The 72,089-nt window shown below is 35.6% G+C and overlaps 4 protein-coding genes and 1 long non-coding RNA gene across 5 annotated transcripts; 1 reads left to right on the top strand and 4 right to left on the bottom strand.

The window, feature by feature from the left end:
• Positions 1–3,220: 3,220 nt before the first annotated feature.
• Positions 3,221–6,284, bottom strand: LOC122303047 (receptor-like protein kinase FERONIA). The gene has a single exon (XM_043114576.1). The coding sequence runs from the start codon at positions 6,129–6,131 to the stop codon at positions 3,411–3,413; it is 2,721 nt and encodes a 906-aa protein (XP_042970510.1). The 5' UTR covers positions 6,132–6,284; the 3' UTR covers positions 3,221–3,410.
• Positions 6,285–19,172: 12,888 nt separating this feature from the next.
• On the bottom strand, positions 19,173–22,308 carry LOC122303048 (receptor-like protein kinase FERONIA). Its single transcript, XM_043114577.1, has one exon. It carries the CDS (start codon positions 22,124–22,126, stop codon positions 19,412–19,414), a length of 2,715 nt encoding a protein of 904 aa, XP_042970511.1. The 5' UTR covers positions 22,127–22,308; the 3' UTR covers positions 19,173–19,411.
• A 3,877-nt stretch (positions 22,309–26,185) lies between these two features.
• LOC122305609 lies at positions 26,186–28,512 on the top strand. Its single transcript, XR_006241173.1, has 2 exons — positions 26,186–27,566; positions 28,321–28,512. It is a non-coding gene; the product is annotated as an uncharacterized LOC122305609 (long non-coding RNA).
• Positions 28,513–30,319: 1,807 nt separating this feature from the next.
• On the bottom strand, positions 30,320–32,966 carry LOC122303049 (receptor-like protein kinase FERONIA). Its single transcript, XM_043114578.1, has one exon. It carries the CDS (start codon positions 32,915–32,917, stop codon positions 30,503–30,505), a length of 2,415 nt encoding a protein of 804 aa, XP_042970512.1. The 5' UTR covers positions 32,918–32,966; the 3' UTR covers positions 30,320–30,502.
• A 16,978-nt stretch (positions 32,967–49,944) lies between these two features.
• On the bottom strand, positions 49,945–53,171 carry LOC122303050 (receptor-like protein kinase FERONIA). Its single transcript, XM_043114579.1, has one exon. The coding sequence runs from the start codon at positions 53,043–53,045 to the stop codon at positions 50,376–50,378; it is 2,670 nt and encodes an 889-aa protein (XP_042970513.1). The 5' UTR covers positions 53,046–53,171; the 3' UTR covers positions 49,945–50,375.
• Positions 53,172–72,089: the final 18,918 nt, after the last annotated feature.

A 72,089-nucleotide genomic window follows, 5' to 3' on the forward strand; every position in this document is an offset into this window, starting at 1 on the left:
ATGATTTGGATTTATTTCAGTACTCTATTTTGATATAATATGGCATCTGAAAAATATTTGGCATGATTTTCTAAATTCTGTTCTAACTAAATTCTATTCTAACTCTGATTTTGGCTCTGATATGGTAATTCTGATTCTATTTTGCTTTGATATCTGGTCCTGTCATGGGATATAATAGTGACCTCTGGCCCTGTCACGGGATATAATGGTGACCTCTGACCCTATCACCGGATATAATAGTGACATTTGACCCTACAACGGGATATAATAGTAGTCTCTGTTTTGAGTGCAATCGCTTTGGTAACATGGTTATTTATGTTCTATTTGACTTTCTGCAGAATGCACAACCATACCACGAGGGTTAAACATGGTTTCCGTTCTAATATAATGCTCTGATATGATATGATAAAATGAAGATGTTCAGTTGTATTGTGCCAAAGGAGTCTTTGAATATGAAAAGTTTTTTTTTAAATAAACAGTTTGAAGTGTCGTTCTGATTTTCTGATAATAAGTATCATTGAGATTTCCATATTGAAAATGAAATGTTTTGTTTCTGCATTCTGAACTAAATGAAAATACTTATGTTTACATACTACTATATGTTTTCTGCTTACTGAGTTGTTGATAACTCACCCCTTATCTCCATAACATTTTTCAGATGATGTTGAATAGTTCAGCTAAGGATCAATGGGTGAACCGTACCCAATATAATATGTTCTTTGACAAAATAAAAATCAATGGCAACGTGTTTGGTAGAGAGTGAAAAACTGGCTTTTATGCAACCCAGCCAGTCCACGGCCCATTTTAGGACGACCTCACTCGGACCTAACAATTTGTCGAAATTGACCCAAACCAACCCAGTACATTTAGGTCGGGTCAAAACAAGCCGTTTTGAATGGCCAAACATCTCTCAAACATTGCAGAGGAAGCCATCATTGCAAGTACCATCCAGCCAATTCTCAATCTGCAGGAGAAAGATGGATATGGTGATGGGTTTGGCTTCAGATGACATTGTTGAGCACCTAAGCCAAGCTAGCGAGGTACATAGTCCTCCTCATCGCCAAATCCAATTGTAGATTTGTGATTGACCCATTGCTCTCTTGTCTATACAAGGCTACTGTCTCACACCTCACCCTTCTATCACTCTCTGTCTCTCTTGTTTTATTATATACATCATCTGCAACAACAGCGAGAGCAAGGGCTGAAGAGTATATTATACATGGCAAATATGTTAAAATCTTCAGACCTCCCATATTGTTGTTATCCAAACCAACATGTGTTCTCCATATATCTCTACCTTTTTAAGAAATATGTGGGCTTGGATAACTTGAAATATTCTCTTTCTATAGTTCTTATAGATTACTACCTATTGGTTGGGAGGCTGAGGGCCAGTGCTGAGGATGGTCAGAAGCTTAAGGTATATTGTAATGGAGAAGGTGTTGTTCTTGCTGAGACTTTAATGGACATCAATGCTGAAGAATTTCTTGAACTTTCCAAGAGACCAAATAGCACTGGAGAAGACGGGCGACAGGGAAGTAGTTTTAAGATCAGGTTCAAAATGATGGCCCGACATTGATTGAGTCAAATGTTGTCAAAACCGATTGTAATATCAAAACCGACTTTATCGGGTAACATTAAATATTTCTTGCACAACCCTAACTGGCTTAACTGAAGGATATGTAGCTCCAACCTCAGTGCAAAACAAGTCAATCTATTCTTAACAAATAATAATTTAATTGCTACTATTAGGTGTCGAGTTTATCTAGATGTGTATGATGACAGTACATCAACACCAGCAGTTATTTTCGAATCCTTGGTAGAAAAAATTTTGGGTTGTACAGCGATAGATCTTATAGAACATACAAGCGAGGTAAAATCTATATATTTAAATATGTTCAAAAATGTTAATACATTATATTTTTATATGTTTTCATGATTACATAACATCTATCATATCTTGAGGACGTTGCAAACAAAATCCAAGATAATGAATGGATGATAGTCTTAGGCGCACAAATGAGTGAATCTTAAAAATTGCACCAAAATAAGCTTATTGTATTGTCTGTTAATAACATCCAATGGAAAATAGGATAACTTTTCAAACATTCCTTTTTAAACTTTTAGTTGTTGTAATATATAAGTACAAAGTATTCATATGTAGTTATAAATATGTTTGTAAAAATTTTATGTTGTACCTATAAATATTTTGTAGATAATATATATAATATTTATCATGAGCAAGAAAAATTGAAAATAATTACTATATAAATTTTGCCTAAACTAGGCAAACGTCCAAAGGACGTTTCTTCTACTAGTATTATATAATATGAAGATGTAACTTTCTTCTCTTGCTTAATGCTACACCGCATTTGCTTGTTCACGAAGTCTCTGATTTTCTATTACATCTAAACTTTAACTACCACTGTCTTTATTTGTTTTTCCCATGAAGCGTTCAAAATTATTTCAGATGTGATTAAAGTTCTCTAAAATCAGCCGTTGAGGAACTTTGAAGATGGTTGTAATCTTGGATCAGGATTATTGTGATGTAAAACTGTAAAATTAATTTTTTGCATTGTGATGTAAACAATGTAATATGTATTACGCAGTGTATTGTATGTGTGTTGGTCTATTATTATTATTATTATTTTTATAAAAGTTTGAATGGACAATAAAAAGTTTAAAAAATGCCTATAAAAACACTTAATCTATAAAAAAAAAATAAATAAATAAGCATAAAAGTCTATAAATTCTGAAAAGTGTTACATACGTCTCTTGAGTTTTTAAATACGGTCAGATTTATGTGATTTCTCTTCAACATTACACATTATTTATGGCATAATTTTTTCTAATTTTCTAATTTATCTTACAAATTTAATTATGTGGCATTGCGATGTAAAAGTATCTGTTTTCTAATTTGAACCGAAAGTTGATGACATACTAGTAAAAGACCTAGCATGTTACCTACTCCAATAATTGAAAAATTATAATATACAACTTCACCAAGAAAGGACCAAAAAAGATGTATCTTATTTTCCATCCACTTTAATGGTAAGACTTGAACCAATATTTTATTATCAGTTTTCATTGACTTGATGGTTGCCAAATGTAAAGTGCTCAATCTTAGGGAACATGACATAGTTCACGAAATTTGTGTACGTGGTGGTATACATAAGTTTTAAAAGTTAAATAAATAAAAATCAAATATTAACCACAAGAACTTAAAAAACCCCTGGAATACATTAGATACACTTGAGGATCTATACCTTTATTCACGCAAACTAGAATCCCGACAATAACTAATTTTATCACATACTCGCATTACCACTGTCATCCTGTCTCTAAATAATACATGATTCTAAATATATAAAACAAAGCAATAGTTTATTGATCAATATAGCAAGTACCTTCTTTTACCGTCCTCGAGGATTCATTATCTCAGAAAACACAGCTCCAGAAGACACCAGTCTATCTGAATCCTTATTTGTACTGCTAAAATTACTTTGTTCGGCACTACTTGTCATCGTCACCACGCTATTGCTGTATATACTTGACACTTGCCCACCGCTACTACTGAACATGTTATTACTATCCTCACTCTTGGATTGAGGAAGGAGAGCCTTCTCAGCATCATTCATCTCCAATTCAACCACATGATCACCATGCTTGGCAACCTTTTCAATACTCTCTTGCAATTGCAATGCGAACTCAAGGCCCCACACCACATCATTCATTGATGGACGTTCGGCTCCACTGTCATGCAAACAACTCACAGCAACCTCACCAAATTTATTCAAACACTCGGTTGCAATTTGACCCTTCAAAGTTGGATCAACAATCTGATCAAACTTTCCAATGCGAGAGCTTTGTCGGGCCCACTCTGCAAGGCTCACTTGCTTCTTCTCAGTAGTTTTCAATATTGGTGGCCTTGCAGACAACACTTCACACAGGACAACTCCGAATGAATACACGTCGGATTTATCCGTCAATTGTTGCCGCCTGTAATACTCGGGATCTAGATACCCAAAGCTACCCTTGACGACAGTGCTAACATGGGCCTTAGACACGCCCGTGGGTCCCGTTTTGGACAACCCGAAATCAGACACCTTGGCAACCCATTCCTCATTCAGTAAGATATTTGTGGTTTTCACGTCACGATGAATGATGGTTTGTTTCGCACCCGTATGTAGGTAGCTCAAACCTCGTGCTGCACCGATGCAAATCTGAAGACGCTGCTTCCATGAGAGAGGAGGATTGTTGGACTTGTAGAGATGATCGCGTAGGGTTCCGCGGGCCATATAATCGTAGACGAGAATCATCTCCATACCATCGTTACAATATCCAATCAAAGAAACAAGATGCAGATGGCGGAGTTGTGAGAGCAGTTCAATCTCGGTCTCGAACTCGTGTACTCCCTGGTGAGAACCTGGTACCAAACGCTTGATCGCCACTGGGTGGTCCCCACCGTCTATATAGCCTTTGTAAACGTTACCAAACCCCCCGACACCAATGATCAGAGTGTCGTCGAAGTTGTTGGTGGCTGCTCTAATCTCCGCCAATGAAAAGTATCGACTCAGAGCGGATGGTAGAGATGACTTGCGGGTCTTTGTTGACTTGGTCGTAGTGAACGAAAATGGACCCCACCAAGAGGTCCCATCACTGGAGCCCGAGTCCTTGACTCTCTTTCCCCTCCGGAGAATCAAGAAGCCGAGAATTGATAGAAGAATAAATCCGGCAACTCCACCAGCGGCGGCAGCAAAAATTGTTGTTCGATTCCCTTTCGAGCTTTTTTCCTGTGCTGGTGGCGCAATTGTTGGAGGGTTCGGTGGAAGTGGATCGGGGTTGGGTCCTGCAAGATTTCCGTTGCCGCTTACTTTAAATATTTCGACGCCATTCAAGATTGCATCCTGGTATGTTGTCTGCCCCTTTTGCGCTGCTCCTATTCCGACATAGAGATTCACTGTCTTCTCGGTTCCTTGACGCATCGAAACGGCGTAGTCTCTATACACGGGCACACCATTTCCACCACTCCACCTAATCACGTCGGCTTCTTCTTCGGCGGTTTGATTTGCTATGAAAATTTGGAATATTCTATCTGACGCTTGAGTAATTTCGGGTTGAAACTCGCAGAAGTGCAGCCTAATGAGGTAATCAAACCCAGAATCTACGGGGAATTGCCAGGTCAGATTGTAGCTCGGGTTGATGGTTGAGTCATTCCCCAGGGTTCGGGCAGTGCGATAGACAGCTTGTGGTGCGGTGTACTGGGGTACTATGGGGCTAAACTTCAGGACGATAGTATCGTTCAAAGGTAAGAATAACAATAATCCATGTTCTTTTAAGTAACTGGTGTCTTCTTGCCATTCCCGGAACATTCCGGTGTCATCGGCGGATGAGATGGCTTTCCCTCCAACGTTTAATCTGTATACCATCTCGAGAGAAGTACTGTTCTCGATGCGGTACCCGCTCTGCTGGCCGATAAGATAAAGCCCGTCAAGATTGTTAGCAGGAGTGTAATAGAGATTAGTAGGCATCGACAAGATTTCGATTCCGTTGATAAAAGCATAGGAATTGGAAACGTTCGGAGATGGAGTGAAGGTTATGTTCAACCTCTGATCTTCTTCGATATTGACACAGTATTCTCTGGATATGGTATCTATAGAATCGGCATCTGCGTTAAGTGAAGCGTTGAAGTTGCTAAGAAGGGTAAAACTACCAACTTTGACAGAGAATAGGGCATTAGAGCGGTCGAAGTTGGAGTAGGAAGCGGGGTAAAAGTATAGTCGAACGAATTTTTGGCCCGCAGTGACGGGGAATACGTAGGTGAACGGGGCTAGAGATAGCCGTGCATCGGTAAAAGGCACTAGGGGGACATTCGACGCTTCTTTAACTGTGCTGGTAAGAGATGGCTGGCTTTGTGATTGTCCGTGAGTGAGAAATTTTGAATTCACGTCTCCAATCCAGATCCGAGTATCTGATGCAGTTGAATTTCCAGAGGAGCCACAGTTGAGGAGAATTTGGTCGACCGGTGTGTAAGGATACGGAGAGTTACCGGCGACGGTCCTGGTCATGTGGTGCAGCAAGATGACGACAAGGCAGAGAGGAGCAAAACATGGTAGGAGTGGGCGCGTCATCATTGTAGCAGTGAGAAGACACAGAGGAGGTGTTTTGGTAAAGTTTAGAGTCTGCTGTATAAACACATATCATATCGAGCGAGGAAGACGGTGAGATGTTGCCCGGTGGCTGTGGGTCACTGAGCAGTGGATAAGTCTTCGCTAGTTGTCAAACGATCAGTCATGATCAGATAGCTAGGCAAAAGAGGGCAGTTTTTTCTTGGGAATAAACATAGAGTTATACTTTATTATTATTTTTTTAATTTTTTTAATATTTATAAAAGTGATTATTAATAAAATTATATATATTTTTAATTTTTTTAATAATAAAAATGTTAAAAAAATACTTAAAAATTATAAAAAAAATAAAAGTTTCAAATATAATAAAATAGTAAGAAAGTAATAGGTATACCATCACCCTTACTCAAATAAAAAATATAGAAATGAAGAGACTCAATGGTGTCGTTAATATGATTATTTCATTTAATCAATGGTATGATATTGTTAACTTGACCGTTATTAATTTTTTGCTTGACTTCTGAAGTATACAATAATCAATATTTTACAACGCGATCTTATACAATAACTATATTTAATTATGAAGATTACTCCGTGGACCGTAGTTGCAACAGTAAGGGCCATATTCTTTTTGACCTAGTGCTAAATGTAAGCAAATTGCAGTACTCGAGTGCAACAGTAAAAAACTTCAGTCTTGAGCATCCCTGTAGAAGTCCGTGAATTTCTGGCACAAAACATTTCTTTTCCTTTTGATATTTTATTCGTTGACTGACCGATAGCAACCAACTTGGAACCTATCTCTTTATCTTCACACGACTCTGAATTTGATCCAGTCAAAGTATGGGGTGATGAGAGTACATATGGTACAAGGAGCAGCATGCTTATAATTAATAATAAGAATAGAAATTACAATGTGATGCTCAAGGTAATGCCCAAAGCAGACGGCCATGAGCCATTATCTGCCTGCTTGCCTGCCATCTACAAAGTTGAGTCAAGTTGTAAACGTACCGTTCATCATTTCTATATATTTTATATATTTTTTTTCTCTTATTAAATATGTAATATATAGATGATAAATAGATGAATTTAATTAATTTAAAAAGGATAAAAAAATAATGGTGTTTAATATATGAAAATGATGAATAAAATATTTTAAAAAATAATTATTATATTTTAGTGTGATTATTTTTTTATAAATAACTTACGCGACACTTATACGATTAGGACTTGTGTCAGCATTACTCTCTAATTTTAATTTTCTAGACTCAGCATTTGCTGCACAGTCCCTTCCTTCCTCTTACGCGTATAATTTTCTATATTAAACTACGTTTAGTAGGAAATAAAATTAGTATAGTCAACCTAAAATAATGGGTCTGGTGTCAAAATCACAAATCGAACCGAGTGCCGTATGCTTAGTGGTATGAATTTTCTGTAACATCAATGCTACCCCACCAGAAATATTTGTGTAATTGCCTGAAAAAAACTGTGGCAGACTGTTCTTTTTAGCAATTAAATCGGAGTAGAGTTTGGTCCTACTCAGCTATTTTGGTTGATGGGGTTTACCCAAACAGATACGCTTTGGTAGACTTTTAAGTCTGTCTTAAGAAAATCTCTCGACTTGAGGTATGTTAATCAAATTTTAAAATATATACAAAAATAAGGGTATTCGTGTAACTATCTCACAACTTATTTTACTACCAACTCATGTGATAGTTTCATTTCATAGGAAGTATTAAAAAAATTTTATTATATTTTACATAACTACCCTCTATTTTAGAAAATAATAATAATAATAAATAATAATAAATTGTATATTTGTATGTATCATATATGGTTATGTGCAATTGCATTTAGTGGAATTGTGATCAAAACCTTTAATGCAACTCGCAAGAACGTCCCTTGAGAATCCAAGTTTAATGTACCAAAAAATAACTAGTACTCATTAAAAGGATCAGAACAGTTAGCACATAGAGTTGTACTTATGTGCACGGGTTGGCATGGCAGTATGTCATGACATTGCCACCTCAACACAACTAATAATATATGATCTTTGACCTTGCTGAGCTGGCATGCCACATTAGTATGATTGATTTTGTGTTTTGTGCCACATTAGTATTTCATTTTGTACTTAGGTTAACATAACATACTTTGTAGTGTTTTGTGCCACGATGGATAAGAAAGTTCTTGGCCACTTCATGGAGTATGCATACTTTGTAGTGTTTTGTGCAACGGTATGAAAGTTCTTGGTGACCTTTAGAGTGTACATGCGTCGATTTTTCTACCCAATTTAACGCCAAAACCTGATTATTATGAAATCCAAGAAAATCAAAACCCATATATATATACTTTAAAAAATGTTGTCTTTTTTCAAGTGTTTTGTGAATTGTTGTGATGTATATTTTCTCGAAGGTAATCAAGTTGGCTACTTAACCTCTTCTTTTTTTTTTTTTTTTTTTTTTTTAAGTGAGTGTGATGGTCTATTATTATTTATTTATTTTATAAAAAATTGAATGGGCAATATATATTTTTAAAAAATGCCTATAATAAAAATACTTATTCTATAAAAAATAATAAGCATAGAAGTTTATAAAAAAAATCCCTCTAAAAAGTGTTAAAAAGATAAAAGGAAAACCAAATTTAGGAAAAAAAAAAAAGACCATAAAAGAAGAAAATAAATATGTAAATGAAAAATTCTTCTAGGGATTGTCGACCCTTGCAAACGGTGGGTAGTCTGCTGACGTGGGCCGTCATATTAAATTTAAAAAAATGAAAGAAAAGAAGAAATGTGGGTTTGACTTGGCTTGTTCTTCAGGTTTCTACGAAATACTATTCTTAGCTGCACTTGCATTCGTGTGGTCTGAACTTTGGCTTGTCTATATTGTGCGTGGTCTTTGTTCGTGTGGTTCACAGTGGGCAGGTGGGCCATGTAGAAATTTTTAAAAATATATATATGTTGATTTTTTTTATTTAATAAAATAATATTAATTTATTATGTATTGGCTCCTACTCTAAAAATTATTTTAGCCCCTCCATAAAATTTAATTTGATATAAAAATAAAATAAATAAAACACATATCATATAAAATAAAATACATATTTTTATTATAAATAAAATTAAAAAAAAATTCTAACCATAATTGGTAATATTACTAACCTCTTTTCATTTTTCAAATGCAAGAGCTTGATAATAGGTTTAGTGAAGGAACGATAAAATTTTTAACCTTTAACTCTGCTTTGGATCCAAATGATGGGTATAAATCCTTTAATATTGATGATATATATTGTCTTGCGGAAGAGTATTATCCTTTTATTTTTTTGAGAATGAGAAAATCAATTTAAGGTTTCAATTAAAGCATTTTGAAGTTGATGTGCTTACCAATGAAATTTCAAGATTTGAGATCCATTGTAGATTTATGTAGAAGATTGATAGTGATAAAAATCAAAGACATATTATCTGATTGATAGATTAATTCATCTAATTTTGACTCTTCTAGTGTCTATAACAACCAGTGAACAAGTATTTTTAGTTATGAAGATTGTTAAAACAAGACTTCGCAACAAGATTGAAGATAAATTCTTAGAAAATAATTTAGTTATTTATATTGAAAGAGAAATAGTTAAGAATTTTAATTTAGATTCAATACTTTATTATTGTTTTTGTTTAAAAGAATACAAGTTGTAATTTTAGACACTTTATCTTTCTTTTATTTAATATATTTGTATAAATATTTGTATATTATTTTAATAATGTATTATTTTTGACATATCAAATACTTTTTTAATATATAAGTTATATTAAACATATTTTATTTTATTATAAATCTTTCTATCAAATTATTATGTAAAAAAATTATATAAAAATAGAATAAAAAAGATTTTATATATATTATTTTAGTTTTATTTGACAGTAAATTATTGGCTCAGCCACTGTCCTTGTGCGTGCAATTTTCTATATTAAACTCCGTTTAGTAAGAAATAAAATTAGAATATTCAACCTAACATAATGGATCTGGTGTCACAATCACAAATCGAACCGAGTGCCGTATGCTTAGTGGTATGAATATTACGTGACATCAATGCTACCCCACCAGAGATATTTGTGTAATTGCGTGAAAAATAACTGTGGTATACTCTTCTTTTTAGCAATTAAATCGGAGTAAAGGTTGGTTGGTCCCACAATCATCTCACTCTTTGTTGTACCCTCTTCAACTAATTTTTTTTTTTTTTTTTTTTTTTTGACCTGAAACAAATACGCTTTGGTAGCCTTTAAAGACTGTCTCAAGAATATCTACAACTAGAGGTATGTTAATCAAATTTTAAAACATATACAAAATAAGGGTATTCGTGTAACTATTTTACAACTTATTTTTCTACCAACTCATGTGATAGTTTCATTTCATATAAAGTATTAAAAATATTTTTATTGCATTTTACATAACTACCGTCTATTTTAGAACACAGTTATATTAAAAAAAATGTATGTATCATATATGGTTATATGGTTATGTACAATTGCATAAATTTCTTTGTTTTCTAATTTGAACCGAAAGTTGATGATATGATAGTGAAAAACATTTGCATGTTACAGACTCAAATAATTGAAAATTTATAATATACTACGTTCTTTCACCAAGAAAGGACAAAAAAATTGTATCTTATTTTCCATCCCTTTTACTGGTAAGAATTGTATCTTATTTTCCTAATAAGCCTACGATTTTTTCACATCTATTTTTGCAAGATACTCTGCCAAAAAATTTCCTTCTCGATAAAAATGTTGAAACTGCACATTCATCTCACTCAACAAATTTTGAATTTTATCACAAAAATCTTCCAAATACCATACCGAGCATCTCTTATCAAACAGTCATTTAATAACCAACATGGAATCAATCTTAATATCAATATTAAGAAAACAAAAGGATCTTGCAAACCATAAACCATGCAATAATCCTAATAATTCTACTTTATTATTCGTACATTCACCAAAATGATTAGAAAATGTGGCCAAAATTTTTTTCATGATGATCACCAAAAACTTCACCAGCGCCCATGACACCTGGGTTGCCAATACAGCTTCCATCTATATTTTCTTTTATTCAGTTAGTAGTTGGAGGATACCATTGTAATCACAAAGGCAACTTAGAAGGCACTTGCTTGAACGGCACAGCTAGCGAAGTCAGGAACTCTTGATCACGGCACGTTAACACCTCCTATTCTTTCATTTTTAGCTGAGAGCAACCACTGTAGTGTTTTACTCTCGTGCAAACTGACTGCACTGGTTAACACAACTCTTCCATTCTAACTTTACATTTTCTATTCCACAAACATCATATAACAATACATGGTAAGATGCCAAATATTGAGCCAACTTTTGAACATTTTTTTTGCTTTATGAAACCAACATTCAATTCTATCACGCCATTCTCTTCCTTTCATGGACTGCAAACCCACACAATTAAGAGCATTCACAATGGCCTCGCCATTGCCTAATGCAAGTCCAAAATTTAGAATTTTGTGATTATTTTTCTCTGTATCGGACTAGCTGTACATCAAAAGCTCAAAACTTCAACTACATTAAATCTTAGCCACTTACCATACATGGCGAGCTAATGTTTACAGATCAAATTTATATTTTATTATTTCATCTAACTCCCACGCTTTCTTTCCCTCATTCTCTCTTTCTTCTAAACGAAACCTCCTCATTTCCTTTCCTTTTTCTTCTTCTCCGAAACTCTCCTCTTCTTCAATCCAGGCAAATCCCACTTCTCTGCATCGTAAGAATCTCTTCTTCAACCGCAAGCCCCCTTCTCTCCATCGATTGTCCACATTGCCGCCGTCTTCCAGCTCAAAAGGTGATCTCTCTTCCTCGCTCCTCTCTCCCTCTTCTCTATTCGTTGGGTAGTTTTTTTTTAATTAAACTTTGAATGCTAGTATTTTTCTGGTCGGTAGGGCGTTAAATTTCTAGTTTAAGAAATACAAGGAAAGGAATTATTCGGAATAGCAAGGAAACAATTATAAACTTGGGTACAAGGAAGTTGTCTAGTTTTTCTTTTTCTTTTTCTTTTTCTTTTTTTCGTTTTTCCTGCAATATTGGGCAGCCCCCAAAAACTATAACTTGGGTATAAGAAAGTTGTAAAAAAATTATAAAAAATACAATTCTAAACTTGTAGATCAAGTCCTCACATAGGGTTTTTTTTTTTCTTTTTTCCTACAATATTCTCATTTTCTCTGTGGAAGTTGTAATGTTTATGATACACATAATAGGAAGAATTATCAATTAACTACTCTATTTCAATATTCCTAGAAGTCAGACTTGGGTTTCCATTTTCACATTTTGAGGCCTAAAGTACTTTGGGGGTATGGATAAACTCTTAACCCAGAGATAAATTGAAACTCCTAAATATTGCATCCCACATTTCACTAAAACTAAAACAGAGTGGGTGAAATCAGAATATGGTACTAAACCCAAGGGGAAGTCTCCACAATTCAAATCATAGGCCCAACTGCACAAGTAAATGAACGGCATGATTTTATCATTAATTGGTCACGGGAGATTTGTAATGGAAAAAATCTAGTTACAAGCATAATTGTGCACAAATATGTGCACCAATCTAATATAATTGGTCAAAAAGTAGATTTTATTGAAAACAGTGTTAATTTAAATTTTAAATATGAAATAATCAATATTGGTACGCAGATTAGTACACAACTTTACTTATATATATCAAAACTTTTTATAATGACCCTAGAATAATTGTGATTTTCCTAGTTAGCCAGTATAAATCTTTTTTTTTTTTTTTCGGTCCCAGTTGTTATTTCAACCCATTTTACTTTGTTTTTGCAATTAATTGACCATTGGAAACCCAAAAATCGTAACATGTTTATTTTAAAATAATTTCTTGCACAGATTCCTCAAGTGGTTAGTACGTAGATATACCTCAGATACTGCATGACTGTTCTTGCACAGATTCATGGTTAAATATTTGACATTTTCTATGTATTGTACCTTAGCTAGATGTTCAATATCTTTATCCTCATGTAGCAATTGATTCTAGCATTGGACTTAACCCAACTCCTCTTTTGGAGCTTTCAGCTCCAATTGGCAGCAAATATCTCAATTAGCTTGGGTCAACTGAACTGGTCTTTATCTATTGTTTGCTTTATTTTTAGATATATAGTGGTGTGGTCTGATATATAGTGGTGTGGGGAAAGCATATTGTTGAAATGGGGTTGTGGTATGCAGAATGTATACTCAAGAATAAGTTGTGGGGGCAGGGGGAGAGATGCATGAGGTCTAAAGTGGAGTGAATTCAGTGTTGGTCTGTTTTAACAACTTTGATAAAACCTACTCAACCAAAATAAATAAAAGATGAGATAATGGATCACTTTGCCGAAGACTCATTCCACATTTGAAAAAACCTTTAGAGACACCATTCATAACCACAGAAAACCAAGGCGCAGAAATAAATTTCCGAATCAAATCACAGACTTTCGGAGAAAACCAAACGCTTCCACCACATGCAATAAAAAATCTCAATCTACGTTATCATATGCTTTGACCATATCCACCTTCATCAGGATATTACCATTTCGTCTCTTAAAATTAATTGAATGAACAATTTCCTGAATCAATTTGATATTGTCAAAAATACTTCTTTCAGGAAGAAAAGCTCATTGCTCAGGCGAAATCAATCTAGAGAAAATAGGTGTTGAATCCAAAGTTTCAAGTTTTGTATATATATCTACACATGAATTTTGATGATAACAAATGAATTCAAAGAATAAAAGAGTTTCAAGCTCAATTTGTCTACACAATAGAGTCAAGCACATCAAAGAAACAAGCATGAGCAAGAAGAGAACAAGTTCACATTAAAGTCATAGAGTAATGTTGTAAATCTCTTAAAAATTTAAAATTAGGATTAAGACTGAAAATTAATATTTTATCATAAAGTATTAAAATACATTTTCTATATGTGCATGAATTTTTTGAAAATTAAATTTGAAAATTTTGAAAGGTGATTGATTGTCATCTTTTACATGTGCATTACATGATTAAATGTTTGAATTTTGAAAATATTAAAGATGATTGGTTGTCATCTTTTACATGTGCATGTTTTATTTGAATATTTTCAAGTTTTGTATAATTATATATCTACACATGAATTTTGATGATAATAAATAAATTCAAAGAATAAAAGAGTTTCAAGTTGAAGTTGTCTACACAATGGAATCAAGCACATCAAAAAAACAAGCATGAGCAAGAAGAGAACAAGTTCACATTAAAGTAATAGAGTAATGTTGTAAATCTCTTAAAAATTCAAAATTAGGATTAAGACTGAAAATTAATATTTTATCATAAAGTATTAAAATACATTTTCTACATGTGCATGAATTTTTTGAAAATTAAATTTGAAAATTTTGAAAGATGATTGATTGTCATCTTTCACATGTGCATTACATGATTAAATGTTTGAACTTTAAAAATATTAAAGATGATTGATTGTCATCTTTCACATGTGCATGTTTTATTTGAATATTTTCAAAAGTGATTGATACTTTTTTTGACTCATGTAAAAAGTAGATGTTTTTGTTTGAAAATTTTGAAAAGTAAAGTGTGCTCCTTTTGTCGTATGCAAAAAGTAAAAAAATTAGGTTTGAATTTTTTGAAAAGTAAAGTGTGCTCCTTTTGTCATATGCAAAAAGTAAAAAGATTAGGTTTAAATTTTTTGAAAAATAAAATATGCTCCTTTTGTCATATGTCAAAAGTAAAAGATTAGGTTTGAAGTTTTTAAAAAATAAATGATATTGTCTTTGACAATTGAAAAAGAAAAACCTTTTATTTGAATTTTTTGAAAAAGTGAATGATGTTGTCTTTGACATCTGAATCTTTTTGAATTTGAATATGAAATCTCATATGTCTATAAATAGATCATTTGAGAGTTTTACATTTATAATATCAAGAGCATACAACATTCATTCAAAGCTTTCGTTCTCTCTTCTCTAAGCATTGAGCCTTAATCCTTGTTCATTTTGAGAGAGATATAGTTTGCACTGTATTGTTCTTATTTCACTTATTGAAAAATATTTTCTGATAACCTACCCACTATCAGTTTTTGTATCAGTAAAAAGGTGTGTATAACCCCTGTGCGTGTAGAAAGTGTTCTACCCAGGGAATAGTTAAATCACCACGTGTAAGGTGATTGCAAGTGTAGATGGTGTTCTACACAGATCCTTTGTAGCGGTGTTGTTCAAAGGTATAATAGGCTTCTATCTCCACTTGAAGGAGGTTGAATAGTGAATTTGGGGATCTTCAAGGGATAGCTTGAGGCGAGGACGTAGGCAATGGGGCCCAACCTCGTTAACATACTGAGTTTTCTTCTCTCTTACCCTTACTCTTTATAATTATTGTTGTTTCGTATTTTGTTTATATGTTATATTGTATATTTCATTTATAATTATTAATTTTTTAAATACAATTTAATTCACCCCTCTCTTGTGTTAGTCATCTGGGCAACAATACGAGTAAGTCTTTGAACAAGTATCTTTGAACAAACTTTATAAATGACCAAGCACAAGCTAATCAGACGAAACTTATCAAAACTCGTTGGATTATCAACGTTTGGAATAAGCACCGAAGAGGACGCCAAATAAAACCAAGGAAATGACTTTCCTCTAAAAAAATCACTAACAGCATCCACCACATCTGCCTTAACAATATCCCAACAAGATTGGAAAAAACCCACTCCAAATTCGTCCGGACTCAAACTGCTATCAATGCGAATGACAAAAACTGCATCGTTCACTTCCTTCATCGAAGGCACCATATAAATCATCAAGTTTTCTTCATCAACAATAGAATATAAAGTAAAAAGAGATGACCTCGACCTTTGTTTCAAAAAATTTTCTAAGTATTCCACTACACCAAGGTGGACAGGTTCAGGCGAAGCTAGTAGCCTACCATCCGAAAACTTCATAGTAGTAATTTTCTTTGACTTGACTGATTTCATGGCATGGAAAAAATTTGTAGAAGCTTTCCCTTGATTTACCCAACTGACTTTTGCCATTTTTCTTAGCCGAATTTTTTCCTTACACATCCACATATCAAGCTTGACTTTAAATGCTAGCAAATCAAGTTCCGTGTCATCTGAACATGCCAACTGAAGATCATGTTCTAGACCTTCGATTCGCTGTTTCAAGGATCGAATATTAATATCCATTTTTTCAAAGACATTTTTGTTCCATTCTCTCGAAGAACTTTTTATACACTTTAATTTCCTTGCAAGCCGAAAAATATTTCAAATGAACATCAGGCTAATATAGCAACGCATGTGACGTCAACAAAGTATGATCTAATCTTGCCCAGGTTCTCGCCTATCTCTCGTGCCCATTACACCACGAAAACCGACTGCCAAAAAAATTAACATCCACAAAGCCACATTCATCAATGCAATCATTAAATTCTTGCATAGCAATCATAGATCTAGGCCGACCACCATTTCGTTCAGAGTCATTCCGAATAATATTAAAATCGCTCATAATAATCCACTTCTCTTGATGTAAATTCAAGCTAATCAATTCCCCCATAATATTGTAGTACAATCCACCTGAGTACATCATGCATATACAAAGGTAAGAAAAATTTATATCCCATTCAGCATCACACAAATCGAAATCTGTAGATCACCAATAGAAACCACTCTCACTGTCCATCCCTATTCCCATAAGAGCCACCATTTTCCACCCTGCACTTCATTCGAAAGACTATGAACAAATCCCGACCTATTACTAAACATCATCAAATGTTGTGAGTGAAAAAGGTCTGGTATAGCAAGTATACAAGGCTTAATTTTTTTTAACAATTCTCAATCTTTTTTTTGGAGGTGCCCAGGCCTCTCAAATTCCAATACAACACAGATTGTATCATATATTCATTCGGCTGGCCTTGTTAGGAGCCCTGGCAAAACTTCTCAATTTAACACCAACATCCTTCTCTTTCTATTTTTTCTTCTTTTTATCATTCTTTGAATCATTTGTTTTTTCATTGTTAATGTTATCAACAAGCTCTACCATCTCCCCATCCGAAAATTGCCCAACATCAAGAAACAGAAACGACCCCGTGTCATTATTTTGGTTCAACGCACTACTGGGCGTCCCAATATCTTTTCCCGACTCTGAACCTACAACATTGGAGATAGAATGATTTTCCCTTATAGGATCTATAGAAGACCCATGGATGGAAACATCCATCATGATCTGACTAGACTAAATATGCGTCTCAGGGATTGCGTGAGCTACATTAGACCCAACTGTATCCTTAACATTCACCACATCATCAATAACAAATTTCACATTTTCTTTAACCACATTATCAACGGAATCAACAACATTATCAGTATTCAACGGCACCTCCTGCACTTTTTCTCCCAATTGGCTCTCGACATTTTCTTCCTCATGAGAATTTTCAATCACCATAGGCATATACCACCTTGCTGCACCTTCTTACCATCTTCCTTAGTAATGTTCACCCATACTTTTCCGCATCTCCCACCATCCTTCAAATTTTCCTACAATTTTTTCTTGACCCCTTTACAACTTTTACTATTATAGACTTGCACCAAACAGCTTTGACAATAGGTTGGGAGAGTTTCAAACTCAACCTCTTGAAACCAACTATTTGGATTTTGAGGAAGTCCAATCCAGAAACCTGACTCGGTGGGCACATCCATTTCAACACACACCCGTGCACTGTCAATTATTATTGCACACATAGTGCTATTACTATATTTCAAAGAAAAGCCACATGATAATAATTTGGTGACAAACTGGGCAAAAAGATCCGAACATGAACAAGACAAGGTTTTTTTCTCTTCACAAAACTCAGTTGTTCAACTAAAAACTCTATAATGTACCTCATCAATATCATAAGACTCACGAGCAAAAGCCTTAAAAAATGATTTTCATTAGCAAACCGAAGAAAAATATTACATGGCCTTCACATCAAAGAAACCACATGTTGTTGAACAAGGCCCCAGCGGTTGAGAATGAAGGATCGGATAACATCTAACGACGGACGGTGGCGCAAAAACTTCAATACAAGGGAAAATTTGAAAGGTGAGTGGAAAGTGTTGTTTCCTCTATAGAGAATTCAACGCAAACATCACCATCAACAAGCGCATGCAGAGGCACCACCACCTACAGAAACGGTTGTGGTTTTTGTGCCACCAGATCGACAAACGAACCGTCCACCATGGGGAAACAGCACCAAAGACCCACCCTGGGCACTGGCAATAGCCATGGAAACCCAAGGGCCTCATGCACAAAAATACAAAAAACTCAAAATCGCCAAAATCTCAAAAACAAGAGCTTCGAAAATCATGCTTGCCCGATCCCCAACATGTTCCCATGTCTTAATTTAATTTAAAAGATAAATTTTAAAATTTAGATATTATAAATTAAATATTACTATTTAAGTTATGTGAATTATGTACTTTATTAACCAAATTTTTCACAGTACGTCTTTTAAAAAAGCAACACACTATACACCCACTGTGTCACTCAAGCCACTGCTCCAGCTGTATTAACTACTCTACCGGCCACCATTCTCTATTGAAGAATTCTACTTATCATTCTCTACACCATACATCAATATGTGATTTGTCATTTTTATCATTCTGGTTGCTTTTTAAAAACACATACTGATGTATAAATATGTATGTTTAAATAGAATGATAAAAATAACAAATCACATATAGATGTGTAAATATGTATGTTTAAATAGAATGATAAAAATGACAAATTGCATATTAGTTTGTGATATTGGATGATAAGTAATATTTCTCTTTATTTTTTCGTAAAAATGAAAAAGAAAAGAGCAAATTTTTTTTTTTTTTTCAAAGAAGAGGACAATTCCAATTTTATTGAAAATTGGTTCCTTCCGATTGGGTTTAAAATTAAAGTAATAAAATCATTATGCTTACGGAAGATACCAAATACAGATCGTGAACCCCATAACACAGATTTAATATATGCAGGACTGTAGAATCGATATTACTCTGAACTGTAGATTATCTTTCGCATATGCATTTTTTGTTCTTTGAAAGCAACCAAAACCCCTGGAATACATTAGATACACTTGAGCATCAATACCTTTATTCACGCAAACTAAAATCCCGACAATTTAATCCCTTCCAACTAATTTAATTTATCACATACTCGCATTACCACTGTCATCCTGTCTCTAAATAACAAAGCAATAGTTTACTGATCAATATAGCAAGTACCTTCTTTTACCGTCCTTGAGGATTCATTAACTCAGAAAACACAGCTCCAGAGGACACCAGTCTATCTGAATCCTTATTGGTACTGCTAAAACTTTGCTCTGCACTACTTGTCATCGTCACTTCGCTATTGCTGTATATACTTGACACTTGCGCACCGCTACTACTGAACATGTTATTACTGTCATCACTCTTGGATTGAGGCAAGAGAGCCTTCTCAGCATCATTCATCTCCAATTCAACCACATGATCATCACGCTTGCCAGCTTTTTCAATACTCTCTTGCAATTGCAATGCGAACTCAAGGCCCCACACCACATCATTCATCGATGGACGTTCGACACCACTGTCATGCAAACAACTCACAGCAACCTCACCAAATTTACTCAAACACTCGGTCGCAATTTTACCGTTCAAAGTCGGATCAACAATCTGACCAAACTTTCCATCGCGAAAGCTTTGTCGGGCCCACTCTGCAAGGCTCACTTGCTTCTTCTCAGCAGTTTTCAATATTGGTGGCCTTGCAGACAACACTTCACACAGGACAACTCCGAATGAATACACGTCGGATTTATCCGTCAATTGTTGTCGCCTGTAATACTCGGGATCTAGATACCCAAAGCTACCCTTGACGACAGTGCTAACATGGGCCTTAGACACGCCCGTGGGTCCCATTTTGGACAACCCGAAATCAGACACCTTGGCTACCCATTCCTCATCCAGTAAGATATTGGTGGTTTTCACGTCACGATGAATGATGGATTGTTTCGCACCTGTATGTAGGTAGCTCAAACCTCGTGCTGCACCGATGCAAATCTGAAGACGCTGCTTCCATGAGAGAGGAGGATTGTTGGACTTGTAGAGATGATCACGTAGGGTTCCGCGGGCCATATAATCGTAGACGAGAATCATCTCCATACCATCGTTACAATATCCAATCAAAGAAACAAGATGCAGATGGCGGAGTTGCGAGAGCAGCTCAATCTCGGTCTCGAACTCGTGTACTCCCTGTTGAGAACCTGGTACCAAACGCTTGATCGCCACTGGGTGGTCCCCACCGTCTATATAGCCCTTGTAAACGTTACCAAACCCCCCAACACCAATGATGAAAGTATCGTCGAAGTTGTGGGTGGCCGCTTTAATCTCCGCCAATGTAAAGTATCGACTCAGAGCGGATGGTAGAGACGACTTGCGGATCTTTGTTGACTTGGTCGTAGTGAACGAAAATGGACCCCACCAAGAGGTCCCATCACTGGAGCCCGAGTCCTTGACTCTCTTTCCCCTCCGGAGAATCAAGAAGCCGATAATTGAGAGAAGAATAAATCCGGCGACTCCACCAGCGGCGGCAGCAAATATTGTTGTTCTATTCCCTTCCGAGCCTTTTGCCTGTGCTGGTGGCGCAATTGTTGGAGGGTTCTGTGGACGTGGATCGGGGTTGGGTCCTGATAGATTGCCGTTATTGTCGCTTACTTTAAAGATTTCGATGCCGTTCAAGATTGCATCCCGGTATGCAGTGTGCAGCGTTTGCGCTCCTATGGCGACATAGAGATTCACTTTCTTCTCGGTTCCTTGACGCATCGAAACGGCGTAGTCTCTATACACGGGCATACCATTTCCACCACTCCACAAAATCACGTCGGCTGCTTCTTCGGCGGTTTGATTTGCTATGAAAATATGGAATCTTCTGTCTGACACTTCAATAATTTCGGGTTGAAACTCGCAGAAATGCAGCCTAATGAGGTAATAAAACCCAGAATCTACGGGGAATTGCCAGGTGAGCTTGTAGCTCAGGTTGATGGATGAGTTATTCCCCAGGATTCGGGCAGTGCGATAGACAGCTTCTGGGGCGGTGTACTTGGGTACCTTGGCGCTAAACTTCAGGTCGATAGTATTGTTGAAAGGTAAGAATAACTCTCTATATTCTTTTAAGTAACTGAAGTCGTCTTGCCATTCCCGGAACATTCCAGTGTCATCGGCGGATGAGATGGCTGCCCCTCCAACGTTTAATCTGTATACCATCTCGAGAGAAGTGCTGTTCTCGATGCGGTACTGGCTCTGCTGGCCGATAAGATAAGGCTCTTCAAGATTGTTAGCAGGAGTGTAATAGAGATTAGTAGGCATCGACAAGATTTCGATTCCGTTGATAAAAGCATAGGAATTGGAAACGTTCGGAGATGGAGTGAAGGTTATGTTCAACCTCTGATCTTCTTCGATATTGACACAGTATTCTCTGGATATGGTCTCTTTAGAATCGGCATCTGCGTTAAGTGAAGCGTTGAAGTTGCTAAGAAGGGTAAAACCACTAACTTTGACAGAGAAGAGGGCATTAGAGCGATCGAAGTTGGAGTAGAAAGCGGGGTAAAAGTATAGTCGAACGAATTTTTGGCCCGCAGTGACGGGGAATACGTAGGTGAACGGGGCTAGAGATAGCCGTGCATCGGTAAAAGGCACTAGGGGGACATTCGGCGCTTCTTTAACTGTGCTGGTAAGAGATGACTGGCTTTGTGATTGTTCGGGAGTGAGAAATTTTGAATTCACGTCTCCAATCCAGATCCGAGTATCTGATGCAGTTGAATTTCCAGAGGAGCCACAGTTGAGGAGAATTTGGTCGACCGGTGTGTAAGGATACGGCGAGTTACCGGCGACGGTGCTGGTCATGTGGTGCAGCAAGATGACGACAAGGCAGAGAGAGGCAAAACATGGTAGGAGTGGGCGGGTCATCATTGTAGCAGTGAGAAGACACAGAGGAGGTATTTTGGTAAAGTTTAGAGTATGCCCTATAAAACACAAATCGAGCGAGGAAGACGGTGAGATGTTGCCCGGTGGCTGTGGGTCATTGAGCAGTGGAAAAGTCTTCGCTAGTTGTCAAACGATCAGTCATGATCAGACAGCTAGTCAAAAGAGGGCAGTTTTTGACTTTTTTCTTGGGAATAACATTACTCAAATAGAAAATATAAAAATGAAGAGAATCAATAATGTTGTTAATAACTTAATATGATTATCTCATTTAATCAGTGGTATGATATTGTTTACTTGAACCGTTCATACTTTTTTGATTTATTATGAAGTATACAATAATCAATCTTTTGTAATAAAAGATTATATAATAACAACATTTAGTTATGAAGATTAACTACGTAACTCACCCAGTTACTCCGTGGACCGTAGTTGCAACGATAAGGGCATATCTTCTCGAGCTAGTGCTAAATGCAAGCTAATTGCAGTGGACGACTGCAACAGTAAAAAACTTCAGCCTTCACTTTCAGCATCCCTGTAAAAGCCCGTGAGTCTCTGCCCCAAAACATTTCATTTTCTTTTGATATTTTATTCATTAACTTATCTCTTTATCTCTTTATATATGTCAAATTATGTGGTGATGAGAGTAGAAAGTAGCATTATCTGGCTGGCTGCCTCCCTGCCATCTACAAAGTTGAACATCATCTTTTTTTTTTTTACCCTCCTAACAAATATATAATATATAGATAATAAATCAAATAATTTAATTAATTTAAAAATAATAAAATAAATAATATATATTTATATATAATTTGTGAAAGTTTGAAGATGATAAATAAAATTTTTTTAAAAGTAATTATTATCTGTTAGTGTGATTATTTTTTTATGAAAAACTTACTAAGAGGAAGGAGGGGACTTTGCAGCCAATGCTGAATCTACAAAAATAAAAATAAAAATAAAAATTGTAGAGTAATGCTCTGTCATTTTCTATATTAAACTACGTTAGAAATAAAATTAGAATAGTCAACCTAGTTTTGGAAGGAAAAAAGAAAAAACAAACATAACGGGTCTGGTGTCACGATCACAAATCGAACCTTGTGCCGTGTGCTAAGTGGTATGAATATTATGTGACATCAATGCTACCCCACTAGAGATATTAGTGTAATTGCTTGAGAAACCTTTGGTCTTTCTTGTTTTCTTGGCAAGCAAATTATTTAATAGATAAATTATGTGATTATAATGATACAAGATTGAGTAGGGTAGAAGTCTCCAACGGTCATTTCAAAACAAATAAAAATAGCAATAAAATAAAAGACAACAAAACAAATTATTTTGTCAAAAGATTGACTCTAACTCAATTCCACACGGGGATGCCGTATAAAAATGGTTATAATATAGTTTGATAAATAGACTATAAACCTACGATTAAAAACAACAGTCAAGAGAGGTGCGCTGCATTTGGTTGATCTGGTCAACTGTAGGAGACTATCATGAACACGTTGTCTTGATCACTGGTTAGGAAAAGTAAAAATATAAGAGAATAGTAGTCCGAAGATAACCCGATACACCGACGAAGGTCCACCGCTGATGAGGGTGGTACGTGAGAGACATACACTACACTAAAAAATAAAAAAACACTCAGATATAAAAGATCCGAAGTCGCTGACCTCAAAGGCGCCATGCGTGGCACCTGGAAACCTTTGGTTATCATATATGGTTACCTGCAATTGCATTTAGTGATATTGTTATCAAAACCTTTGAGCTGGCCTGCCACATTAGCATGATTGATTTTGTGTTTTGTGCCACATTAGTATTTCATTTTGCACTCACGTTAACGTAAAATACTTTATACTTCATAGTGTTTTGTGGCACGATCAATAAGAAAGTTCTTCGCGACTTCATGGAGTATATATACTTTGTAGTGTTTTGTGCAACGGTACGAAAGTTCTTGATGACTTTTAGAGTGTACATGCATCGATTTTTCTACCCAATTTTGGGAGTATATATATGGGTTTTGATTTTCTTGGATTTCATAATAATTGCGTTTTGGCGTTGGCAGTCTTTTTCAATTGTTTTGTGAATTGTCGTGATTTATATTTTCTCGGAGGTAAGCAAGTTGCAAGGACACCTCTATGGGTCACACACCTCCAAATGGCTGCAACTTGTTTTTTAACGTTTTGTTTGCGAGGGGTTTGCTCCAACATTTCTTTTCTTAATTTTTTTTTTTTTTAAATTTCAATTTGTAGTGACATGTAAAATTGGACCACACCTTTCGTTCATTGGCTATGATGGGCAGACCACCTGATCACTTTCATGGAACTAAGACTGTTCATCTAGATCGAATTTTTATCCGGCCTAATCCAGAACCTGGATTTCGGTTCCGGGTTTCAGCTTAGATTAAATCTAGATTGAAACCAACATCATTAAAACCAGATTTATCCGGTCTAGACCCGGGTAGAAAATCCGAGTTCCATATTCATAATCTGGTTAACCGAGTTTGTATGTAAAGGACGGTTAATCTTAACTACGAAACCATAGCCTGTTGCCCAGATGACTAACACAAGAGAGGGGGTGAATTGAGTTGTATTAAAAAAATAACAATTATAAATCAAATATATAATATAAAATATAAACAAAATATAAAATAGCAATAAATATAAAGAGTAAGGGTAAGAGAGAAGCAAACTCAGTATGTTAACGAGGTTTGGCCCCACTTCCTACGTCCTCGCCTAAAACTACCCCTTGAGGATTCCCAAATTCACTATTCAACCTCCTTAAGGTGGAGATAGAAACCTATTACACCTTTGAACAACACCGCTACAAAGGATCCGTGTAGAACACCATCTACACTTGCAATCACCTTACACGTGGTGATTCAACTATTCTCTGTGTAGAACACTTTCTACACGTATAAGGGTTATACACACCCTTTTACTGATACAAGAGCTGATAGTGGGTAGGTTATCAGAAAACACTCCTCAATGAATGGAATAAGAACAATACAGCGCAAACTATATCTCTCAAAATGAACAAGAATTAAGGCTCAATGTTTAGAGAAGAGAGAATGAAAGTTTTGAATGAATGTTGTATGCTCTAGATGTTGTGAATGTGAAATTCTCAAATGATCTATTTATAGGCATATGAGATTTCATATTCAAATTTAAAAAGATTCACATGTCAAAGACAACATCATTCACTTTTTCAAAAAATTCAAATAAAAGGTTCTTCCTTTTCAATTGTCAAAGACAACATCATTCATTTTTCAAAAACTTCAAACCTAATCTTTTACTTTTGGCATATGACAAAAGGAGCACACTTTCCTTTTTCAAAAATTCAAACCTAATCTTTTACTTTTTGCATATGACAAAAGGAGCACACTTTACTTTTCAAATTTTTCAAACAAAATCATCTACCATTTGTATAAGTCTAAAAAAGCATCAATCACTTTTGAAAATATTCAAATAAAACATGCACATGTGAAAGATGACAATCAATCATCTTTAATATTTTCAAAGTTCAACCCTTTAATCAAGGTATGCACATGTGAAAGATGACAATCAATCATCTTTCAAAATTTTCAAATTTAATTTTCAAAATATTCATGCACATGTGGAAAATGTATTTTAATGCTTTATGATAAAATATTAATTTTTGAGCCTTAATCCTAATTTCGAATTTTTAAGAGATTTACATATTACTCTATGACTTTAATGTGAACTTGTTCTCTTCTTGCTCATGCTTGGTTCCTTGATGTGCTTGACTCCATTGTGTAGACAACTTGAGCTTGAGACTCCTTCATTCTTTGAATTCATTTGTTATCATCAAAATCCATGTGTAGATATATAATTACACAAAACTTGAAACCTTATGTTCAACATAGCCGATTCACTCTCTCATCTGCGCTCCCCCCTCCCCCCCGATTCACTCTCTCATTTGCGCTCTCTCTCGCTCCCTCGATTCACTCTCTCATATGTGCTCTCTCTCTCTCTCTCTCAACCCTAGCTACGAAACCAAAGCCGCCGACATGATGATCTCAAACACCCCCCCCCCCCCCCCCCCCCCACCAATCTTTGCCCACCAACACACTCACAACCATCAAGCTCTCAAACCCATCTCTCTCCAACATCCATCCAAGCCTTCCAGACATAGTAAGCCTCTCAATTTCTCTCTTCATTGGCATTTTTTTGGCTCTCTCTAGTCATTCAAGTAAGGCCCCCACCTCTTTTTGTATTTTTTTTCTCATTCTTCAACCTTAGATGTAAAGTTTTTAATATCAGTAGGAGTAATGGTTTCTTGGATGGGTTCGTTTTTTTGTTGATTTTACCATATTTTTCCTCATGGAGTGAAATGGAGACAAGTTTTTTTTTTCTTTTCCCTTTGATCTCAAGGAGTATGTTAGTTCTTTTTGTATTTCTAAATGACAAACATTTTTCTTTGCACATATGGCCAAGATTTGAGCAGGAGATCAGTGAGACTCTGCACAAAAGGCATTGGATTATGCTTGTGGAGTTGTAGTTGTGACTGTCCTCTAATCCTTCAAAACGGTGCCTGTCACCAACCTAACACTATAACGAATCACTTTGAAACCCTACTACTCTTAGATCTGATCCCATGATTTGCATTATATTTTTTAGTTACTAGTAGATTTTAGAATCTTCGATGTGCTCTAATGTCTAGGTTATTTTTTATTTTTGGGTTGCTTTTTGACTCCTGGAGATCTGGTATATAACTTTGATGTTGTTGGAAAATCTCTTTTTGCATTATTTCGTGGAGATCACATAGTTTAAGAACATAATAATATAGTTTTTTTTTTTAGGGTGGGAATGGGTAGTTGAAATAGCACAGGGGGAGGTTATTTCAACGCTATTTGACTAGAGTTATTTTTAGGTTGCAGCAAAGACTAGATTTAAATTTGTACATATTCTTTTTCTAAAATACAAATCTTGCAAACCTTAAACCACCTATCTATCAAGTATCTCCCTAAGTAACTCAAAAAAGTGTAATTAGTAGTGCTGGACTACAATTCACAGCCAAGAAACTTCAAAGCCCTGCTGTGTGACAAATGTAATGTTTTTTTGGAATTTTCATTTGGCTTTCATTTTTTGGGTTTAAATTTTCACTCATAAGGTTTTATTTTTAATTTGTTAAATTAGAAAAATATACGGAGAGTCGGCAATTAAGATGAATTTGGGATTGTTGCAAGATTCACGCACTAATGTGGTTTTCTTTGATTCTCTAAGTGAATATATGTGAATAATTCAGTATTTTGGTTGAGTTTTTTTACAGGTACTTATGATTTTTCAATTTCTTCTTGACTGGGTTGGAAGAAAAATAGAGAAATTTATCTCTTTGAATAGGACATTACTTTATCTATGAGCTTTAAAAGCTATGAAGACTAGCACGGCGATGTCGCCAAGTGTCATGAAAAGTAAGAAGAGGGAAAGTACAAATAATAGGGACTCCATTCTTCATCGTCGTTGTTGCTATTGCTTTGGGTGTTAAAGATATTTACAGAAGTCGTATGGACACATAATCACAGAGCTGCTATTTTTGTGGTTTTGAATTTTTTTATCTGATGTGATGAGTCTTGTGATATGGAGTGTTGAATTGCTGACGTAGTCGATTTTTATTAGGGGTTGTTAAAACCCAAGGATCGATTGACTGTTCTGAAGAGACACTCTATTTCTAACCTTCGATTTTAGAAAACCTTTGAAGGAATTGGTCTAAATGTCCGGTTGCTGTATAGGTTAGTATCTACTAAGATGCACCATGGAAACAAATTGGTAACTAGGCTTAGGGGAACTCATTCTTGTGCTTTCTGAAGTATTTAATAGCTTATAGGCTTTAGCTGCCATACTATTTATTCATAAGTGAGTTTTTTCTTATTTTATAATCTGCTGAATTTTTTTACTAGTGTTTCATGCTTGCGTTTCTGTTAATGTTTTGAGTAATCATCTTCAAATACAAATTGTCATAATCCAAAAAGCTTTAATGATGCAATATATGACTAGAAGATTGGAGGAGGTAAATTTGGGTTTCCCTTTAGGAATGTGTAAGAGTAGTAATAAGGTAAATTTGGAGTTGGTCTATCTTTGGACTTTTTGTTGGTCATTCTAATGAAAAAGGTGATGACATTACTTCTAATGCTTTATCTTCTTTCCTTTTATGTTTTTCAATGACAGAATTGCAGGGCTTTGGTAAAAGCTTATGAGATGAACCCATTGATTCATCTTCCGTTTGGGTGGCTACAGCAAATAGACTTTAAGTTTTATTTAGTGTGATTAAATCACATAGAAGACTATGTTATTGATATATAACTCATCTTGTAATTTTATATTTTGTAATGTAATGTAATTTGTAGTGGATTGCATGCATTTTAATTTTTAATTTTTATATATTTTATTATTTAGGACAATGTTAGTATTATGCTTTTTTAATATTACTTCTTAAAAAAATATTTCACAAAATATAGGCTTTTATAAAATTAAAAAATAATAATTTTCAACAATTTTTTTAAAATTTCTATAGTAAATATAGGCTTTTACATAAAAGAGAATTATGCTTATGTTACTTATAAAAAAAAAAAAAAGAATTATGCTTATACTTTTCAACATGAATTTTTCTTAAAAAATCTTTAATATAATATAGGTTTTTATTAAAAAATAAATCCGGGTTGAACCCGGAATCCGAAATCTGAGTTTTACAAAATCTGAGTTCATTCGAGTTCCGGTCCAAATCTAACCCGAACCCAGCCTGGGTTTAAAATCTGGATTGCAGTTCGGATATACCTGGGTTCCCGGATCGGAACCTAAATGGATGAATGATGGACTAACTAATGGACAAGCTAGAGATCAGTATGTGTATGTACTGTAGTGGCAAGACCCACCAAGTATGGTGCGGTACATAACATACCACCCTAGATGGTAATTGGAATTTGGATAGCGACCTTCACTTGACAGGCTGGTGGCTACCCGGTAACGGTTCTCCATCGAATCTCCATTTCACATTTGCGATATCGACCATATATATGACTCTGCAAGATCTAGCAAATCAAGAGCTAGGGAGGGAGGCCCAATTGCAATTTATGAAGCTTTACTTTGACATAGGCCGGTTTGGTTGATGACTTTGACTAGCATCAACTTGAAGGCTTAATTTTTTTAAGATAAGCAAATGATATAGTTTTGTTACCTCTTACAATATAAAATTGATACTGTACCATGTATGTGATTATGGATCTTTCGTACCCACCCACTTTCGGTTTAGTGGGCTTAATTAATTTACACTGTCTATTAAACTTTTTTTTATATTTAAAAAAAAAATATATGTACAAATTTAATGTAATTAATAAAAAAATAAATTTTATTAAAAATAATATTAATTTAAATTTTAAATAATCAGTATTTAATTAAGTGGGCGATTCTCATTCTAACCATCCGATACACGTAATTAACCCGATCTTGTTAAAAGCAAGTTGCTGGTCTTCACCAAGTAAAAGGAAGATAAAAAAAAAAAAAAACTGTTACGTTACCAGATATGTCATGTCAATGGCCGAGATATTTATAAGGCACTGACTTGCTTGCGCATTAAAACAAACTGTCTCGACTTCAAAGCGCATGTGATGTTCCAACATCCTTTTTATGCCCCAATCCCCTGCACCTTTTCTGAGGTGTAATCGATTAGATTCCTTTTGGTTTTTGTCATGTTTTAAAATTAAATCGTCTGATATACTTTAGAATTCAATCGATATATATCGATTTTATAATTTAAATAACCAATATGGTATCGATTATATTCTCAAATCGATATTTTTAATTTTATTAATTTTGATTCGGTTTAATTGTATTTTTTCAGTATATTATATCATATATAATATATAAAATATTTTATATAATTTAAAAAATTAAATAAATATATATAAATCGGTTTTGGTTCAATCTATTATTAGAAATAAAAAATCAAAATTATAATATGATCCATTTTTTTTTTTTTTTTGAAAGGTAATATGATCCATTTCGGTTATTAAAATCGGAATTAAACCGAACTAAACCTTACAATCCACTAGTTCAATTCGGTTGAGTCTAATTTTCTGGTTTGCTGATTTTTTTTTTTTTTTTGTTTTTTAATATTTTTTCATCCCCACCTTTTCTGCTAGGACGCCTTCCAACCAAATAACACCATACCTTTAATAACAACCCCACCCACCGTTTCTATAAAGTTAGGACATCAACATTTCCATTTCCGTGATGAGTCTTCGTCAACCATTTAACATAATTGCTCACAATATTATAATTATACTACGTTCTTAAACTAAACCCAATTGCTCTCTGTCTCTCTCTTTGTTTTTTCTGGTTTGGGAATGAACAATTATTGTCCGGCAATGTTGGTGATCTCAATAAAAATCTTCCCCGGTGTCGTATGTGGCCCGCAGCAAGTCAAATCAGGTAATTGCACTTGGACACTTGGCAAGGCAGCATACTGTGGACTCACCAGACAAGATGCCTTGACACAACGTGGGTTTGTTCGTTTCACCCACTTAAGCCCCGCCTTGTCACTGAAATACCTAAGCAGCTCCTTTCGAGATGCACTTTTCTTCCGTAACGTTGGACACGAATGCACCAGATCACCATGGTTCCCTGTTTCAGATGCCACCAGATTTCCTCTCCCGCACAGTGGAACTTCCTCGTCTATCATAATCCTCTCAGCCCCGCCCCCACCATCGGAAATCTCCTGCAATTCTCTTGCAACCTCAAGGGCCCTCAACACTTCGGCCATCGTTGGCCGTTGGTTTTTTTCCTCACACAAACATCTATACGCTATGTTTGTATACACCTGCAAGCACTCTGGGGCAATCACACCCACCAGACGGCTATCAATGATCTGATCAACGGTACCCTCTTCGAAACAACGCCTGGCCCATTGGGCCAGACTGTGTCGCTCGTCGTCTAGCCCATTATCCACCGCTGGCCTGGCACACAACACCTCGAATAACACCACCCCAAACCCGTAAACATCGGACTTCACCGTCAGATGACAGGTCAAGAAATAGTCCGGGTCCAAATACCCGAACGTGCCCCTCACCTGCGTGGTGACATGGCTTTGGGACAAGCTTGTTGGGCCCAACCTGGAAAGCCCAAAGTCCGAAACCTTGGCCACCCAGTCCTCGTCCAAAAGAATATTGCTGGTCTTGACGTCGCGGTGGATGATCGGGGGTTCCGCACCTTCGTGGAGGTACGTTAGCCCTCGAGCAGTACCGATGCAAATCTCCAGCCTCTGCTTCCAAGACAATGGAGGATCATCCGTGTTGTAAAGATGATGGCGGAGCGTTTTATGAGCCATGAAGTCATACACAATGATCATGAACCGTTCGTCGTCGCAGTAACCGATCAAAGAGACCAGGTGGGGGTGACGGAGCTTTGATAGCATTTCAATCTCGGTTCGAAACTCATGGTCCCCTTGCCTCGAAGCTGGCCCGAAGATCTTGATGGCAACCGGGGTGCGTCCGCCATCGATGTAGCCTTTGAACACGTGGCCACAACCTCCTCTTCCAATGATACGATTCCTTTCAAAGTTGTTTGTAGCAGCACGAATCTCCTCCACTGTGAAGCGACGGCACAATCCTTCAAGAGATGTTGATGTTTGGATATTGTTGGTCTTTAGTTTCTTCCTCTGCAAGAATATTGTTAAGCCCAAGAGAAAGAAAACGGTTGCGACACCCAGGCCAACTCCAAAAAAGAGAAGGAGCAATAATGTCTTTGTGCGCTTGGAGTAGGTTGTGGGGTTTGGGACAGGAGGGGGTAATGAAACTTTAGGCTGGGGTCCAGCAAGACTGGCGACAGAGTTGATTAACCTGGCGTCAGGAGGGGGTAATGAAACTTTGAGCATTCTTGCAGACCGGGCAGTCTCCCGGGGTGCTGTGAAAGAGGGTGCGCTCGTGTATTTGATATGAATTGCTCTGTTATATATAGGATTCACACCTGAATGCACGAGGAATTTGGTATCCTCAGACCATTTCCGGAACATCATGGCGGAGCCCTTCATTGCTCGAATGGAACTCCGGCCCATGTTTAGTCGGTGAACCATCTCAAGACCTGTGTTCTTTTTTACAAGAAAATCAGATCTAGGGGGGCCGGCACCTTTATTTCCAAAACGAGTGTAATAAAAGCCTTTGGGCATCGAGACGATCTCAATCCCATTTATAAACCCATACGCATCATGTGAGGCATCTTTAGACGGAGTAAAGGTTATTTTCAGGCTCCTATGCTTTTCCAAGTTTACGCAGAACTCTTTGACCAAAAACTTTGAGCCTAGCAAATCTGCAGTTAGGGAAGCGCTGAAATTCCTAAGGAGGGTAAAAGGACCAGCAGTAACACTGAAGTAGTCCTTAGACCTTCCCAAACTTTGGTATTTAGCTGGACGGAAGTGGAGGCGTATGAATTTTGGGCCCGGACTGATACGAAACTTGTAAGTGAATTGAGAAACAAAGATCCGAGCAGTAGTGTAAGGGATACGATCGAAAGATGGCTCTTGGGAGATGAAATTTGAGACTACTGAGCTAACCTTAGATTGTTGCGAGGAAAAGAAATGTGAGCCAATATCTCCAGTCCACTCCCTGCCATCTGGATCAGTTGATATGGCAGAAGAACCGCAATTAAGCGCCAAATTAGGGATGGCGAAGTAATGTGGAGAGAAGGGATTGCTGGTTATGATTGTTAGATAATTGAGGAAGACGAAAACCGAGAAGCTGAGGTGGACGAAGGAAGATTTGCACGAGTGTTGCATGGTGTGGGATGACAAGCTGACACAATCTAGCTAGTTGGTGAAGGGAGCAAGTGAAGGTGCGCTGGCTATAAAAACATGGGCAACCGAGTAGTGAACGTGTGCGCGTGAACATGGTGGGGTCATGCATGGGAGATCAGTAGACTGAAGAAGACAAAAGTGGCAAAGTTAAAAGAGTTGCCTGGAAGGACATGGGGAAGCATGCGGCCGCCGGGTTGAGAGAGAGAGAGAGAGAGAGAGAGAACAAAAAATCACTGGGGTCTGGTCAGATACCCAGTGAGAGGAGACGTGGCCTCAGCAAAGAGTCAAAAAGGCTACTCTAGTGTTTTACTAAAGGAGAAGTTGGCCCCAAGATGGAATACTTGCCACGTGAAAGAAAATAATGAAGTGAGATTGCCATAAATTCAAGATAGTGTACTTTAATTAATTTTAGTCTTCGGTAAATGTCAATTTAATATTTAAAAGATGACTAGACAAATTATCAACTTTTAAATTAAAAGAAAATTATATATATATAAGTACATGTTAATTGGTTGGTACTGGCTTGCTTTTGATAAAGCAACAGTTTTCTGTCCCCAAATCTCCAAAGAATAATGCAATGTCCATTAATGATACCACAATTGACAACCTATAGCTAATGCGAAAGCGCGCGCATTTTTTTTTTTTTTTTTATAAAGCCTGAACGACAAATGATCATAGGATATTCCTGAAAAAAAAAAAAAAATTACGTGTTATAATCCCTTACTCCTTTTCAGGTCTCTGTGCCGCGTGGTGACATGCATTGTCAAATCTAAAGTATCATGTCAATAAAAAAAATAACTCGTTTTGACCGGGAAATGTCCATGGTTCCGCAAAGAAAGATGAACAGGGAATTACGATCCATACGGTTGCTTCATAACTTTCAGGAGTTTAGAGTATATAATTTTTTTGAAAAGGAAAATAGAAATCTCACCTCCAAAATTTCTTTAAAATTCTAAGTCTTTAATGGGTAACTACAAGGAAAAAAATAATATTTATAATTGTGAAATATATAAATATCATTTAATTTATTTAAAAAAGTGAATAAATATGAGATTTTTATAAAAAAATTAATTTTTTTAATAATAAATTTTACTTTTTATCAAAAGAATGAACTTTGTTATTCATCATCTCATATAACATATACCATATTTATTTTTATTTTTTTTGTTTTATCCCTTATATACTAATTGAATTCGTCTACTTATCATCTGTCACCACACTTATTATAAGAGAAAGAAAATTAAAAATTAAAAAAAATTATGTGTGGTGTGTGGATGATGAGTAAAATTTTTCTTTTTATTTTGATTTTATATAATTCATCTAATTTATATAAAGTTTCTTTTAATGCGAATTAATTGTGGTTAAGAAATTAGGAATAAATTTTCATATCATACGTCAATGACTCATTGTTGAGATCTATACATATGATAAGAAGCATATATATACTCGAGTAAATTAGATTACTAAATTAAGAAAAAAATGATCATAGATAATTGGGATCCCAATAAATATTTACAAAAATAGGACATTATTCAATAGAAAATAAAAATAAATCGAGAATTGGAACCTATCCATAATAGTACAATTTATTGGATTAAATTCTAATCAGACGGCTTTTATTTAATTAAATTCAATTACGATTCGCACGTTTTAATTTGCTTTCCACAAGGCCAAAAGCGCGGAAATAGAGGGAAAGAAGTACCCGTGCTTTAATAGATGTCCCGATCATTACACGGAAAGAATCTGCTTTTACGAGATGGGCCCGAGTTTTGTCTTTTCATGAAAACAAATTTAATTTAATTTAATTTAATTAGTTTATCAATTTACGAGGGGCCCAAATAGTTTGTCAAATGAAATTATTGACCTACTTTCCTAAGGCTGACGCACTCATCATACAAACAAATTGTAAAAGTGATACAAAAAAGTTATAAATGTATTAATTATAATTTATTACTCATATTCAATTAATTTTACCAATTATAAAAGGTAATTACTAAAACAGCGTGCTATTATGTCCCTTGAGGGTATCGTTCTTTGTTACACTTAAAAGCAAAAATTATCTTAATTTTTTTTTAAATTTTTTTATTCATAGTTTTTTATTATTTTAAAATATTTTTTAAAAATATAAAAAAAAATTAATATATTAATAATTACTTCTTTCATCATTAAGTAAAAAATAAAATTAAAAATAATTAAAATATATAAATTATCAAAATGAGTAATGAACGTGAGTAGATAAAATAGTATTTATCTTGTTAAAAGGATTGTTGCCTTGAGAGGATGTTTAGTACAGTGGTCATGGTGACAGCTCATACTGTCAAAGTCACCGTTTGGAAAGTCTGAGAGTTCGGCCAGTGGCATTGATAGTGCGCTAATTCAGAGTTGACCCTTGATTACGACGAAGACCCTTTGGACTTCACAGGTCTGAGTCTCTCCATGCAGTAGCATAAAGATCAGTACTAGTACTGCCCTTGCTAGTTGCTACTCTCCATCAATTAATTAATGCTGAATACAAAACGAAATAAACCAGTACTGGTCAAGCATAACGCGGAACCACGACCCTGACCCGTCTTCCATCTCTACCATGTACAGCGTCTGAATGCGCTCTAATATTGGTGAGGAAAATCCAAAAAAAAAGGCTTGAGGCTTCGAGAATGCATGAAATTAATTTCCTTCGGAGTTGCTGATCAATTTCCCACACCTAATTGCTAGCTACATTCATGTTACAGTTGATGTGACACTTTTGTCAATGTTCGTTGTGACAGTAGTTCATGATGATGACCGCGTTATTGTATTTTCTGGATTCTATTTCTCGCTTAAAATGGCTAAAGTTGTTGGCTTCTCAGAGAAAATAAATGGCCCAATATTTCCCGGTTAAAAGGGCACATACTGTGAAGAAGTAGAGGTGGGACATCCAGACATGCAATTAACACAAACCCATCATGCATATTATTAAAAATTTTATATACGGTTAATTATATATATATATTTTATTTATATTTTATTAATGTGATTGATTATATATATTTTTAATATAAAATAATTATTTTAATCAATCACATCAATAAAATATATAAAAAATACGTAAAAATGACTGTATATAATAAAACTTATACATTATACATGAGTTCTGCTAATACAATTATTTTTACATACATGAGTTCTGCTATAAAAAGTATACAAAATGATTACATATAGAGTTTTTGATTATGCATATATATATATATATATATATAGAGTTTCTCTTTCAATCGGTATCTCCTATTATTTGAGTTTATTGGTACCTAATAAAAAACTGACAGATCAGAAGTCCTCATAATAAATTTTTGCACCTTATCATAGGATAGCAAAAACAAAACACCCGTGTGTCTCTTTTCCTCACGTGAAAAGAGACAATTTCTTTCGACGGACCACGCCCCCACACTAGCACGCTGTACGACAGTCACACCGGCAGAGGAACTCTAGACCAGAGTCCAGACCAGCGCACCCCGTTCAAACTGTCGCAATTTACATCGACGTCTATGTGTTGGGGTACAGTGAATGAAAAAGATACCATCCGATGCTTCTGCCTTCTTATAGACATGGCGATTAATCATACACCACTTGAGGTAGGTACTGCTTCACTCCACCTATTCCAATGACTCCTAAACTGAAAGTGAAATCATTTTGCCCAAAGTAGAATGTATAGAGCGATTTCCCGAAAACGTCTGGCGGTGGAAGTTTCGTCAATCCTAAGAAACAAAATTCAGCTTTTTGAGAATACCCAATTTCCACTTGGGAAAAAGACGACAGAAAGAGGATGCTACATTCAAATAATTTTTATGAACCATTTAATTTTACCAGCTATTTTGGAATACGTTGCTTGCATTTTTTTATTATTTTTATTATTTGCAAATACATATTTATCCAAGTGGGTTCGGTTTAATGGAGCACGACATTTATACCCGGACAACATAAAAGTAGGAAATTAGGGTTTCATTAGATCATTTCATTGTAGCTACTGTTCGCATATCATATAACCTGACAACATAAATAAGGCCTCAGCCTTGTACAGACTTAACTCATGACCCAAATTCAAATAGACTCTACTAACATAGAAGCCCAGCGTTGACTCTAGCCTCAAAAGACTTCACTTGCACGAGCTGATGTCCCCACTTCAGAACTGAAGAGTTGCATCACACGTGAGCTAGGGTTTCACCCCAAAGCTCCATCCCAGCCCGCCACTCCTTCCTTCGGCAGCTCCACTCTCCTCCACCGTACCCCATGGCTCATCGGTGGACTTGTTACAACGTTCATGCAATATCGCTTATCTAGATCAGTACCGCGGTCAGTATACTGTAAATGATGCATGCATGCTGCAGTTTGATGTGTTACATTCAAATGCCAAGTTGATCTAGCTATTTATTTTTCAAAGGTTAGCTAGTGTGTTTTGGATTATAAAAGCTTGATCACATGAAGCAGATCGAATCAAACAATATGGATTTCTATAGTAAATTGAAAAGAATTGAACATTGCTAGTTGTAGTAGTTATGACACTAATTAATAATAATGGCAATTGGCTTTACGAAAAGGCATGGCTTTTTCTAGTACTCGTCAGATGATCAATTTTTTCCAAGTTCATGTTTGGTAAAATTAGAATACGATGCCAAGTTCAGTTGGTCAGCATTTGAAAATGTACGAAAAATTAAGCTTTTTACGTTATTGACGCCGGACTAAATTAAGATTATATTGGTGGCTCGTTAATCAATCGGAAATTAAGAATTGCAATTGAGAAAATATACAAAAATAAAGATAAAACTTTGAGACTAAATTTTATTAATAAAATTCGAAATCCAGTTCTAAAACTCACAAGCTAAGCCTGGTGGACGCTCGACTATCTAAAATTCTAAATATTGCATAAATCCTGCAAAATACCTAGCCAAAATTGGACTTAAAAATTAACTCTAAAAAGGAAACTGAATATTTCCATAAAAGAACAAGAAGACAACATATATTGGCGTTTTGAATGGAAAAATAGCTTAATTCTACGTCAAAAATGAGGATCTAAAAGGTTAACATCTTTAATTAGTAGCTGCAGGCTTGTGATCCAAGCTTATGTTGAACAATCTAATTAATTCAAATACAAATGGGAGCTCAATAGTTTTCTTCTCTCTATATATATAGCAAACGATATTTGTCATTAAGTAGTACTAGAGAAAACTTTTTTTTTTTTTTTTAATTTTTTGTTACCAAAATATGGCCATGTACTTGATACATCGGTACAGTTATCGTGATGATCATCCACTTAATTAAAATTAAATAAATGAGAAGAAAATTATCGAGAAGGAAAAAGATGAAGACATTAATTATTTTGTCTCAAACGTCCCAATATATAAGTAACTAAGCAGGTTACCCTACCAATACTTCGTACATAGAATTTTCATGCAGTACACAGCTTGTACATTTACTCCATTAACATCATGATATGAGAACAACAATAATTGCACATGAGACTAATAAAGTTCCATACATAATTGAACATGGACCGAAAAAGCAAAAGCAAAAGCAAAAGCAAACGACTACGCATTTCCTTTCTTCCTTCTCTATTATTCATTATTATTCACTTTTCCAACCTTATCTCATCTTTATATAACAAGTACTATCCCACACGCTAGGAAAACATAGAAAAAGACAACTTTAAGCTTTGGAGACATTGCTCATGTCCGTAAACACATCTTCATACTACACAATGCTATCGGAATCAAGACTTGGGTAGGTCATTTCTGTATTATTTGTAGTCAACCAAGTTCCACTATCCATTTCCAACATGTGCCCACTGAAAATGTTATTGTATCAGCGAGTTTTAGTGGTATCAGAGATATGGAATGATAATATCTCCGTATAGGTTTAATTTCTTGCCGTTGGGATTGACTTTCTCCTTCGCGGCGTTGCTTCCTTCTTTTGTTGCAATGCAAAATTAAGTTTATCCATAACATCGTTCATGGTGGGCCATTGGCTTCCTTGATCACGCACACAACTCATCTCTACAATATCCACGTACAACTTGAAACACTTCAGAGCTATCTTGCACATTAGATTCAGATCTATCACTACAAGAAATTTACCCTTTTGCAACGCTTAAAATCGTTGCAAATACATTCAAAAAACGCTGTAATTAATCAATTGCAGCGTTATTACCCTCCTTGCATGTTCGACAGTATAAAAGTGATATTTTTTATCAATAGCAACGTTATTGAAAAAACGCTGCAAAAGACCTCATTTGCAGCGTTTTTCAACCGCTACAAACTCACTAATTTCACGCTGCAAAAGGCCACCCCATGTGACTTTCATGGCGCTGCATTTGATTAATTGCAGCGAAATTTATCCTTATCATTAAATTTCGCTGCAATAGTCTCCCAACAACAGCAGCACTACATTTGGTTCGTTGCTTTTGCTATTTTTTGCAACACTTAAAATCGCTGCAATTGATTTTTAAGCGCTGCAATTTGTGTACGTCAAAAGCAACATACCATTCTAGCGCTGCTTTTGATACTTTTTGCAAGGATTAAAATCGCTGCAAATTTCCATAAAAACGCTGCAAATGTGCCATATCAGAAGCAGCGCTTGATTTTTTGTTGCATTTAACATTTTTTGCAAGGACTAAAATCGCTGCAAAAAATAAAAAGCGCTGCAAATGCTCAAAAGCAACGCTTGCTTCCTTTGTTGCATTTTGCATTTTTTTCGAGGACTAAAATCGCTGAAACTGATGATTTGCAACGAATTTTGGCCTAGTTGCAACGACTAAAAATCGCTGCAAATACTTAATTACAAAATCAAAAAAAAAAATTACTACTGAAACTTATAGTTTCAGTAATTTTTTTCACTGTATTAGAAGCAAAGTTAGTATATCAGCTAGGATTTAATTCCCGTCACTTAATAATACAAAGGGTACATAGAAAATAACAACAAAGTACTCTTAATCCTTACCCAAGTCAAATTATAAATTCATTTACATTATAATTTATATAGACGGAGGGGTAGCTTGATACATTTTAAAGTATTGCTAAAATTTCTCTAATCATCCAACCCTTATTGCACCTATTCTTTGCAAAAATAACAGAAGATGTTCCAGCAAAGCCACCTCCAACTATAACATGCTTGTTGTCCAATAAAGGCCATTCAGTTTTCTACATGAAAGATATATAATGATCATGGGTTAAGAATGTAGAAATGATAGGAATTTACTTAGAAATGGAAGAGAACAAGAAAGTACAAAAAAGCTGAAATTTTCACCCACCACAAGCATCTCAAAAACAATAAACTGCAACTAAGTTTATTAATCAGTCAATCTAAGTTTATTCATCAACAATGACATGAATATTTTTTAATGCTACTGCTTTTACTAACTTGGGCCATTAAGAAGGAAAAACAAATAGGTAAGTTCTAATAGATAAACATGTAATGGGCACATGGAAAGCATTTGAAAGACATAAAGGAAAGTTTGGTCAAAGGGAGCTGTTAGTTTTTTTATGTGCCCAAAATGATATGAATGAGGGTTTGACATGTATAAAGTCAGAAAGAGATCTAATCAACTTATAAATTATATTGAATGATTTGCGATCCTCATTTCCATATGATTGTACATGTGTTCGTTCTCACTGGATCATATCAGTAAATATTTAGTAACATTCACAAAATTAAAAGAATAGACATAGGAGTGAGAGAGCAACCAAACTGAGGTTGTTTACTGGTCGATTTCCAAAGGAATGACCATAGTTTAATGCATCTTTATGAACTTTGGTGCTGCAAATTCCAGCAAATCATTTAGTGGTATTGGACCAAAGAAATTGAAGTCTATACTTCTACTGATTTGAAGCTAACCGAAGGTTACCACATGTACTAATCATGTTAAACAACAAAGGAAATATCACATCCACACACCTGTTGAAGCCACACATTTCCAATGGTTCAGAAAAACAAAAAGCAACATAAACAACCAGATTTAATGTAGTATATAAGCCATACATTAAATATTCGATTGGCATACAATCCTAGTCCTGATTTAATCACATAAATTATATATATAGTACTAAAATGAATACAAAAATCACCAATTTGTATTCATTTTAGTACTATATATATACACATACCAAAACACTCAAAAGTTATTGGATGAAAACGGCCAGCAAGCTATTATTCATGATCTACATGATCACATTCAGGCAAGAATACTGATGTCAGTATCTTGACAATTGATAATGGTGTTTTTGAGGTTCTTGCCACTAATGGAGACACTCATCTTGGAGGTTAGACCATATATTCTTAGCCACTGTTTTATTGGCTGTTAAGTTTTCTGTAAGAGAAGACATGGACTGAAAGTTGTTTATTTTTCTTCCAACATGGACAAAAGTATATTTCCTAGTTGTGTGTTAGCTTTCTTGAACTGTTATTCATTGAACACAAAGTGATAGTCTACATATTCAATGCTTGGTACAGGGTTGGCAGTCAAGGCAAGTGCACTAACATTATCACACCAAAGGATGGGAGCTGTGATGAGAGAAAGATGAAATTCATTGAACAACATGCAAAGTACATAAAGCTCAGTTGTAGTGAGTTGTTGTACAAACAACTAAATATAGTTGTTTTCCAGAGTACTCCCATATACCAGTGAGTTATTTTCTGAACTGAAAAAAGAAATTTCTAAACTCATCTACAGAGTGCTCCCAATCTTCAAAGCTCTAGTCATTTCTATTTCGTTTGCTTTGAAAAAATGGTTGACCACCTCCACATTGTTTATGCATTGACTCTTGTTTTCATTTTAGTGTTCTAGATAAATATTAAGAATTGGTAAAAGTATGAATTACATTTCCATTTTTGTATGAAAAATTAGGGCCTGTTGAATGGTTTTTACTAAATAATATGCCTTCACTCCAGTCTTTCAGAATTTTAAATTTTAAATTAGAGTGAAACTGAATTGACATATACACACGTCCCTTCTGTGTTCCTATATTTTTAGAATTTGCCCTGTCACCATGTCTCATTTCTGTCTTCGCTCCATACAAATATTTCCAAGCTTAAGCAGAGCCCCACTCCTCACTATTTACAGTTACCTAGATACAAAATGCAGTACATACAACCTATGTTACCAGTGTAACAGATGATTATAAAAACAGGCCCTTAAAGGAAAATACCAGATGAAAGAAAAACCATATATGGAATCCAAACCATATAATCTAAGTTACTTGCATTATGAAAGTTGGAAAAACATGACCATAAACCACCAGTCATGAACGCTTGAACAGAATGAGGATCTATTTTTGACTTCAAAATAGATGATTCTCTTGGATGCATACAAGTGCACTTGGGTGGCACGGTTTTGAGAGAAAAACCAAGAGGTGGGCTATGATCTAAAAATAGATATCTAGCCAATGAAATAATAGAAGAAGTTAACAGCAAGCATAATCCCTTAAAATTTGTCAAATTAGTGATCTATGTGAACCCATGTAGATCAATATAACCATCATACAGCCCCTATATGTCAAATACTCATATAGGTTCAATCACATGCTATGAAGTAAGGGATGAGGAAAATGCAGATTCAAAAAATAAAAGAGAAAATGCATATTATTTAAGACTATTTTTGCAAAACAGATGGTACATTAGTGAGTTTAACCTCAAGGCTTCCTCCTGGAAACAAGCATGGCAGTCTTTATGCAAGAGTACATATAAACAGTACAAATCAATCTATAGAGAAACTTTATCTTGTGACAATCTATAACAAAAGGATCTTGGGTACTAAGTGAAAACATCAATGAGTGCATAATTAATTAAGAATACATCAAGAATCGGGGCCTAGCCATCCTTCGTTTGCAGTTGACGTTTCAGCAATCGATTAAAACCAAACTCCCATACCATGCCCACAGCATACTTCAATATATTTAAGCATGATAGGGATAGTAACTAAGATCCAAAGAAAAGTGTAGAGAAAGGAGTCCATTTAACCATTAAGAAATAACCACACATCAAACTATTCCAGAAATGTACTATACTTTTATGCAATTACATTGTAAAACAGGGCAAGGTCAAAGCAGCAGAAATCTTGAATTTACTGAAAGTCAAAGCCGAATTACAAAAAACCAGCTTATGGTTGAAACTTCAAAGTTCCATTGGCAGGAGTCCCTATGGCATGGAAAGTTTAGAGTAGTAGAACCAAAATAAAAACAAATAAATAATTGGTGAAAACAGGTTCGAGCAAACTAGGAAATAGGAAGAGCCAATATTGACAAGATAAAATACCACATTTCAGAAGAGAAAATTTAAATAGGAAGCATAGCTATAGACATAATAACCAACAAGTCAGGAATCTAACCTAGCTGAAAGCTTATCATCAAATATTACAGTCTCAACACCAAGGGCATGAATTGCACTCTTAATCCCAGCCTATGAATTGGCCCATATAAGTTATTGGGTTTTGGGGAAGCTAGTCTGTAGCATGTAGTAGATTAATTAATTGAAGCAAGGATGCCAACAGGTCAATACTTCCTTAAAAAGAATAACATACCATGTACATAGGTTGTCGATGCATCATGCTTTCAAAAGCATACAAGATTTACAAAAACAGTCAAACTACATGCGGCCTCAAGTGTGATATATATGTTGAGGCTAGAGCAATCATGATCTGTGTTTTTATAATGCACAAATGACACCATAGTGAGTTACCAGCGTTGGAGAAATAGATATGATGTTGTCTAAAGTCTAGAAGTTGCATTCTAGGTGAGAAGAACCAAAAAAATCTTGTATAAATTACAAGTTAATTGCCTTAAGACCAGTGAAACCCACGTCAAGCAAACATACAGCAGCTTTCATAACACCTACTGAAATTCCATGAAATCATGATAACAAATTTACATGTAGAGGAACAAAACAAGGAACAAACGACTCAACGCATATAGTTCCAAATCAATGCCTGGTCATCCAATTTGTAAACCCCTAAAATCAATGTAACAACCAAATCCTATTGAAGTCAATTTAACATTTCAGTCCAATCTATTCAGATATAGTCCCAAATCAACCCGTAAAGTAGAGGAACAACTGATTCAACCCCTAAAATCAACCAGGAAAAAGAAAAAAAAAACCGTCAAATCTGATTGATCTCAACCAATTCGTAAATCTTAAATTTTGTAAAACCAAACCAAGAACACATGTGCTATCACAGACGCTATATACCCCCAATAGACCTCAAAAAGTTCTTCACAAATAGTAAGCCCCAAAATCCTCGTCTCCTAACTTCTCTCTATATCACAAATGATAAACTAATCACCAAAACGAGGTAGGGTTAGAACACACAAATGAGAGAGAGAGAGAGAGAGAGAGAGAGAGAGAGAGAGAGAGAGAGAGAGAGAGAGAGAGAGAGAGAGAGAGAGAGAGATACCTATAGATGATTCCGAGAATGATGAGCGAGCGCACTGATCCTCGCTCGAGAATGGCAACCTCTGATACTTGTTGCAATCGGTTAAGGAAATAGTTTAATCAATAGTAACGACCGAGGAACAGAGGTCGTATGGAGGAGGAAACGATGACCGTAGCTTCCATGGAATGAAAATGAAGGGGATGTGTTAGGGTTCCGGACGTAATCGACAATGAAGGTAGATTTCCAGCCGTGTGAATCAAGTTGGTGACCTGGGCATTTGTTGGAAGGAGAAATTGGCAAGAATGAGGAAGCGGAGAAGGGGCTGCTGGTTCATTCAGAGAGGTATGATTTCGAGGGGAAAATTGAAAGTAAATTGTGTAAGTTGGCGCCGAGACCAAAAGCAACGATAATGCCCAGTTGCTTATTTCTTTTTCTTGTTGCAACATATATTTTCGCCACTATAAGTAAATAATTGCTGCAAAAAACAAAGTTAGGGACCGCCCCACCTAAATTGCATATTTTTATGGAAAAATTGCAAGGAGATATAAAATCGCTGTAAAAAAATATCTATTGCAGCGATTTTAATTACAACAAAAAAAATTACGCTATAAATGACCTTATTTCTTGTAGTGTCATCTCATCCATGGTCACCTTCTCAATGCATTTTCGGGCCTAGTTGGCCAAATTCTATTGCTCCTCCTCCAATTTTGAATTTAGTGCTTTTCGGGCACATAATACCTCAAAGAGCACTATGTCAAATGAGTACATACCTGATTTTTTCGTCAGTTATTGATGCCTGGCATACTCCGGATCCAAATACCCAAACGTGCCCTTTACTATCAGTTTTACTAACCGCCTTGTCATCTTGACCTTTTTATGAGTCTTTTGTCCACATAAAACAAAGAAAAAAAGTTATCATAGATGGGATCTTAATAAATATTTTAAAAAAACGACATTATTCCACTAAAAATAAAAACAAATCGAGAAATGGAAATCGATCCATAATAGTGGAGCGCCTTAACATAATTTATTGGATTAAATTCTAATCAGATGTTGATTTTTATTTGATCATGACCAAAACTCAGGTTTTGAAATTAAAAATCTTACAAGTAATTAGTCCATTTTCCCTGCATTCTATTACGATGAGCACGTTTTTGCTTTCCAAAAGGAGAGAAAAAATAAAATTAAAAAAAAAAAAATGAAAAGAAAAGAAGTTTTATTGCTTTAGTATATAGCCATTCTACTGTCTTTTTTATATCATATATTATATATTATGAAAAAATCTAGTTGCAAGTATAATTGTGTACTAATATATATACACAAATCTAATATGATTGGTCAAAAAATAGATTTTATTAAAGACAATACTAATTTAAATTTTAAATATAAAGAAATTAGTATTGGTACGCAGATTAGTACATAACTTTACTTGTAAGTAGCAAAACTCATATATTATAATTAATTTTTTAATTTTATATTTTATTTTATTCTTATTAAATTAAAAAAAATTCTACTTATCATCATTTATAGATCATATATTTGATAAGAAATAAGATATAACAAAATTTATATGTGATATATGGTATAAAAGCAATCAATAAAATTTTAAAAAATTATTTATCATCTATTTTTTCATTATCTTCTTGTAATCTCAGCATTAAATTATAAAAAATTACTTATTATATTTTATTTGTAAATTTATTATTTATTAATAAATTATAAAATAATAAAAATTATAATAATGAGTAACATTATTTGTAACATTTTTCTTCGTAGACATCCCTGAGAGCATTGGCATTGGCTTCATCAAAAGCCAAGCCAAATGCATAAAGTGATGAATCTGTATAAATTACAGCTGCATTGGTCTCATCAAACGAAAAATGGAAAGTTTTGAGCTACAGGATTTTTATGTTTTCCTTCAAATTTGAAGGGCTACTATACACTCATCAACCGATTATTTTATTACATTTTAATTCCCAACCGATTATTTAATCTGAATGTTGGCTATATTAAGATATATATATTGATGGTCCGGTTAATTTTCTCTCAAATTAAATTATTAATGTAAATATGTTTAGTATAATTGCAAAATATGAGAAAAAATAAAAATATTATTACGAAAAAAATAATATTATATTATTATTTTGATGAATCCAATGGCTAATCCAATATGAGATTATAGATAGGAAGGTTTGGATTTATGAAAAACTTATACTTTTCATCAAATTTTAAAGATAACTTTGACGAAGTCAATGCCAATGCTCTTATAATTACTCGGAAAGAATCTGCTTTTACTGGGGGCCCAATTAGTTTCTGAAACTGAATTATTGATCTCTCTTCCCAAGGCTAAACTCATTCGTCCAAACAAACCGACTGCAAATTTTAGTACTCGCATAAAAATCTGTCGTCATATGAAAACAAATGTATTAATTACGAAGGGTCCACAGGCTTTGACTGAAACTGAAAGGAACCCGATGTCTGGCCCACTTTCTTCAATTATTGTCTCGCATAAAAAGAGCCATAAGAAATTTATAAATGTATTAATTATTTCTGATAGGATAGTGATAGACTGACAATTTATTTATAATTTATAAATAATTTTAAATATAATAATATTTTTTATTATATTTTAACAAATCAAATAAAAAAATTAAAATAATATTATTTTATTACATAATTATATACAAATTATTAATTAGAAGTAAGTTCATTTTCTTTACTAATATTCAATTATTTTTATCAATTCAGTATAGTGCTCGTGACTCATGCCGTCAAAGTCACCGTTTGGAACGTTGGGAGTCCGGCCATCAGCGTGGATAGTGCGCTAATTCAGAGTTGACCCTTAATTACCACGACGACCCATTGAACTTCAAAGGTGACTACTTTATTTTTATAAATCATCTTTATATTATTTTATTTCATTTAATAATTATAATTTTTTAAAAATTTTGAACAAAATATTAAAAATGATTAAAATTTTTAAATTTTAAAATAAAAATTATATTAAAAAATTATATTTTAATAATATTTTAATCAAATTTTATCTGTATAATCAAATGAAATATGAGGATTAGTTTAGATATTAAAAATTTTTAAAAATACTACACCATTATTTATTATTTTATTATTATTTTTAATTTTATTTTCATTAATTTTATTATTATTTTATATTATTTAATTTTTTTATTAATTTTTCATTACTCTTTGTAAAATATCTAAGACCACCGCTACCTATAAATTAATTTTTCATTAATTTTATATTATTTTATTAGTACTGACTTGCTACTCTACATCAATTAATGCCGAATTCAAAACGTACGAAACCAACTAGTACTGGTCAAGCATAACGCGGAATCTTCACTCATCTTCGATCTCTTCCATGCGTCTGGAATCCAGACCCTGGATGCGCTCTATTCGTGAGACAAAAAATAAAATAAATAAAATAAAAAGCAAGAGAAAGGCTTGAGGCTTTATAAACTAGTTTTCGTAAGATAAAAAAAATACTTGACATACTCATTGCGTTGATATTCGATCATTGTTAATTTTCAAAGACTCACAAGATTAAGAAATATAACTTGGAATTGGCTTGTACTTGAGCAGTTCGTCACATAAGGCCTTGAGTTTAGTCTAATAAGTACTCACAGAGGACTGATCTTGAGTACAAGTGAACCAACAGAATCCTGTAATTGATATATCATGGGACCATTGCACTGAGTAAATCATTCGATCTTTAAGATCTTTCCAAATTTCTGATACAGTATTAATGTATATAATAATTTCTACTATCTCTTTAGATATAGAATTTAAGATCTAAAAAATCACCATTTTATTGTATCGGATCCATAGATTAGATGGAGATGGTTTGCCAAGAGAATCATCAACGAAAACGATCTTCTTCTTCACACTCAATGCCATGTACATTGAACAAGTCCATGTGTGGTAATTATTGCCAACTATGGCTTGAGACACAAGCAAAACTCTTGGATTATCTCCATTGTGAAGATAGTAAGGACTTGAGAAATCTTTAATGGAAGAAGAAGAAGAAGAAGTAGATGATGCCATGGCAGAGCTTAATGCTTTGATACCATGTCAAAAATTAAAGTTCAAGAAAAACAAAATGAGAAGATAACATGGAGTAAAAGTAAAAGATCAAGAAGATTCCACAATGATCAAGAGAATTTAAGATTAAAAAAATACCATTTTATTGCATCGGATCCACAGATTATACAACAGATTAGATGGAGATGGTTTGCCAATAGAATCATCAACGAAAATGGTCTTCTTCTTCATGCTTGAAGCCATGTACATTGAACAAGTCCAAATGTGGTAATTGTCGCCAACTATGGCTTGAGACACGAGCAAAACTCCTGGACTATCTCCATTGTGAAGATAGTAAGGACTTGAGAAATCCAAAACGGAAGAAAAAGAAGAAGAAGAAGAAGTAGGTGATGCCATGGCAAAGCTTAATGCTTTGATACCATGTCAAAAATGGAAGTTCAAGAAGAACAGAAAGGGAAGATAATGTGGAGTAAGAGTAAAAGATCAAAAAGATTCCACAATGATCAAGAGAAATTGGGAAACTGTAATATGCTTTTCTTAGCTTAATATAAATAGTTCTATATATATATATATATATATATATATATATTTGTATAAGTAACTTCTAGCTCATCATTCTGATTAATCTTCCAACTTAGAGCTCATTGAGCTCTCTCTTTGTCAATTCATGTTTTACGTTATCTTAAAACTCATCCAACTTAGGGACTTTTCTTTTCAGTTTTTTCCAATTTCATCTTAAGGTGTGTGAATGATGAGTATAATTTTTCTTTCTATTTAGATTTTTCATAATTCATCTATTTTATATAAGGTTTCTTTCCGGTTTCACTTAGAATAATTGTAATATATTTTAGGATCAACAACGTCACTATTCATCCTAAAGAGTTTTTTGAAATAAAAATGACATAAAATGCTATTTGAAAGTTGTAGTGTCATATATGTGATAAAATCAAAGAACAAAATTATAATTATTTAAAAGTTGTATGGATATTTTTACCAATTAACAATCTTTTTTAAACTTGAAATTACACTTCGTGTTATTTAAAAATATTATTCAAAAAAATACTTTTGAAGATAAATATCAAAGATATAATATCATTAGATTGATTGATTCAATACGAAGCAATATTATACTTAATTTGATGCCATAACTAAGTATACTAAAAAGGGCAAAAATAGAGGGAAAGAAGTACCCCTGCTTTAATGGATGTCCCGATCATTGCTCGGAAAGAATCTGCTTTTACGAGGAGGGGTCCAAGTTATCTTTTCATGAAAACAAATTTAATTTAATTAGTTTATCAATTTACGAGGGGCCCAATATGTTTGTCAAATTCAATTATTGACCCACTCATCATCCCAAAGATTCCAAACAAAGCTACAAGTTTTATAAAATAACGCATCAGTTGAGTTATAGCACGATCGATATATAAAAGGTTAACATCTTTAATTAGTACCTGCAGGCTTCTGATCCGAGCTTATGTTGATCAATCTAATTAATTCAAATACAAATGGGAGCTCATTAATTTTCTTTTCTCTATGGTAAACAATTGTCATTAAGTAGTACTAGAGAAAACTATTTTTATTTTATTTTTTTAACACCAAAATACGGCCATGCACGTACTTGATACATCGAGAAGAAAATTATCGAGAAGGAAAAAGATGAAGACATATTTTTGTCTCACACGTCCCAATATATAAGTAACCAGGGCTGCCTTGCAAAGTAGTACTACATAGAATTTTTAGGCAGTTCCCGGCTTGTACATTTACAACATTAACATGATTATATGACAACAAGATTAATAATTACACATACTAAAGTTTCATCCATAATTGAATCCGGACGAGAAAGCCAAAGCAAACGACTTGATTCAGACACGCATATCCTTTCTTCCTTCTCTATCTTATTTTATTATTCACTTTTCCAACCTTATCTCATCTTTATATAACAAGTACTACCCCACACGTACGTTGGGAAAACATAGAAAAAGACCACTTTCAAGCTTTGGAGATATTGCTCGTGTCCGTAAACACATCTTCACACTTCACAGTATCAGACTCAAGACTTGGGTAGGTCATCCCTGTATTATTTGTAGTCAACCAGGTTCCACTATCCGATTCTGACACGTGCCCGCTGAAAATGTTATTGTATCGGCAAGCTTCAGTGGTATCAGAAACATGGAATGATAATACCTCCGTATAGGTCTCCCTGCCGTAGGGATTGATTGTCTCCTTCGCGGCATTTGCTTCCTTTTGTCGTTGCAATGCAAAGTTAAGTTTATCCATAACATCGTTCATGGTGGGCCGTTGGCTCCCCTGATCACGCACGCAACTTTCTGCGATATCCACGTACACCTTGAAACACTCCGGAGCTACCTTGCCCATCAGATTTGGATCGATGATCTCACCCATGGTCCCTTTCTCAATGCATTTTCGAGCCCAATTGGCCAAATTCCATTGCTCTTCCTCCAGTTTTGGATTCAGTGCTTTTCGGGCACATAATACCTCAAAGAGCACTACACCAAATGAGTACACGTCTGATTTTTCTGTGAGTTGTCGACGCCTGGCGTAATCCGGATCTAAATACCCGAATGTGCCCTTTACCATGGTACTAACCGCCTTGTCATCCTGACCTTCTTTGGACAACCCGAAATCCGAAACCTTGGCCACATAATTCTCATCCAATAAAATGTTGGTCGTCTTCACGTCACGGTGGATGATGGGGTGCTTCACTCCCGTGTGCAAGTAGTTCAGACCACACGCTGCTCCGACGCAAATTTCGAGCCTTTGTATCCACGAGAGGGGATCCTTGTTCGTGTCATAGAGGTGTTCTCGTAGTGTCCCATTGGACATGTAGTCGTAGACAAGGGTCATCTCCCTCTCGTCGTTGGAGTATCCAATGAGAGAGACGAGGTGGACATGGCGAAGTTGGGAAAGCATCTCAATCTCCTTCCAAAACTCTTTGGCCCCTTGCTTTGACTCTGGGTTCAAACGCTTAATCGCCACGGTCGTAGTGCCATCGTCAATGAAACCTTTATATACCTTCCCAAAGCCACCGACACCAATAACTAATTCTTCATTGAAGTTGTGGGTTGCTGTTTTGATTTCTTCAAGTGAGAATTGGCGGCATAACTCTTCGGGCAGTGATGAGGCTTTTGTCCTTGATGACTTTCCTTTGTTTTGGTCAGACCAGAACCAGCACTTCGATACCGGATAGTAAGAACCATAACGCTTAGATGACCGCAGTTTCCAAACAACCACGCAACACGCTAAAGTGAGCAAGGCCAAAAATAAGCCTACACCAGTTCCAATGGCAATGAATCTTGTTTTCCTTGAGTTGGATGTCGAAGCAGTTTGTTGAGCCGGAGGTGGAGAGGGCAGCAAAGTACTGGCAGGATTCGGTCCGGCTAGGTTGTTATCGCCGTCGTTCAGTTTGAACACTTCTGCCCCGTTTAAAATGGCATCATAGATTGCATTGGTAGCTTTTCCAGGGTGTAGAGCAATAAAGAGTGTACTCTTATCCTGATCAACGCGTACTACATAGTCCTGATACCATGGCGTATCCCTTCCTCCGCTCCACATAATTACATCAGCGTTATCTTCAGCTGTCTTGTTGTCTATATAGATAATGAATGGCCTTTCGCCGGCCATTGTTATACTGGGCTCAATTTCACAGAAATGAAGCCTGACCAGATAATCGAACCCCGGATCTACGGATAAACCCCATGTCAAATTAGACTGCAAATTCCAAGTTATGTTTGGACCCATCGTGATTGCAGACCGATAAACGTTATCAGGGGCAGTGTAATTTGGTATTGCTGAGTAATTGGGCGTCAAATTTGGCTGACGGGGGATCACGCCTCCACTCAACAAGTAAGTGCTGTCGGACCATTCTCTAAACATGCCAGTATCTTCCGTCGGCGATAACGAGCTCCCGCCTATATTGAGTCGATGAATCATCTCGAGTGCACTGTTGTTGTCTATAGAGAACTGACTACTTTGGCCAACGTAAGGTGGGCTTGATTTTTCTGGATTGCTATAGTAGAGGTACGTTGGCATGGAGACGATCTCAATTCCATTAACAAAAGCAAAGAATCTGCTAGAATTAGCACTTGGTTTTGGAATGAATGTCAAATTCAATTTTTGATCCTCTTCAACGTTGATGCAGAACTCTTTAGAAAGACGTTTTGAGCCCCCCAAGTAATTAGCAAGAATGGAAGCACTGAAGTTGCTAAGTAAGGTGAACTTACTGTTTGCTTTGACGGTAAAAAACGCCAGAGATCCATCAAAATCAGAGTATGAATCTGCGTAAAAGAACAACCGAACAAATTTAGGACCAGAGGTGACATGGAAGACGTAGGTGAATTGGGAATAGGATAAACGGGCATTCATGAAGGGGACAGTTTCGACAGATGGATCTCGGCTTTTGGCATTTGAGGTAATAGATTTCTGGTTACGTTCTTCTTTGGGAGCGAATTTGGAGGGCTCTATGTCTCCAATCCACTCGTGCTGATAGTACCTATCCGTTGAGTTGCCATAAGTGCCGCAGTTGAGGGCAATATTATCAACCGGAATGTAACGAGGAGTAGAAGCACCGATTGAAATGTGAGTGAGAAGGAAGAATAAGAAGACGAGCAGAATAGGTTTGAGTTTTGAGATGTTCCCCATGGGTGCATGCAAGAGATGATCCCTGACAGTAACAACGTAGGAAACAACAAACGGGAAAAACAAGGGCTCCTTTTTATTGTATCTGCATAAGGTTGTCTCAAAGTTAACATTGTGGAATTATTGTACCAGGCAGCCGAGCTCGGAATCTTATCCGATCGAGCTGGCCCCCATTAACTTTTGGTAAAAGTAGGATGGGTGAATTGAAAGCGGTTCCTCCATAACTTTATTTGTAGTGGGGCTGTATGAGCTCTTTGTAAAAAAGCAAACATATAAATTTAAAAAAATAACATTAATAGTGATGAATCCTATAAACAAATAGCAAATTAAAAATAAAAGATAAGAAGCCGGCGAAGTGGAAACGTAAGGACGAACAATGGTAGGTACAGGTCCAGAGGAACAGATCAAAGGAGATGGAAAGCATCTGCTTTTACGAGGGGCCCAATTAGTTTTTCAAATTCAATTATTGTATTAATTATTACTCATATTCAATTATGAAAAAAACCACTATGCCCCCAAAGTTTGACCGTTTCATGTGACAGCTTTGTAAATTTTTTTTATTTAATAATTAAAGATGTGATTTTAAATATATTTATCTATATTTTTTAAAAATATTTAAGAAAATAAAAATGACTAACGATCGCATAAAGCTATACGGCAGAATAGCCCGCTCGTTCAATTATTTTTATCAATTCCGTTGATCAACAAAAGGTAATTACGTAAAAAAGTTGTTGCCAGCTTGAGAGGACGTTTAGTACAGTGGTCATGACTCATGCCGTCAAAGTCACCGTTTGGAAAGTTGAGAGTCCGGGCTTCAGCGTGGATAGTGCGCCAATTCAGATTTTACCCTTAAATGCGACGACGACTCATTGAACTTCGAAGGTCACTGCTTTATTTTTACAAATCTTCTAATCTTATTTTATTTCAGATTATAATTTTTTTAAAATTTTTTAATAAAATATTAAAAATAATTAAATTTTTTATAAAAATAATATTTTAATCAATTTTCATCTTATTTTATTTGTATAACCAAATGAGATCTAAAGGCTAATTTGAATACTAAAATATTATAAGAATACTCTATTATTATTTATTATTTTATTATTATTTTTTATTATTACTTACTGTTATTTAATATTTTATCATTATTTTTATTTTTTTTATTTACAAAATATCTAAAATCACCGCTACCTAAACGTAACTTAAATCTCTCCAGTACTATAAAAATTATTTACAATTAGTGCTGAATACAAAACGTACGAAACCAACTAGCACGACTAGTGAAGCATAACGCGGAATCATCACTCATCTTCGATCTCTTCCACGCACAATGTCTGAATGCACTCTATTTGTGAGACAAAAAAAAGAGGAAAAAAGAAAATAAAAAGCAAGAGAAAGGCTTGAGGCTTTATTAAACTAGTTTTCATATAAATAAATAAAAAAAATGCATGACATACTCATTGTGTTAATATTTGATCATTGTTTTTAAAGGCTCACACGATTAAGAAATATAGCTTGGAATTGGCCTGTGCTTGAGCAATTCATCACATAAGGCCTTGAGTTTAGTGTAATAAGTACTCACCGAGAACTAATCTTGTGTACAAGTGAAGCAACAACTTTTGGTAACTAATATATCATGGGACCATTGCATTGAGCAAACTATTCTTTAAAATCTTTCCAGACTTCTAATGTAGTATTGATGTATGTTGCCCAGATGACTAATACAAGAGGGGGGGTGAATTGAGTTGTATTAAAAAAATAACAATTATAAATCAAATATATAATATAAAATATAAACAAAATATGAAATAACAATAAATATAAAGAGTAAGGGTAAGAGAGAAGCAAACTCAGTATGTTAATGAGGTTCGGCCCCACTGTCTACGTCCTCGCCTCAAGCTACCCCTTGAGGATTCCCAAATTCACTATTCAACCTCCTTCAGGTGGAGATAGAAACCTATTACACCTTTGAACAACACCGCTACAAAGGATCCGTGTAGAACACCCTCTACACTTGCAATCACCTTACAAGTGGTGATTCAACTATTCCCCGTATAGAATACTTTCTACACGCACAAGGGTTATACACACCCTTTTTCTGATACAAAAGCTGATAGTGGGTAGGTTATCAAAAAACACTCCTCAATGAGTGAAATAAGAACAATACAACACAAACTATATCTCTCAAAATGAATAAGGATTAAGGCTCAATGTTTAGAGAAGAGAGAATGAAAGCTTTGAATGAATGTTGTATGCTCTTGGTGTTGTAAATGTGAAACTCTCAAATGATCTATTTATAAGCATATGAGACTTCAAATTCAAATTTAAAAAGATTCACATGTCAAAGACAACATCATTCATTTTTCAAAAATTTCAAACCTAATCTTTTACTTTTGGCATATGACAAAAGGAGCACACTTCCCCTTTTCAAAAATTCAAACCTAGTCTTTTACTTTTTGCATATGACAAAAGGAGCACACTTTACTTTTCAAATATTTCAAACAAAATCATCTACCTTTTGTATAAGTCTAAAAAAGCATCAATCACTTTTGAAAATATTCAAATAAAACATGCACATGTGAAAGATGACAATCAATCATCTTTAATATTTTCAAAGTTCAACCCTTTAATCAAGGTATGCACATGTGAAATATGACAATCAATCATCTTTAATATTTTCAAAATTCAACCCTTTAATCAAGACATGCACATGTAAAAGATGACAATCAATTATCTTTCAAAATTTTCAAATTTAATTTTCAAAAATATTCATGCACATGTGGAAAATGTATTTTAATGATTTATGATAAAATATTAATTTTGAGCCTTAATCCTAATTTCGAATTTAAGAGATTTACAACATTACTCTATGACTATAATGTGAACTTGTTCCCTTCTTGCTCATGCTTATTTCCTTGATGTGCTTGATTTCATTGTGTAGACAACTTGAGCTTGAGACTCCTTTATTCTTTGAATTCATTTGTTATCATCAAAATCCATGTGTAAATATAGAATTACACAAAACTTGAAACCTTGGGTTCAACAATCTCCCTCTTTTTGATGATGACAAATACTTGATAGAACCTGAAACTTGTATTAATACTTAAGCTCCCCCTGAGAATATGCGTTAGTTTTTCAAGCAAAAGTATGAATATAATTCCAAGCATATATAACAAGTTTAACAATTCAAACAATATTAATGTTCTATTCTAACACTTCTTCCCTTTTGGCATCATTAAAAAGGATCGGCAGCAAATAAATGGACGGAAGAAAACGGTGCATTAATAGACACTGTAGATAGTTGAAAAAGGAGCCGTCCGTGATCCGACAAATGCTACAAAGTCTCGAGACCTAACTCTATGAATTTAGTGCGGCTGGAGATTTAAACAATCTCCTGATGTTGTTGACAAACGTGATTGAAGGCTCTGAGTTGTTATAAAAAAATGATCATTTTCATCTATCAGATGCCAAAAAAAAAATACATCGCTTCTTAACCTGAGTTCTGTTTTTTCACAACGATAGAATGACTAAGCAATTCTCTTCCACTAATGTTCCAGACTTGAATCAGGAACCCTTGACGCATCAATCATCAATCTTCTCTCCTGAGGCCGTCAATACCATGATAGGAGCAGAGAACCGTTTTTCTAGTAAGACTGATTCTAAGATTATTGTAGAATCAAGAATGCTCAGTAGTGAATATGCTGCCTCTGTTACGATCATGTCTCGGAGGTTAATGGAGAGGGTGAGTGAGATTGATCATCTTAACATACAAATATATGAGTTACGACAGAAACTTGCTAATAAGGATAGTGAGAATAAAAGGCTAAAGAAAGAAAACCAAGAGTTGAAAAAATTTGCAGATTGGTATGCTCATGATCTGCAACCACGAATAGAGGAGCTGGAACGAGAAAGGGTTCAGATACAAGGTTAACATCGGCAGATAACAGCAGAGGTTCATCGTTTACTAGAAAAATAGGGATAACCTACTGTTAATCTCGCTGGCTTAGTAAGAAAACTTTTGACAATGTATATCCAGCATATCTTGTATTTCTTTTGACTAAATAAGATTTGAAGAGACAATTGTTTGTCTTGTTCTTTATGCTATCTCTATAAAATCAGTCTTAAAGTTCATCCGATTTGTATCAAATCTTATTCTCATCTCTATAACTCATCTGCATTCCTTCAACATTCTCGCTTTAAGTTTTCAATTCTTTTCTCAATGGCTCATTCTTCTAACATTCCTTTAGATTCATCCATGAGGTATTCAGCACCTCAACCTCCTGTCCTTTCTGCCGCTACCATTGGTGCCATGTTGCAGCAAGAAAATAACAGTTTGGCTAATAAGTCAGACTCCGATGCTATCTACGACTTGGTGAGTCTTGGGACTCGCTACTCTTCCTCTATTGTTGCTTTTTCTCAGCGGCTACAAGCCAAAAATCATGAAGTTGAAAGGCTCAAAGAACAAATTGTTGTACTTCAACGAATTGTTCAAGAGTCTCATACAAGGGAAGGAATCATTCGGCAGAAGAATAAACAGTTGAAATCTTTATTAGATTCTTCATTCCGCTTGCCGGTTCCCATGGATAAGAATGACATGATATTGTATGAAGAGAATGAGCGTCTCAAACATGAGGCTAAGAATCTCAAGTTTATGTAAAAGTATTTAAAAAATCTATCTCTATTTTTATTGATTCTCGTCTATCTTTTAAGAGATATTCATAGCATGCATCATACCTATTTCTCTTCTGATCATACATAATCTATCTTCTGGTAAAGGCTTTGTGAAAATATCTGCTAACTGATCGTGTGTGTTTGTGAATTCTAGTACTATATCGCCTTTCTGCACATGATCTCTAAGAAAATGATATCTTATTTCAATATGCTTAGTTCTAGAATGTTGTATTGGGTTCTTTGAAAGATTTATAGCACTTGTATTATCACATTTGATTGGAATGTGATTATACTTGAGTTTAAAATCTTCAAGTTGTTGTTTCATGTAGAGAACTTGAGCACAACAACTACCCGCAACAACATATTCTGTCTCAGCAGTAGATAGTGCAACAGAATTTTGTTTTTTACTAAACCAGGAAACTAGTGCATGACCTAAGAAATGACATGCTCCACTAGTGCTTTTTCGATCTATTTTACAACCAGCATAATCTGCATCTGTGTAACTGATTAGATCGAAGGATGTGTGCTTAGGGTACCATAACCCTAGGTTAATTGTACCACTAAGATATCTAAGAATGCGCTTAACTGCAATTAAATGTGATTCTTTTGGAGATGATTGAAAGCGTGCACATAAACACACACTAAACATAATATCTGGTCTACTGGCTGTTAAATATAATAAGCTACCAATCATACCTCGATATATTTTCGAGTCAACTGGCTTACCGGATTCATCTTTATCAAGTTTAGTTGATGGACTCATTGGTGTTCTAATTTCCTTAGCATTTTCCATCCCAAACTTCTTCAGTAATTCCTTAATATATTTTGATTGATTGATGAATGTCCCACTTTTTGCTTGCTTAATTTGCAATCCGAGAAAGAATGTAAGTTCTCCCATCATGCTCATCTCAAATTCTTCCTGCATAGTCTTAGCAAAAACTTGACACATATTTTCATTAGTAGCACCGAATATTATATCATCAACATAAATCTGAATCAAAAGAATATCATCATTTTCATATTTAATGAAAAGAGTTGTGTCGATTTTTCCTCTTGAAAACCTTTTTCAATCAAGAAACCACTGAGTCTCTCGTACCAAGCTCTAGGAGCTTGTTTAAGTCCATATAGTGCTTTTGTGAGTTTGAAAACATGATTTGGGGAAATATGATTTTCAAAACCTAGAGGTTGCTCAACATATACCTCTTCATTTATAAAACCATTTAAGAAAGCACTTTTAACATCCATTTGAAAAAGTTTGAAATCTTTATAACAAGCATATGCAAGTAGCATTCGAATAGCTTCTAATCTTGTGACAGGTGCATATGTCTCATCATAATCGATTCCTTCTTCTTGATTAAAACCTCGGGCTACAAGTCGAGCCTTATTCCTAGTAATGACTCCGGACTCATCTTTTTTATTTCTAAAAACCCATTTTGTTCCAATAATAGTATGATTTTTGGGTCTAGGAACAAGTGTCCAAACAGCATTTCTTTCAAATTGGTTCAACTCTTCTTGCATAGCTAGAATCCAAGATTCATCAAGAAGTGCGTCATCAATATTTTTGGGTTCAATTTGAGATAGAAAAGCAGTATGATTGCAAATATTTCTAAGAGATGATCGAGTACTTACACCTTGTGAAGGTTCTCCCAAAATTTGTTCCACTGGATGATCTTTCACAAATTTCCACTGTTTGGTTGCATCTTGTATTAAATTTTGATGATCTTTCCTGATGGTTCCATGTTGAACTTCCTCTATTGTTTTCTCTTTGTTGAGATTGGGACTTTCCGTGTTATTTATATCTCCTGTTTCTTCATCAATAGATTTCTTGGAGAGTGGAGAATTAGATTCATCAAATACTACATGCATAGATTCTTGTACAGTCAAAGTCTTTTTATTGAATACTCTATAAGTTTTACTATTAGTAGAATACCCGAGAAAGATACCTTCATCAGATTTTGCATCAAACTTGCCTAAATTATCCCTGTCATTCAAAATAAAACATTTGCATCCAAATACATGAAAGTAACCAATGTTGGGCTTTTTCTCATTCCAAAGCTCATAGGGGGTTTTATCTAATTTAGACCTTAGCATAACTCTATTTATAACATAACATGCAGTACTTATCGCTTCGGCCCAAAAATAACTAGGCAAGTTGTTCTCATTGAGCATTGTTCTTGCCATTTCTTGAAGAGATTTATTTTTCCTCTCTACTACCCCATTTTGTTGAGGAGTTCGAGGAGCAGAAAAATTATGCACAAAACCGTTTTCATCACAAAATGTTTCAATATTTTTATTAACAAACTCTTTTCCCCTATCACTTCGGATACTTGAAATAGTATAGCCATTTTCATTTTGAATTCTCTTGCATAACTTGGTAAAGGCATTATGTGCCTCATCTTTATGAGCAAGAAAGATGACCCAAGTATATCTAGATAAATCATCAACAATAACAAATGCATAATATTTTCCTCCTAGACTTGCAACTCTATTTGGTCCAAAAAGATCCATGTGTATCAGTTGCAATGGTCTAATGGTGGAAATATGTTTCTTAGTTTTAAAAGAAGTTTTTGTTTGTTTACCAAATTGACATGCATCACAAATTTTGTCTTTAAGAAAATTTGTTTTTGGTAAACCTCTCACAAGATCATTGTTTGAAAGTTTGGAAATAAGTTCCATATTGGCATGACCTAATCTTCTATGCCATAGCCAACTAGTTTCATTTTGAGCTGAAAAGCAAATAGCATCTTGTGAGGTGATTTCTTCAAAATCGATTGTATAAACATTATTGTTTCTAAAAGCAATAAAACAAATATTACAATCATGATCATTCAAAATAATGCATTTATCCATTTTGAAAGTAACTGTAAATCCTTTATCACATAATTGACTTATGCTCAAAAGATTATGTTTTAAACCTTCAACAAGTAGAACATCTTCAATTATGAGAGAAGATTCATTACCAATTTTACCTATTCCCACGATCTTCCCTTTGGAGTTGTCTCCAAATGTCACGTGTCCTTCTTCTTTAGATCTAAGATCAAAGAACTTAGTCTTGTCTCCCGTCATGTGTCTTGAACATCCACTATCTAAAAACCACTTGTTTTTGCTTGTGGATGACTTCATGCATACCTATAAAAACAATGAAAATGATTTTTCTTGGTACCCAAGTTCTTTGGGTCCTTTATTTATTAGTATTAGAAGAAACAAGATTTTTAGGTACCCATATGGCCCTAACAGTCATTGTATGATTTCTTCTAATAGGACAAGTATGATAATTATGACCATTTCTATTACAGAAATTGCAAATAGCATGTGACATATATGAAGAACTTGAATAGTTATAATAATATCTTTTTTTGACAAAATTATTTTTATGAAAAGAATTTTGATTATTGGTCTTTGATATAGAAGGATTATCAAAGAAATTTTTATAAGGTTTGTATTTTTGTTTTGGCATATATCTCAAGCCTGCTTTGTCAAAAACACATCTTTGACTACCAAGAAGTTTTTCAAAATTTCTTTTTCCATTCGTAAAGTTTTCAACAATATTTTCTAAATCGGTTTTCTTCTTATTCAATTCAAGATTTTCATTTTTCAAAATGATATTTTCTTTTCTTAAAATATCAATTTCATTTGTTAAAGAAAAATTTTTCTTTTTCAAAGCAGTATATTTGATACCCAATTTTTCAAATTCCTCATAAACCTCTTCTAAAACATTTTGCAATTCTTCATATGAAGGATTTTCAATATTATCAAGATTTGTTACCTCAATGTCATCTTTAGCCATAAGACAAAGATTTGCTGATTCTTCATTGCTTGTTTCACTATCTGAGCTACTTGAATCATCATCCCATGTAGCTTTCATTGCTTTCTTGCCCTTGTTTCGATCTTTCTTTAGCAGAGGACAATCTGGCTTGATATGACCATGTTTATTGCATTTATAACAAATTAAAGTATCATTTTTACCTGAATCTTTCTTGGAAAACTTTTTGAAGGATTTCCTCGGAGGAGTTCTATTTTTCTTCAAGAACCTCTGAATTCTTCTTGTTATCATCACAACTTCTTCATCTTTATCGTCATTTTCCTCATCTTCATCACTTTCACTTTCATGAGGAACAGCTTTAAGTGCTAAGCTCTTCTTTGGCTTTCCTTCTTCTTCTCCTCTTTTCAATGTGTATTCATGGGTGATAAGTGACCCAATGAGTTCATTGACTTCGAGCTTCTTGAGGTCTCTAGCTTCAAGAATCGCTGTAACTTTTGATTCCCAACGTTTTGGTAAAGAGTTGAGAATTTTTCTTACTATCTCCACCTTGGAATAAACTTTGCCAAGAGCTGTTAAGCTGTTTATGATGTTAGTAAAACGAGTGTGCATATTAGAAATAGATTCATCATCATTCATCTTAAACATTTCATATTCATGAGTAAGAATATAAATTTTTGATTCCTTGACTTGCGAAGTTCCTTCATAAGTTACTTCCAAGTTATTCCAAATTTCCTTTGCTGTAGCACAATTCATTATTCTATTAAACTCATTTCCATTAAGAGCATTATATAATAAATTCATAGCAGTTAAATTTAAAGTATAAAGTCTATCGTCTTCACGATCAAACTCTTCTTCTTCCTTTTTTACCTTTACTCCATCAACCACTTTTGTTGGAATATAAGGTCCATTTACAATACATTTCCAGATTTCTCTACCTTGAGCCTGAAGAAATATTCTCATTCTAACTTTCCAGAATGAGTAATTATTTCCACAAAAGAGTGGAGGCCAACTGCTAGATTGACCTTCACCAAATGAAGTTGCAATGTTAGCCATACAATCTTAACTCAAAAGATAGTTAATCTTATAATAGAGCTCTTAGCTCTGATACCAATTGTTGCCCAGATGACTAACACAAGAGGGGGGTGAATTGAGTTGTATTAAAAAAATAACAATTATAAATCAATTATATAATATAAAATATAAACAAAATATGAAATAACAATAAATATAAAGAGTAAGGGTAAGAGAGAAGCAAACTCAGTATGTTAACGAGGTTCGGCCCCACTGCCTACGTCCTCGCCTCAAGCTACCCCTTGAGGATTCCCAAATTCACTATTCAACCTCCTTCAGGTGGAGATAGAAACCTATTACACCTTTGAACAACACCGCTACAAAGGATCAGTGTAGAACACCCTCTACACTTGCAATCACCTTACAAGTGGTGATTCAACTATTCCCCGTATAGAATACTTTCTACACGCACAAGGGTTATACACACCCTTTTTCTGATACAAAAGCTGATAGTGGGTAGGTTATCAGAAAACACTCCTCAATGAGTGAAATAAGAACAATACAGCACAAACTATATCTCTCAAAATGAATAAGGATTAAGGCTCAATGTTTAGAGAAGAGAGAATGAAAGCTTTGAATGAATGTTGTATGCTCTTGGTGTTGTAAATGTGAAGCTCTCAGATGATCTATTTATAGGCATATGAGACTTCAAATTCAAATTTAAAAAGATTCACATGTCAAAGACAACATCATTCACTTTTTCAAAAAATTCAAATAAAAGGTTCTTCCTTTTCAATTGTCAAAGACAACATCATTCATTTTTCAAAAACTTCAAACCTAATCTTTTACTTTTGGCATATGACAAAAGGAGCACACTTCCCTTTTTCAAAAATTCAAACCTAATCTTTTACTTTTTGCATATGACAAAAGGAGCACACTTTACTTTTCAAATATTTCAAACAAAATCATCTACCTTTTGTATAAGTCTAAAAAAGCATCAATCACTTTTGAAAATATTCAAATAAAACATGCACATGTGAAAGATGACAATCAATCATCTTTAATATTTTCAAAGTTCAACCCTTTAATCAAGGTATGCACATGTGAAAGATGACAATCAATCATCTTTAATATTTTCAAAGTTCAACCCTTTAATCAAGGCATGCACATGTAAAAGATGACAATCAATCATCTTTCAAAATTTTCAAATTTAATTTTCAAAAATATTCATGCACATGTGGAAAATGTATTTTAATGCTTTATGATAAAATATTAATTTTGAGCCTTAATCCTAATTTCGAATTTAAGAGATTTACAACATTACTCTATGACTATAATGTGAACTTGTTCCCTTCTTGCTCATGCTTATTTCCTTGATGTGCTTGATTTCATTGTGTAGACAACTTGAGCTTGAAACTCCTTTATTCTTTGAATTCATTTGTTATCATCAAAATCCATGTGTAAATATAGAATTACACAAAACTTGAAACCTTGGGTTCAACAATGTATATAACACTTTCTGCTATCTCTTTAGATATAGAATTTAAAATTCAAAAAAGCACCATATTGTTGTATCGGATCCACATATTATACAACAAATCAAATGGAGATGGTTTGCGAAGAGAATCATCAATGAAAACAGTCTTGTTCTACACACTCAAAGCCATGTACATTGAACGAGTCCAAGTGTGGTGATCGCCAACTAGGGTTTGAGACATGAGCAAAACTCCTAGACTATCTCCATTGTGAAGATAGTAAGGACTTGAGAAATCATCCACGGAAGCTCATCATTCTAACTAATCTTCCAACTCAGAGCTCATCCAGCTCTCTATTTGTCAATTCATGTTTTACAATATCTTAAAGCTAATCCAGCTTATGGACTTCTTCTCAACTTCTTCCAATTTTCATCTCAAGGCTTTTTGCAATTCTGATTAGGTTGATTCTGTTGACACCTATCGTTCTGTTACTGGCTATTGCATCCTCCTTGGTGATGCTCTTGTTTCATAGAAATAAAAGAAATAGACCATTGTTTTTAGGAGTTTAGCCAAGGCTGAGTATAGAGCTATGGCTTCCACATGTTGTGAAATCACTTGGCTTCTCTCTTTGCTTCGTGATCTGACTATTGTTCATTCCAGGCTGCTTTCACGTTCTAGGATAATTAAGTTTCCCTTCATATTGCAGCTAATTCAGTGTTTCATGAGATAACAAAGCATATTGAAATTGATTGCCATATTGTTAGAAAAAAAAAGTTGTAGACTAGAGTTATTAAAACACTACATGTTTTTTCTTCAAATCAGCTGGCAGACTTGTTTATTAAGCCTCTTGGTTCTCAGTTGTTTCATGATTTTCTTTCCAAAATGAGTGTTCTTAACATTTACACTCTATCTTGAGTGGGAGTATTAAACTAGTTTTCATCAGATTATTTAGTTAGTAATAGAATTTACAATTAAGTTTGTTATGCTAAGCTGGAAGATTAGTTAGAATGATGAGATGGAAGTTACTTGTATAAATATGTACACAACTTTTTGAATTAAGCTAAGAAAATCGTATTACAATTTCCCAATTTCCCTTCATCATTCTAGAATCTTTTTCATCTTTTACTCTTGCTCCACATTATCTTTCCCTTCTGTTCTCCTTAAGCTTTGATTTCTGAAAGGTTTTGAGAATGCATGAAATTTCCTTTGGAGTTGCTGATGACCAACTTCCCCCACCTAATAGCTAGATTCATGTTATAGTTGATGTGATACTTTTGTACGTCAGTGTTGTGACAGTTCATGACTACATTAATGTGTTTTCTTGATCCTATTTCTTGGTTAAAGTGGTTGAAGTTGTTAGCTTCTCAGAGAAAATAAATGGCCCAATATCTCCTGGTTTAAAGGGCACATATTGTGAAGAAGTAGAGGGGGGAGATCACATTGAAACATGCAATTAACACATACCTATTGGGAGGGATACTTCCTAGTGGGCCCATTATAAATTGGCTTGGGCAAAATGATGAGGCCCAGAGTAGCTTGGGCCTTACTCTCCAGTGACCCCCAAAATGGTCGAAAGGACTTGGGTCTCCAAGTGCATCTGACTAAGGGCAGAAAGCGCGAAAAGCCAGATAAAGGTTGATAGAAGAGACGTGCCAACTCTGACATCTTCTGCGACATCGAGCATTAAAAGACATACATCGACAAGGGAATGTAGAACCTAGACAACCCTCCATTCTTTGATGAAGGGGACCAGAAGTGACCTCGTTGTTTGCCCACTGCCAGGACACAACCTGGAAGCCACGTTGCATTAAATGAGCATTCTCAGGAGGCACGCCACATTAAAAGCTCTGCCTCAAAACGCCATGTCTCATTAAATACTAGACTAGGATATACATGGGTGGGACGAGTCAACTCTGAAATAGGGAACATAATGCTCCCTCGAAACCTCATATAAAAGCTACGTCCTAGGCACAAATAACTCTCTCTAAACTGAATTACTCTTAGCAAAAGATAAGAACATGCAAGACTAACTTAGGCATCAGAGGTTCCCCAAACCATCATGAGCCCACCTTCTTCTTTGTGTTCTTAAGTAAAGATCCTAGCCTGAGTTGTTGGAACCTTGTTCAGGCATACAAAACACAACATTAACAGTGACGAAGTTTGTGGGATTTGTCATATAGGCATAATGTGTCCTTTATATGCTAGCAACAACTCGTTCTTAGACAACTCAAGGACCGGAAGCCTTATCTAAAGACATGAAAGTGTGTTTTGCAAAAATGCAATAATTATAAAAACCTGACTGTACAAGTAGAAATACTTCAGATGGAAAACAAAGCCCTAGGGGTGGATGCTACCAAGCTACCCAAAGACACTAAGCCCAGCCAAAACAAATAGGTGGAGTCACAAGCCATGGGAGGGAGGGACGCCAATGATGATGACAAGAAGAAGACATAGCACGAGCTTTGCAACCTCATGGAGAAATATGAAGAGATGGCCAAGGATTTGGGAGCCTCAACCTCAGTAGACGAGATGCTCACCAGCACGAATCTGCCTTACAGTGCAGAGGTGATGGTCATACCACTACCACCAAAGTTCAGGGTTGCCCAAATAGATCTGTACGACAGAGCCAAGGATTCCTTAGAGCATGTGGACACCTTTAAGGCTCACATGACCCTACACAGATTCCCCGGGTAGATTGCATGCGAGGCCTTCCTGTTAACCGTGAAAGGTGTTGTGCGGCATGGTTCGTGTCACTGGCACCAAACTCAATCTATGAGCACTGACAGTGCCAAGAAAGATAGAGTTAGATCAGGCTAACAGGAAGGCCAAGACGTCGACCCCATCCAAACTGCAGATAAGGCCAAATGAGCGCACCATAAGAAAGGGCGAGATGACTCCCCCCACCCCTACCCCCCCCAACCCCCACTAAGGGGGTAGACACCCAACGTGACTGAGCCACATTGACAATACAAGAGGAGAACAAGCCCGCTACCCTGGAAGTCAATCATTGGGATGGTGGTCATTGTTATTGTGCTTGCCACCATTTCGAAACTCACAATACAACTGATTGCAAGTTCTTCGAGGGAGAGCTTTGTACTCAGCTCCACGATACCATGCTGGCCAGTGGGAAGAATGGGCAGAGACGGGGAAGGTTCACCAAGCCAAGAAAAATTAAGAGTCCAAGGAGGCGGGCAGAGCGAGAACCCCAGTGAATCTACCCTCAGTCACCGCCAGTGGAAAATGCCCCCATGTGTGAGATCCAAACCATAACTTGGGAGGGGGGGCACTTCCTCCAGTAGAAAATCCCAAGCCAAGAAGGCACGATTTGAGGAGTGTATTCAACCGAACGTCACCCAACCAAGCAGAAGAGCAAGCGTGCCTACACTAGTCCTCACTTTTGGGAGGTCGAATGAAAGAGGAGTCCCCTACCACCACAATGACGCCTTGGTGGTGACAATGCATGTGGCTGACTTCATCACTAAGAGAATCCTCATCGATAATGGCAGCTCTGTCGACATTCTCTTGTGGGATACATTCTCTTGGATGGGATTGTTCCCGATCACCTACTTTTGGTGCTTGTTGAAGGGATTCATGGGGGACATGGCTCATCTAGTAAGGACCATCACACTTTCAGTCCTAGCCATAAAGGTCCCTCACACTGCCTTCACTATGACCAACTTTATAGTGGTGAATGCCCCCTTCTTGTACAACGATGAACAAGGGCATCATACACTCGACAGTATTCAGGCAACAATATGAATTTACCACCTGAAGATGAAGTTCCCAACCCCCACGGGGTTGGGCGAGATCCACGATGAGCAAATCCTGGCATGAGAATGCTATGTGCAAGAGGTGAGGCAACAAAAGGTGGGGACAATGTAATAGAACCCTGGGACGACAACTGTGCCCTACCACCTCTTCCGAGTTCATCACAAAGGGGAGGGGGTGAGAAGCCAAGGACGGGCAAGCTCTTCGATGAATATAGCCAAACGAGCCACTCTCCGACAAACTCTCCAAGCCTGTATAGACTTAAAGACTTACGAGGGAAGGACCTGAAACAACCATGGGATGCCAAGCACCTCCGAGAATAATTTTATCAAAAATATAAGCTATGTTTGATTTTGATAATGTATAAGCTATAATTGAAATTGTGATTGTTCCCCAGGAGTATGTTTGGTCTTGTCCAAGTCAACGAGCTCAATCTAGTCTAACCTACTCCTTGGTCTCCATCAAGTCTCTAAGTCCCCATGGTAAGTCCCATTTAACGTACGGCTTGACCCCCTTCGCGCCTGTGAGGGTCAACAAGGCAAGTCCAGTCTAACGTATTACTCAGCCCTAAGGCGATTCCATCAAGTCTCCATGTCCCCAAGGTGATTCCAGTTTAACGTACTACTCGGCCCCCCTGACACCTAAGAGGGCTAACGAGGCAGGTCCAGTCTAATGTACTGCTCAACCTCCATCAAGTCTCAAAGTCAACGAGGTGAGTCCAGTCTGACGTAAGGCTCAGCCCCCTTCGTGCCTGCGAGGCCAACGAGGCAAGTCCATTCTAACGTATTAGTTAACCTCCATCAAGTCTCAAAGTCAACGAGGCGAGTCTAGTCTAATGTTCTGCTTGACCTCCGTCATGTCTCCAAGTCCCAAGGGAGAGTCCTATCTAATGTATTGCTCGACCTCCATCAAGTCTCCAAGTCAACGAGGTGAGTCCAATCTAATGTACTACTCAACCTCCGTCAAGTCTCCAGGTCCCCAGGGCGAGTCTAGTCTAATGTACTGCTCAGCCTTCATCATGCTCCAGGGCAGTCGCATATGAGGGAAGAGACTTTAGATCACCTTGCGAGTTCACCAGTGTGTGGCCAACATCCTTTCCAACCCTAGCTAATCGTACAAATGGGGAACAAAATCTTGAACCTAGGATAGATCTGACTTTAGGTCCTAAATAACCAAGCTGTGAGAAAACACCAGAGGGTCCGTCCAACCCCTCCTAGCTTCCATCTCCTCTGCAAAAGACTTCCCCGCTCGCACTACGGCATGAGCCCCAGCTATCTCAAGAGCTTTGCATTGAAAGCTCTACTTCAGAATGCCACGTCACATTAAATGCCAAACTAGGATAGATGCGGGCGAGATGGCTCAACTCTGACACAGGGAACATAATGTTCCCACTGAACTTCATATAAAAGCAACTTCTTAAGTACAAAGAATTATCTCTTAATTGAATTATTCTAAGCGAACACTAAGAACATGTAAGATTAACTTAGGCATCATAGATTCCCTAGATCACCCCGAGCCCACCTTCTCCTTTGTGTTCGCAAGTAAAGACCCCAACCTGAGTTGCTGGAATATTGTCTAGGTATACGTAACATGACATTAACATCCATCATGTTTATTATACATACATATATATATATATATGTATGTATGTATGTATTTCATTAATACCTGTAATACGAGAGCAGTTAAGCATCCTGATTTGGGGTGAGAAATAAGGGTCAATTATAAATCACAAATTTGACATATGTCCATATAATATTGCTTATATGGATCGCGGTCGGTATATTTTAAATGATGCATGCAGTTTGATGTGTTACATTCAAATGTCTATACAGTTCTAGCTATTTGTTTTTCAAAGATTAGTGTTTTGGATTATAAAATTAAGCTTGATCACCCGAAGCAGATCGAGTCAAACTATATGGATTTCTATTGTAAATTGAAAAGAATTGAACATGAGAATTCCTTAGAATCGGTCGGGTTTATCTTCTAAAGCAGCCCTCCAATAACCTAATGCCATGTAGGCGTTCCATTAGAAGTACAATGAGACCGCACCCAGGAAAAAATTCGAAGAGACACATAAATCTGATCCTTTCAGATCTAGCCCCTTGGTACCCCTTGTATGTCGCAGCCCCCTTTGTTTTTTTTTCTTTTCTTTTTGATTCATTTGGTCTTCGACGGAGACGGGAAGATTTCTACGGAACTCGGCCAGAGTGAGATAAGAGAACTTGGTGAGGCCATGTACAGTGTCAGGGTCCAACTTCTGGTGTCACTTTGATCGGCGCAGGTTGGCCTTGAACACATCGAATTTGTAGTTGTGCTCCTCTTAGCTGGTATAGCTCTTACCGAACTTGGCCTCTAATTCTATTTTTTGTCCCTTTATTTTTGAAATCAACCTTAACTCTCTCTTTCGAGTGGCATGGAAGCTCTCTCGCCCATGGATTATATTCATTTTCATTGATATATTTTAAATTGTTAGCATACTTACTGGTCATCGGGTATGAGAGGCAGAGGGAAGAAAATGTGGCAGTGGACTGGTCGTTGCTTTGGAATTTTTCTAGGTGGACAAAGAAGAGATCTAAGAGGAGAGATCTGTTTGTGGTTGTCCGTGTAGAAGAATTTTTTTTAAATATATATATTTTTTTTCACTTTTTCCTCTTGAATGTTAGTTGCCATCCTCTTATATTTTGTAGTTTATGAGATCTGAGAGAGAGGATGCATGAGATCTGACACTGCGTTTTTCTTCTTTAGATGAATCTTGAATGAACGAAATGGTGTTTTCTTGCCGCTGCATTTTCTCTTCTTTGAAGTTTGAAGGATGGAAGGATGAGCTATGGGTTTGGCAGGTTGTATTAATGAATGAGGAATCAGCTGCCACACAAAAAGAGCAAAACCGAGAGAGCGACAACACTACATCAGCTGCCACACAAAAGGAGCGGGATAGAGAGCACAACACCACTACATGCCCAACAGATTCTCAACAGAATGGATAGTGATATTTTGGGCTGTACACTCTTGGGGGCAATATTGTACATTCATTTATTTTTTATGTATAGATGGTTATTATGTCTCTTGTATAAATAGGCTACTGTACAGATTTACGAAGATAGAATTCTTGAAGACAAAACAGAGTATTTTTCTCTTCATCTTCATTGTTGTTCTGCAACTTTTCTTCTAGTAAACCAGACCTTCACTAAACCTATCATGGCATCAGAGCCTCCCCCTCAACCTCCCACTCTCAACCTTACCGATCTTAGCAATCCAAACAATCCATACTGACTAGAAACCTCTGATAATCCCAGTACTCTTCTGGTCACAGAACCTCTCACTACCGAAAATTACTCCACTTGGTCCAGATCGATTCAAAGAGCTCTTAGGGCCAAGAATAAACTCGGATTTATTGATGGAACCATTGCCAAACCTACCTCTACCTCTAAAACACTCCTCTTATTGTGGGAACGATGCAATGATATCCTTGTGTCCTGGCTTCAAAATGCTATCAGCCTACCACTTCGTCCGTCCGTGGCATTTGTTGATGATGCACGGGATTATGGCTGGAACTACAAGACCGTTTCTCCCCTCAAAATGGTCCCCGCATCTATGAATTGAAGAAAACCCTTGCAAACTTGTCCCAAGAAACCGATACAGTCAGCACCTACTATGGCAAACTTAAATCCCTTTGGGATGAGCTCTCTCTTTATGACCCTCTACCTGTTTGTTCTTGTGCCTCAACCAAACTCATCTCTGACCGATACCAACGAGACTGTGTGATTCAGTTTCTTATGGGCCTCCATGATTCATTCACAAATGTTCGTGACCAGCTTATGTTGCTTGACCCTCTACCACCTGTCAACAAGGTATTTTCCTACATTCAACAACAAGAGAGGCATCATCTCATCACTTCAGCTGCTCCTCTAGTTGATACTATTGCATTAGCTGCCCGTAGATCATTTCCTTTTTCTCCCAAGCGAGACAAACCTTACTACACTCATTGTAAAATCACGGGCCATACTTTGGCTCAATGCTTCAAATCTGGAAATGCCACAGCCCCTGTTTGTACACATTGTGAAATGACTGGACACACTGCTGACTGTTGCGACAAACTTCACGGCTACCCACCAGGACACAAGTATCACAGGCCACGTCTCAATGCTGTCTCCATTGAAGCACCTCCTTCGGCAACCAACAATGACTCAAATATGGTGTTTACTAAAGAGCAATATCAAGAACTTGTAGCCTTGCTCCACAACAAGAACTCGGCTGCTTCTCCATTTGCAAACCAACTCCAAACAGTTTCTCCAACTCAACATCATATTTCATCAGCTGCTTGTATCTCTTTGTGTTTATCCTCTTTTTATTCTA

The sequence above is a fragment of the Carya illinoinensis genome, chromosome 3, assembly GCF_018687715.1.
Source record: "Carya illinoinensis cultivar Pawnee chromosome 3, C.illinoinensisPawnee_v1, whole genome shotgun sequence".
Taxonomy (NCBI): domain Eukaryota; kingdom Viridiplantae; phylum Streptophyta; class Magnoliopsida; order Fagales; family Juglandaceae; genus Carya; species Carya illinoinensis.

What these genes read in the sequence shown, in the direction of transcription:
- LOC122303048 (XM_043114577.1), bottom strand. Translation starts at nt 22,126, where the DNA reads ATGATGACCCGCCCACTCCTACCATGTTTTGCCTCTCTCTGCCTTGTC.
- LOC122303050 (XM_043114579.1), bottom strand. Translation starts at nt 53,045, where the DNA reads ATGGGGAACATCTCAAAACTCAAACCTATTCTGCTCGTCTTCTTATTC.
- LOC122303049 (XM_043114578.1), bottom strand. Translation starts at nt 32,917, where the DNA reads ATGCAACACTCGTGCAAATCTTCCTTCGTCCACCTCAGCTTCTCGGTT.
- LOC122303047 (XM_043114576.1), bottom strand. Translation starts at nt 6,131, where the DNA reads ATGATGACGCGCCCACTCCTACCATGTTTTGCTCCTCTCTGCCTTGTC.